Source organism: Neltuma alba, unplaced genomic scaffold (assembly GCF_004799145.2).
Source record: "Neltuma alba isolate B1F8T4 unplaced genomic scaffold, ASM479914v2 tig00012694_pilon, whole genome shotgun sequence".
NCBI lineage: Eukaryota > Viridiplantae > Streptophyta > Magnoliopsida > Fabales > Fabaceae > Neltuma > Neltuma alba.
In genome coordinates this window covers 309,677-380,368 of record NW_021637121.1, presented here as the reverse complement: position 1 = coordinate 380,368, position 70,692 = coordinate 309,677, and the positions used below count along the sequence as shown (strand labels likewise).

The 70,692-nt window shown below is 33.8% G+C and overlaps 4 protein-coding genes and 7 pseudogenes across 4 annotated transcripts; 6 read left to right on the top strand and 5 right to left on the bottom strand.

Moving 5' to 3' along the window:
• The first annotated feature begins 2,368 nt into the window (after positions 1-2,368).
• LOC114729909 (rust resistance kinase Lr10-like) lies at positions 2,369-5,340 on the top strand (annotated as a pseudogene).
• Positions 5,341-12,858: 7,518 nt separating this feature from the next.
• LOC114729954 (rust resistance kinase Lr10-like) lies at positions 12,859-15,877 on the bottom strand (annotated as a pseudogene).
• A 3,396-nt stretch (positions 15,878-19,273) lies between these two features.
• Positions 19,274-22,039, top strand: LOC114729953 (LEAF RUST 10 DISEASE-RESISTANCE LOCUS RECEPTOR-LIKE PROTEIN KINASE-like 2.4; annotated as a pseudogene).
• A 1,007-nt stretch (positions 22,040-23,046) lies between these two features.
• On the bottom strand, positions 23,047-24,207 carry LOC114729952 (rust resistance kinase Lr10-like; annotated as a pseudogene).
• A 2,708-nt stretch (positions 24,208-26,915) lies between these two features.
• Positions 26,916-27,539, top strand: LOC114729950 (RING-H2 finger protein ATL22-like). The gene has a single exon (XM_028916973.1). The coding sequence runs from the start codon at positions 26,916-26,918 to the stop codon at positions 27,537-27,539; it is 624 nt and encodes a 207-aa protein (XP_028772806.1).
• A 196-nt stretch (positions 27,540-27,735) lies between these two features.
• Positions 27,736-33,236, bottom strand: LOC114729949 (rust resistance kinase Lr10-like). Its single transcript, XM_028916972.1, has 3 exons — positions 32,521-33,236; positions 29,654-29,744; positions 27,736-29,230 (listed from the first exon to the last, which is right to left on the bottom strand). Exon 3 carries the CDS (start codon positions 29,062-29,064, stop codon positions 27,736-27,738), a length of 1,329 nt encoding a protein of 442 aa, XP_028772805.1. The 5' UTR covers positions 29,065-29,230; positions 29,654-29,744; positions 32,521-33,236.
• Positions 33,237-33,672: 436 nt separating this feature from the next.
• LOC114729948 (rust resistance kinase Lr10-like) lies at positions 33,673-36,117 on the top strand. The gene is made up of 3 exons (XM_028916971.1): positions 33,673-34,369; positions 34,727-34,753; positions 34,840-36,117. The coding sequence occupies exons 1-3, from the start codon at positions 33,673-33,675 to the stop codon at positions 35,955-35,957; spliced, it is 1,842 nt and encodes a 613-aa protein (XP_028772804.1). The 3' UTR covers positions 35,958-36,117.
• An 8,898-nt stretch (positions 36,118-45,015) lies between these two features.
• On the bottom strand, positions 45,016-49,040 carry LOC114729947 (rust resistance kinase Lr10-like; annotated as a pseudogene).
• Positions 49,041-55,858: 6,818 nt separating this feature from the next.
• Positions 55,859-58,636, top strand: LOC114729946 (rust resistance kinase Lr10-like; annotated as a pseudogene).
• A 1,008-nt stretch (positions 58,637-59,644) lies between these two features.
• LOC114729945 (rust resistance kinase Lr10-like) lies at positions 59,645-60,805 on the bottom strand (the record flags this gene model as incomplete). Its single annotated transcript, XM_028916970.1, has 1 exon — positions 59,645-60,805. A coding segment is annotated over one exon (1,161 nt), but the record flags the coding sequence as incomplete, so codon positions are not given.
• A 3,669-nt stretch (positions 60,806-64,474) lies between these two features.
• On the top strand, positions 64,475-65,599 carry LOC114729944 (rust resistance kinase Lr10-like; annotated as a pseudogene).
• Positions 65,600-70,692: the final 5,093 nt, after the last annotated feature.

Below are 70,692 nucleotides of genomic sequence, written 5' to 3'. Positions count from 1 at the left end.
TGGGTCGAGCAATTACGGTGGGGAATAGATTAACGCGATATAATTATAAAAAATATAGATAAATAGTTGAAAGTATAAAAATTAGAGTGACGTCTTTATATAAAGAAAAAAAAAAGTTTAGGAGATAAACAAAAAACATCAATTTTTTTTTTTCTGGAAAAAAGTATGGTTCTTTTGATAAGTTGTACTTTGGGTTTTTGTTTTTTGGTTTTGCTGTGTGATGGGTTGTATCTCTAGGTTTTATTTGAATGGGTTTTTTTCCTGGCTGGCTATTGGTGTTTGTAATTAATTTTTTTTTGGCTTTGCATTATTTTTTTAATTTCCATAATGGCCAAGCATTCAGAAATAACAATTATGGAGAAGATCACAAAAGTCATAATTGAATCCCCCCCCCCCCCCCCCAAAAAAAAAAACCTGCTCTATCCCGTGTTACAAGGAATGGCCCTGGCGCTGTGTGTGTTTTTTTTTTTTTTTTTTTTGGGGGAGGGGGGGGACCAAATATTTTCTACTAAAAGCTAAGAAACCATTCCATCTCTATAATGGAGGACAATGGAAGTATGGTAAAGTCAAAATTGTCCCTCATATAGTCATATATGAGTATAGCCAAAATATAATGAATTTTTTAACATGTCAATAAACTTTTTTTTATTTATACTTTTTTGGTTATTTACGTTTTATTTTCTCATCTTCATTTATATTTTTTTATATTTATTTTTATTATATCTGTCATCATTTTCATTTCTACATCTATTATTTCGATTTTATTCAGAATTCATATTTTTTTAATTTATTTTGTTTTAATTAGTTTTGATATAATATTGCATTTTGATGTATATGTATATTGGGAGCCTTTTTGAAAGTAAATAATATTTTATCAAGAGCAACTTAGTCAATTACCATTATATCTTTTTCATCTTTTTCATATTTTATAATAAAAAAACATACAATAATACAAAATATCACTACTTTCTAGTTTGTAATTAAATATGAACTACAAATTAAATGTTATATTAAAGACAGGAGGGCTACTATCTTTCTTAAAATATATGAAATGAGGTATTAGTAATCTCATTTCCATTTCTTTATAATCCATTCCAATGTACTCCTAAGTCCTACCAAATACAAGGTAAAGTCATCGTGATTCTTGAGGTTAGTGGTGGAGGAGGACTTATATTAAATGTTAACTGAATATTATGACCAAAATTTACTAAAAAAAACTATTGAACCAAAATTTTTAATATATCTTTTTATCGTTTAATCATCTTCATTTTATTCTTGCATTGTTTTTATCTAATAAATACAAAAGTAAAATTGAATATAATTCTTTTTCATTGAATGTAAAGAAAGTTACTCGATTAGTCAACATGCATTTTCATTCTTTTTTTTCCTCTTATTTTTGTACACACTTTGATTTCATTTTTCTTTTTGGCCAACACATCTTGATTTCAATCAGAGTTATTTCATGTGCAACAATCTAAAACTTACGCACAAACCTGGACTGCGAGAATATAGGTAGAAACTAATTTTCGGCCAAAAAAAAAATATGGGTAAAAGCTAGGGTTGAATTATAATAATTAATTATTATATTGAAGGATTTTTCAATTATAAATTTTTTTCTTGTAGGCATAGAAAAGAAACGACACAAATTAATTAGTTCGTATTTTAACAAGTAAAATATAATAATTGAAATCCTTAGATATTTTTATCCTAAAAAATGGAATTACATGTATATATAGGATGTTAACAATATGATTGACTTGTTTCAAGGAATTCCAAATGCAAGGGACGAGTAAGGATAGAGAGTGCATGAATCAAAGGTAAGAAAAAAACGAAGAAATGAGCCCCAGTTATATGTCGAGCATATGCGTATTGACATATGGAATTAAATCGACTAACATAATGGACTTACCTGACTTACAAACTGGTTTCGTATTTCCTTGATGGAAGCGCAAGACTGCGTATTCTCCATCATTGGGGCAGAAACTGTTGGACCAAGTAAGTTCAAAGCCATAAAGAAGCATATTGTGGATGTCTGTGCAGGACCAAGACTGGTTGTTCTTTGGAGCAGGCGCCGACGTCATATATATAAGTTCTACGCCACAATCATCGTCCAACCCCAAGTCACTGAGAGTTTCGCTGCCAACATTCACGTACGAATATGGAGAAGAAGAAGCTACAGAGCCATTTGAATTTTTGAAGCAAGGAGATATGTCCACAAACCGAGGGGAATCCACAGGTTGTTCACACCTTACGTATATCATATATTTCTTCAATTCATGCCATGTCACATGCCCATCTTCAGACTCCTCATCAAAGCCGGTGCTACATAGACCATGATAGCTAAAGTTGTAATCTGTTAAAGAATACTCAGGAAGGGAAGAGGAATCCAACTCCAGAATATTAGCATCCCTCACTCGGATTGTGTAGTTCTCATAATTAATGGACACAACACTGTATCTCCCAGATTGCCAGCACATTACCAATTGGTTGTGCTCGCAAGATAGGTTGTACTTGTGGTCACCACACTGCTCTGGAGACTCTCTTAGCCGAAAAGGACTGATAACATCGTGATCTCCGCATAAACTAGAGCAGTTCTTGTGTCCATCGAATGCCTCGCAAGTTCTGCAAAATAACATCATCATGAGCAAAGCGACCAGAAATTTTCCTAAAGAGGAACACATGTCCGTTATCATGATCTCAAAATGAAGAGTAATTAGTAGTTTCAACTTCGGAAAGACGTATAAGAGTCCTTCCACCGATGTATTTAGCATAATCAAGAAGCTGCCTAGAAGTTTTTCTTATGACACTGACAGCTTGTGTATTGACACCACATGTTTCTTATTATCCAGAAGTTGCCTAGAAATTATTCTGAAGTTGACACTTGACAGCTTGACAGGACTCCCTATAACTCACAAAGGTGAGAGGTTATTGACATAAGCAGGTACATCATGCAAGGAAAGTGTTAGGAAGCTACACGTGTTTAGAAAAACCGCTTGGTTTCGTATTTGAGATGAGATTAGGAACTTGTTAACTCATCTTGCTACTTGGGAGAAGCCAGAACATGGAAACTTTGCCTGTAAACTCCTTCTTCCCCTTATGTTTGTTGCTAATTCTTTTGTTTTCAGAGTCTGTAGGAAGTTGGAATAGCTGTCCAGAACCTGAAACATCATGTGGGAAACTTCTTGTTCGGTTTCCTTTTCGAGTAATAGGACGCCAATCAGAACAGTGTGGCTATCCTGGGTTTGATTTAGAATGTTCTTCTGCCAAACATGCTATTCTTGAGCTTCCTGGATCAGTCAAGCTCAATGTCAAATGTATCGATTACAAATCCCAAAGCATTCAGTTATATGATCCTTCTGGTTGCCTTTTAAGGCACGTCCGTTATCTCACTCTACTTCATTCCCCTTTCCAATTCATAGACCGCTATCTTTATGACTATACAATTTTCAATTGCTCGTCACCAAGGAACAGAATACTACATTCAAGGTGTCTAAGCAGCTCAACCTATCAAGTATATGCTGTTTATTCTGACGAGGATATCGGAGTACTTCCCTTATTTTGCAGAAAAATATTCAACGTTTCATCCATCCCATATGACATTATTGCGCATGATGATAGCACTCTTCATTTGATGTGGTCTCATCCAATGTGTAAACATTGTGAATTAAAGGGAACAAGATGTGGATTCAAGGATATCACAACGAGGAATAATACTACCAGTTACGATACTGCGTGTTTACAGGTTCGTCACAAAGGTAATATTGATCTCTTGCATCAAAACCTAATCCCCTTTGTCAAAATGTACATCATTTAGATAAACTGACTATAACATGCATTCGTTAATTTAATAATTACCTCTAATGAGCATATGAAGTGCTTGTTTGACAAATCCCCATAATCACTTAAAAAAAAAAAGAAGCTCTTTTGCACTTCACAAGATAAAACTTCTCTCACATATTTAAAACAAGCTAATCCAAACACCTTCAAAATCGCATGAATGTGTACATGTCTTGTCTGGTGTGAAGCATCAAAGTTCCTCATATGTAAGTCATGATTGGGTTAAATTCTCTTATGCATGCTATTGATCAATCATGTTAATTTCATTTGCAGGCTTATCAAACAAATTTGTAATTACAGGTTAGCATCAAGTTGATATTGGTATTTTCTCCTAGTGGCCAATTGTAGATTTTGAAACTAAATTCGAGCTCTCACATCATATGTAGGATCAATCTTGGGCTCACTTCTTCTAGTGTTGACCCCTGTTGTAATTCATTATGTTTGCAACCCTTACAAATCACAGAAAGAAAGCCAAGCAATAATTGAAAAGTTTCTGAAAGATTATAGAGCTCGCAAGCCAACCAGATATTCTTATGCTGAAATCAAGAGGATTACCAATCACTTTGAAGTCAAGTCAAGGGAAGGATCTTTCGGTACAGTGTTCAAAGGAAACGTTTCATCTGAGTTCGAAGTTGCAGTTAAGATCCTCACTAATTCTGAAGGAAATGGTGAAGAGTTCATCACTGAAGTTGGAACAATGGGCAAAATCCATCATGTCAACATTATTCGCTTAATGGGCTTTTGTGCTGATGGCTTTAGAAGAGCACTAGTTTACGAATATTTCCAAATGGTTCCTTACAAAATTTCATAAATTCATTAGACAAAAGCCAAAACTTTGTTGGTTGGAAAAAGCTTCATGAAATTGCTTTAGGTATAGCCAAAGGAATTGAGTATCTTCATCAAGGGTGCGAGCAACGCATACTTCATTTTGACATCAAACCTCACAATATTTTATTGGATGATGACTTCACTCCAAAAATATGTGATTTTGGACTGGCCAAATTGTGTTCCAAAGATCAAAGCATAGTGTCAATGACTAACGCCAGAGGAACATTGGGTTACATTGCTCCAGAAGTCTTCTCACGAAATTTTGGAAATGTATCTCACAAAGCAGATGTTTATAGTTTTGGGATGTTGCTACTTGAATTAATAGGAGGAAGAAGGATCACCCATGACACAACAGAAAATGCTCCCCACATTCACTATCCCGAATGGATCTATAATATTTTAGAAGAAAAGGAGGATGTAAGGATACATATAGACGAAGACAGTGATGCTTAAAACTGTAAAAAAATTGGGAATAGTGGGACTGGGTGCATTCAATGGCATCCTGTGGATCGACCATCAATGCAAGTAGCGGTTCAAATGTTAGAAGGAGAAGGAGACAAATTACCAATACCTTCTAATCCTTTTAATTCTGAAGGTACATCAATAAGAAAAAGGTCCAGCGTGCCTACAAGAAGTCTGATGCAGGGTTTAGAAATAATCCAAGAAGTAGAGTGACAGTCAATAATATAAAATATTAACCGGTTTGGTAGATTTTGAAGTTTGCCTTTTGTTGTGTGTTGTTATGTCATTCGTTCGTGTATGTTGTTTGAGCCTTGTGTCTAGAGAAGAGAAGAATGCAACATGTAAAGCATATATCTAAGACTTCGTTTTTTTCCTCTCATATGATATGTGTTCAACCCAAGCATGATTGCAATTTATGGTCAAAATTTATCGCCAATAATTAACACTGGAATTGGATCATCGCTACATGATCTCAATATATATTCTCCTCATATGTAATCTAGCTGTAATAGGTACGATCATCAATTAAGGGGGAAATATCTCATTCATTCTTAATTTTCGTATATAAATACCAAGTAAATCTTTCATGTAGGTTTGGCGTAAAAGGTTTCCATAATTCCCATGAAGTATACTAAAGAAATCACTTGAATCAGCACATCAGGTCTCAAGCAAATTCTTCTCCTTTAATTTAATTTGAATATTTTCAAATGTGGGGGAATAATCAATAGATCGACATTTTAATCACATAGGGATAAAGAAGTATTAAGACATACAGAGAATAATATAATGAGGATGCAATTCCCGGCCGGTGACATTCCATATATGTATGAAAATATATATATAAATATATATATATATATATATACACACACACACACACCTGCTTGTTTTTAGTAATCGAAGTATATGTTTAATAAAAATTAAGAACACAAACAAGAAAAGTTGAGTTTCAGACTTAGATTCAAGATATACTCGCTATGTAGCAGAGCATAAGAAATTAAATCGATAGTTTGTAATGCAATACAATAACTGTTGGAATCACAGCTTAAAAGTTCACGCAAGAGAAAAGAGATGAAAAACAATGCGTAATTTGGTTTATTTTTTTAGACTTAGAACCCTAATCTGTGTAGGTATTATATGTTTGAGAGTTAAATATGGGTATTTCTTCTCACACAGATTTAAGTCTTAATTCATTATATTATGAGGGACTAATTCATTTCACTAGACCTAATCTTTATTAGCTTTCTAGCAGAGACTTATTCTAAGCAAAAACACATAAACCATGTAGATAATGAGACAGCTGAAAATGACTAAAATTCAACATGGTTTTTATTGAAATTAATTGTGTAAATGCCAACGCCTTCATTTAGAAGGAAAATAAAACTTGTAGATGAGTTAGATTTTGAAACTTCGAGGCAATCAAGACTCAAGATCAACGTGTTTACAAAAATATTTATAAACTGTTCATCAATGAGATCCTGGTATTGATTTAAATTCAAATTCTTATGAAATAAATATCAATCCTTATTAATTGGATCAAGTTTTTTGTAGTGTACATGCCTTTTTTTTCCCCCTTCTTTAAAGATACCTCCGTTATCCAAAATTTTCAAAACAAGTGCGATTTTAATTTATTTGTCCTTTAAAAATGAGGAGCCAAATGAAACTCAATGAGGAATTGAAGCCTCAGCGAAGTTTCAAAGACAATGGGATTATATTGAATTTCGAAGATGGGGTTGCTAGGGATTAGACGTGGTCAATGTACGAAATTCATATATAGTTTTTATATTTATATTTAGACGTGGAAGTAATATAATATACGTCTCTAAAAATGAAATTGACGCAGGAAGCTTCACCGAAGCCAGTGTCCGTCATATTGTTCATTGACTTGGTCCGCTCTTTGCAGCGAAACCAAAATGAGAAATGGAAAGATGAAGATACCGTCACACCATGGAGAAAAGTCTATGGATATTTATATTTAGAAGTGGAAGTAATATAATATACGTCTCTCCAAATGAAATTGACGCAGGAAGCTTCACTGAAGCCAGTGTCCGTCATATTGTTCATTGACTTGGTCCGCTCTTTGCAGCGAAACCAAAATGAGAAATGGAAAGATGAAGATACCATCACACCATGGAGAAAACTCTATGGCCTCCCAAGTTGTGTCGTGTGTTTGTCACTCTCCATTGACTTGAGCAAAGCCAAAATGAAAAATGGAGAAGTGAATTAATTATCACATCATGGAGAAAAATATATGCCTAAGTCTCATTCCAAAAACATCCCTCGCTCCAATAATTTAATTTTGACGTTGACTCACACAAGGTGACAAGACCCATTTTACACGCTCTCAACCATAGAAACTGTGATTAGGGGAGAGATTCATGATAATTAAATTCATATTGCAAAGTAAATTATTTATGTGTAAAATTATCTTAAAAAATTAATTGTGATTTAGGAAAAATCTAAAACAATTTTTCTTAATATTTATAAAATGGCTAACTATAAATTATACTACTTTTGGTTTTTAATATATAAATTAGCTGACTAATCTGAGCATATTAAGAAAACTAGTTAAGCTAATTATTTAAAAGAAATAGGTATTACCTTTCTTAAAATATTTTTGATAATCAAATACATTGGTTAGAACTATCTTTAAAAAATAATAAATAAATATGAGAGATAAAACAAAAAATAGAAAGATGATGATACCATCACACCATGGAGAAAAAGTTATGGATATTTATATTTAGAAGTGGAAGTCATATAATATTCGTCTCTCCAAATGAAATTGACGCAGGAAGCTTCACCGAAGCCAGTGTCCGTCATATTGTTCATTGACTTGGTCCGCTCTTTGCAGCGAAACCAAAATGAGAAATGGAAAGATGAAGATACCATCACACCATGGAGAAAACTCTATGGCCTCCCAAGTTGTGTCGTGTGTTTGTCACTCTCCATTGACTTGAGCAAAGCCAAAATGAAAAATGGAGAAGTGAATTAATTATCACATCATGGAGAAAAATATATGCCTAAGTCTCATTCCAAAAACATCCCTCGCTCCAATAATTTAATTTTGACGTTGACTCACACAAGGTGACAAGACCCATTTTACACGCTCTCAACCATAGAAACTGTGATTAGGGGAGAGATTCATGATAATTAAATTCATATTGCAAAGTAAATTATTTATGTGTAAAATTCTCTTAAAAAATTAATTGTGATTTAGGAAAAATCTAAAACAATTTTTCTTAATATTTATAAAATGGCTAACTATAAATTATACTAACTTTGGTTTTTAATATAAAAATTAGTTGACTAATTTGAGCATATTAAGAAAACTAGTTAAGCTAATTATTTGAAAGAAATAGTTGTTACCTTTTTTAAAAATATTTTTGATAATCAAATATATTGGTTAGAAATATCTTTAAAAAATAATAAATAAATATGAGAGATAAAGTAAATTAGGTCTTATATTCATAACTAAAATAAAAATTAAATAAGTTTGTATATTAAGGGCACGAAGTAGTGGATTAGACGCTTAAGCACAAGGTCTTTACTGGGCCCTCTCAACCCACAGGGCCGAAACAAGTGGGAGTGTTTCTTTTTTTTTGGTACAAAGTGGGACTGTTCAAAGTTAGAGATTATTCAGGTGAGAAATGAGTCCAAAATATAGTGGACTTACAGTGAAAGACGAAACACACCGATCCTCGTTAAAGAAGCCCAGAACATGGTGTGTGTGTGTGTGTGTGTGTGTAGGCCCAGGTCTATCATTAATCATTACATACGAAATCCAACGTGGATGAATATGACAAATACAATTCCATTTCTACAAAGAGGAGTTGGGTTTAGTAGAGGGAATTAATCCCTCACATGCAATGTGAATGAATTAAGATTCAAATTCTTATTAGAAGAGATGATCATATTTAGTATCCAACAATACTTAAAATAAAATTGCCTCTCCTTTAACATTTTGTTGGAAGCTTCAAGTGCTATATTATTGCAATTCTACTTGACATCTATTATTAATAATAAATGTCGTTACTTTTTTTAAGCTTAAAGTACAAGAGACCTTGGCATTTTTTAGAAAAAGTCTTAAAGATACAAATTAAACATTTCATTAAATTTTGGACATGGTTTTATAAAATATCATTATTTGAAAGGCAATCATGTAAATATAATATGCAAGTTAAGACGTAAGTCAAACTTTACAAATTAAAAATTTGAAAACCAAAAAAAAAAAAAACACTGTGCAACTGTTGAGTGAGCTTTTTAATTTAAACTTGTAGAACTTGAGACTTGTGACTCTTAAAACTTCACAGTATGAGTGGACCAAAATTTAAATCCTTACTAGAAGAGATTACCATATTTAGTATCCAACAATGCTTGAAATAAAATTGCCTCTTCTCTAACATTTTGTTAGAAGCTTCAAGTGCTATGTTATTGCAAGTCTACTTGACATCTATTATTAATAATAAATGTCATTAATTTATTTAAGCTTAAAGTACAAGAGACCTTCACATTTTTCAGAATAAGTCTTAGAGATACAAATTAAACATTTCATTAAATTTTGGACATGGTTTTATAAAATATCATTATTTGAGGGGCAATGATGTAAATATAATATGCAAGTTAAGACATGATAGCATACCAATAAGTACTCAATATGGAGGTCCTGAAACCCAAGAAATGCTTATCTAATTAAAGGCCCAACCAACCCTTCAAATTGTTTAAAGAATTTATAGCTTCAAAATACTTACATGGAGGAGGACATAGATCATTGCTTGGATAATGATATGGACAATTACAAATACAAAGTTTAAAGTGACATGTGATAGGCCACCCTCAAAGCCACTATGGCATGATTAGTGAGCCCAACAAGAGTTCAAGATGATGTACAAAGTCCATATAGAGTTCAGATTAAAGAATTCACTTAAAGTACCATATGACAAGTATATGCCTTGGACAAGGATCATAAGTAATGTCCAAAAACATTCAAGAAGCATCTAGAAGGCATCCTTATACATTAATTATGATTTTATATCATTTTTAGGAAGTTTCTATTTTTATTTACTTTGAATAAGGCCTTTTGGTTAACGATCGTTCTAGAAGCTTTGTTTTGATTTAGTTTCCTATTTTTTAGATAGTAGACTTGTTTTTGAAGTTTAAGTAATTTTCTTTTCTCTTTATATAATAAATGGTGCCTCCTATAGTCAAATAATCATCAATGAGGCATCGTCTTAGTATTTATATCCTAGGATTCTGATTCTAGAGTGTTCTATAGTTACCTATAATATAGGCTACGTTTTTGTATTTTGGGAGAGATGATTTGAATGATTAATAATATGAGAATTTTATTTGCTTTTGTGTGAGCCTTACTTGCATCCTCGTATTCTAGTAAGAATACTCGACAGTATCAAGGAATTAATCAACTTTATAATGTCTTCATGACTAGGGCTGTAAGAGACATGTTCTTTTAAGGTCCTATCTCGATCATCCGTCTAATTCATCATGTTTGGAGTTACAAGAGGCAGGTTCTTTTGGGGTATCATTCCGTTCCTATACTTGAGTCTAGCCGGTCCGTATGTTCCCCTCATATCAAGACCAAAGTTAGACTTTACAGGTTAAAATTTTGAAAAACCAAAAAAAAAAAAAAAAACAATGTGTAGCGGTCGAGTGAGCTTTTTAATATTAAACTTGTAGAACTTGAGACTTCATACACTTAAAACTTTATAATGTGTGCGAATCAATACTCGAATCCTTACTAGAAGAGATGACCACATTTAGTGTCCAATAATGCCTGAAATAAAATTACCTCTCCTTTAACATTTTGGTAGAAGCTTCAAATGCTATATTATTGCAATTCTACTTGAAATCTATTATTAATAATAAATGTCATTAATTTATTTAAGCTTAAAATACAAGAGACCCTCACATTTTTTAGAACAAGTCTTAGGGATACAAATTAAACATTTCATTAAATTTTGGATATGGTTTTATAAAATATCATTATTTGAAAGGCAATGATGTAAATATAATATGCAAGTTAAGAGCAAAGTCACACTTTACAGGTTAAAAATTTGAAAACCCAAAGGAAAAAAAAAAAAAAACACTATGCAGCGGTCAAGTGAGCTTTTTAATATTGAACTTGGAGAACTTGAGACTTGTGACTCTTAAAACTTCACATTAATAGCATGCTTAGAATAGCTTATAAGTAATTTTTCAATCATAATTTACAGAATGTAAGATAAATATGTAAGATGAGTTTTCTTTTGACTTACATGAAACATATTTATAAGTGTTTTTAAATGCTTTCACAAACAAGCCCAACATCATCTCCACCAGAGCCTGAACTGATATGAGGTTTTTATTTGGTGCTCATCAAAACAATGAGCACCATGTGTGCATTATTACAATATAATTTAGATCATTCAAAATTTGATATGAATAGTTCAAATTTAAAATTTTTAATATCCAATATTTTGAATAATAAATTTATTTTTTAAAAAAAGTGTTACTCATAAGATTATCTTTATTTTAAATTCTATATTTACTAAAATAAAAATTAATTAAAACATATAAAAATTTAAATTTAATCTAGAACATCCAAAATCAATTTGGATAATCTAAATAATGATGAACACTCATGCTCATCACAATGATGAGCATGGACTGCGCTCCACCTCCAAATTCACAAATAAAACTGATAATTTTATATAAACTACTGAAGTAAAATGTTAATAATTTGTTAATATAAAAATTATATCTTAATAAAAATATGTTATTTGACAATATTTTCATTTAAAACTTGTTTTAGAGGATAATAACGTGATTTAGATCTTTTGTTTAAGATCACATACTCAGTAGCTCAAAAAAGTTAACCAAAAGGGTTAGAAGAGAAACAAACTACGTTGACGTCACAAATTAAGGAATTTGATAGAGAGAAATGCGATTTCAACACTTGTTCTTTGCCAAACAAGACGCCTTAAAGGACATTTATATCTGATTTTACTGATAAATGATACTACCTCCGGTCCTAATTATAAGAGCCAGTTAACTAATTTGAGGAGATTAAGGAAGTAAGTTGAGTTAGTTATTTGTCCTAAATAGGTATTGTCTTTCCTAAAATATCCTTACTAATCAAGTGTATTGACTAGAACTATTATTGTTAGAAGGGTTACTTTGGAAAAAGAAACGTATAAATATGAGAGATAAGATGGATTGAGGTCTTATATTTAAGATCAAAATAAAAATCAAATAAGGTCTTATATTAAAGACCGGAAGTAGTATAATACAAGGTTGTACCAATTTTCTCGAAAACATGCCATAAAGGACAAGCGCTTCTGTCTACAATTTATCCCACATATCAAATAAAAACGGACGCCTAATATCAACTTATTATGCTAATAAAACACCCCCAAGCTTCTTATTCATTTTTGCGGTCTCTGATACAAAAGCAAAGATAATTGTTAGAAGCATCACTTGTCTCAACAAAAATTAATATATATCAGGATCAATACGTCACTGGTGTCCAACATAAATTTACTACGCTATATATATATATATATATATATATATCTCATATCCTAATTAAACATGCTTCTAAGCATAGACTTACTCGTTGAATCTGAAAGATTTTGTTGGTAAATTTAGTGCATATCGATGAGACTTCTGAGGCAATTTTGAGTCTTTCTCCTCTGCCTCTGGCATATCTACAATTTCGTCCCTTGAGGAACATTCTTAAGGCTCGGACGATGTGATCGTTGAACTTGAATTATCATCATCATCATCAACTGCAGGCAAATCGTGCGGATAAAAATAAGGCTTTTGAGGCAATTCTAGGTCTTGCTCCTCTCCGTCAAGCATCTCCACAACTTTGTTCATTGAAGGACGATCACTAGGCTTGGTTTGAATGCACCACAACCCAATGATCATCATTTTCCTGGCCACTTTCATATCTTCCTCTATTGCATTTTCTATGTTGCTTTCATTTCCTTTGTTTAGTTGATCATATACCCAAAAGGGAAAGTAAGATTGAATTAAATGTTCAGCCAGCACATTCAAATTCTTCCTTCTCCTAGCAATGTCCATCAATAGCTTTCCAAAACTATAGACATCGACTTTATGAGAGATTCCACCCACATTCATATAGGATAGTACAGGAGTTATGTATCCTACAGTACCCCTTACTGTTGTTAGAGATACGACACTATAATTTGTAGGATAGGGTCTAGCAAGGCCAAAATCAGAAATCTTTTGGGGTGAAGTGGTCATCAAGAAGAATATTGTGTGGTTTTGTATCAAAATGCAAAATTTGCATGTTGCATCCTTTATGTAGATAGTTAATACCACAAGCTATGTATCTTATAGTCCGCCTTACTAGTGGTAGAGATACGACACTATAATTTGTAAGATAGGATCTAGCAAGGCCAAAGTCATAAATTTTAGGGTGAAGTGGTCATCGGGAAGAATGTTGTGTGGTTTTGTATCAAAATGCGCAATTTGCATGTTGCATCCTTTATGTAGATAGTTAATACCACAAGCTACTCTAAGAGAAATGACATACAATAATTGATGAAGATTCAAGGATTGCTCATTGTCATTAGGTTTAGAGAATATGTATTTGTCAAGAGAATTATTCTCCATGAACTCATATACAAGAGCACGCTTTGATCTTTCACACAGTAACCAATGGGTTGCACCACATTAACGTGGTGGATTCTACCAAGTGTTGCAACTTCATTGATGAAGTCTAGTCCATTACTTGTGGCCTTATTATCCAACATTTTGACAGCCACATCACGACCACTTCTAAGTTGTCCTTTGAACACAGAGCCATAGCCTCCTTCCCAAGTCTTACGTTAAACCCTTTTGTCATTTTCTTGATTTCTTTATAGGAGTACCTTATAGGCATGATGCTGTTGTGGCTTTGCAGAAATTTTTCAATGTTGACGTACACTGATAGATGTCTTCGTTGCCATTTATAGATTGGCAGGTCAATGACAATTGCAAAGCCCAAAGCTCCTCTACAAAGGCAAAGACTAACTGCTCGCGAAAATTTGAAAGAGAGGGAAAAAAAAAGACAGAATAATTAGAATGTGCTGGCTCCCTGGCGCTCTATCTGGAACTAACATGTAATTTTTATTGTTCGGTTCAAGCCAAGGAATTACCTAACAAAATGATGGCGGATAGCATAATGGCTGCGAAGCAAAGAAAGTGAGAGGTGATGTCAATTTATATCTTGAGAGAATAGAAGGGAAATTGTAAATAAAATTATTTAAATTTAGGATGACAAAATTTGAGAAATACAAATTGTTATTTACAGCACACAGTTTAAGATTTTAAATTAAAGCTATGCATATCAAGAAGCTTAAAAATTTTAACATTTGCTTGAAGACAAATTTGGCCATAGGATTATTTTTACGATATACATAAAGAACGAAATTTTCAGGTTATAAAATTTTTTAAAAAAATTTTAAACAATAAAATTTCATCTGACACTCCAATTTAAATATTTTATTTTCAAGAACGCTATTAGATGAATATATATTTTACAAAATTAAAAAATGCGTCGTACTAAAAATGTTACAAGTTCCCACAATGTTCCTTACCTCCTACCAGACGGTATGCAAATACATAGCGAGCTACAAAGTCCTCTGATAATAAAACAACTATGTTAGTAATAAATAATATGGGGTATTTCTACTAATTATAAATAATTTGAATATAGGGTGAAATGTTTTACCAATGACGGACTTTATCAATCCTTGATTAACTTATTATGATGCAAACCGATTTTCAAAAGCCTCGATCCCAACACTATTCAAAACTTAAATTGGCAAGTTCACTCCTGAGGATACATGTAAATGAATCAGATTAGTGTTTATGGGGGCTTGGATTATGAGGATGACACTTATAGCAAATTATTTTTAGCTTAGAAGGAATGAACGGGACAAGAGTGAAGATATGTGGATAAAGAAAAATGATAGCAAGGGGTGTGGATTAATTTTGTAAAGCCGCTCTCTCTCTCTCTCTCCGTGCATGTGCCTATAAAAATGATAGAGTCGGACGTATGAACATTTTAACAATGTCCATGAGAGACTCATTTGAACCCAATTCCGGAATCGAAGAATTTTCCTGATTTAAGTAAGGAAAAAGCAAGAGTAATGAAGCTACAGTTAAGGGTTAATAGTAAGAATTTAAAGCCTTGCCTACTAAATGGCGTAGATGCTGGATTTCATCAAAGTTTGATATTCCTTTCCACCCAAAAAGTTCAAAGCCATAAAGAAGCATATTGTGGATGTTTGTGCAGGACCAAGAGTGGTTGTTCTTCGGGGCAGGTGCTGACGTCATATATACATCAGTTCTACACCACAATCATCATCTAACCCCAGATCACTGAGAATTTTGCTGCCAACATTCACATACGAATACGAAGAAGAAGAAGAAGCTACAGAGCCATTTGAAGTTTTGAAGCAAGGGGCTGTGTCAACAAGCACAAGGGAATGCACTGGGTTTTCGCACCTTACAAATATCATAGTGTTTGTCAGTTGATTCGGTTCAATTTCCACATAAATACCATCGAAAATGGATGGAATAATGGTGGGGTTATATGGATCATCCCAATAGCTGAAGTTTAAGTCTGTTAAAGAATAGCCAGGCAAGGAAGTGTGATCCGACTCTACCGCATGAATATCCCTCACTCGGATCGTACTATTCTCATAATGGACACATTATACCTCCCAGATTTCAAACGCATTAATTATTGGTTCTGCTCGCAAGATAGCTCGTAAATGGGGGCACCACACCCCTTCGGAGAGTCTTCTAGCCGGAAAGGGCTCCTAACATTAACATCTCATCATAAACTAGAACACTTCTGGTCTCTTTCTGATGCCTTGCATGATTCGTAGGATTCCATTATCAGAAACAACGCCACCAGTAATTGTGCTGCTGAGCAACACATGCTTCTTACATTCAAGCTTGCTCGACAATTATATATTTCATAGATCCAAAATTTGCCTGCAGATTTCTTCTGACATACTTGCATAATTATATATTGAAGAGAGGACAAGAAACTATATAAACAAAGATCCACAACCATATATTCCTTATCTTCAGGCAGTTGCAGACTTGGGTCCACTGTCAATGATTTATCTGAATCATGCAGGTGCGTCATGTGAGGAGATCAGGAACATTAGACGTTTAGTTGCATCAATTTTTAATTAGTTCCTATAACTCATGTTTCTGAGAAATTTTTGTGTGCACTGGGAGCACCATGTGTCATTTGTGATCTCTCCAATTAGATAAAACCAACTCAGATAAATTCAGCCTCACATGACGTCACTGGTCAGAGAAATAAAAAGTCCTGGTTCCCACAAAAATTTATATTTAATACTTTCTCTCTCCTGTCAATTTACTGCCCCTCTCTTCCTTCCATTTTTACTTCCAACAATACCCCTCATTTCTCTTCCATCCAAAAAAGCCAAATCCCTCGGCTGTTAGAAAACCACGCTAAAGAGCCTTCATCCTTTTTCATTCCACCAAGACACCAAGACAACAGCGTGCTTCCCCGCAATATATTAATTATTATATTAAACGTATTTATTTACAACATTTATGTTAACTAATAAGTTAATGTTACAAAATAATAAATATATAGATATATATTAAAATATTTATTCATACCTGATATACATTTAAATAAATTTCAGCGGTATTATAAAATTTAATTCAGTTCTTTTTAATTAATATATTTTCACATCTATTAAATTTTTTCACCTTAAACATTTATATGCATATGTATATTTAGATAAATTGAAAAAATGGACCCAATAGATATATGCATATTGCATAAAAAATCACACATAACAAGATTTGATCGGATAAACCTAATTGTAAGTAAATTGAACTCATCGAAAAAAATATAAGTAAAATGATGTAAGTTTTGTCTTTTGAAAAAAAATACCATCTTCATTTTAAATGTAAGAGCTATATAAGATATTCATTTTAAAACTAAATATAAGACTTAGTTTATTTTATCTATCAAGTTTGTTATTTTCTTCCTTGAAATATCTTATTTATTATATATAGTAAGAAAATTTTCATGAACAGGTGATACGGTTATGATGCATATAATTTAAAAAAAAATTTGAAGAAAATTAATACATAATTGTTATAAATAATTAACACAACTAAATTTATTAATATTGATAAATTATTTATCTAACTTTTATATGAAAAGTCAGTTGTAAAAGTTGTAAAAGTATGTGCATGTCACAATTCAATTAAAAATTGAAAAGTTAGAAAATTTATCTAAATGTGACTTAAAATTTAAAAGAATTTGCAAAATTGCAATAACAATCAAAGTTTATTAAGTAATAAAATAGTTTTTTCCACTCAAAAAATTAATATATATATATATAAACCTATGTATTTGTTATTTTATAACATTAACTTATTCAGCATAAATTTTATAAATAAATATTCTTAATATATTGCTGGGAGGCGGAATGGGGTTTACTGATGATGGCGGGTTGATAGAAGAGGAAAAAGGGGCATTGTTGGAAGTGAAAATGAAAGGAAGAGAGAGGCATTAAATTGACGGGGAGAGAAAATTGTTAAATAAATGTTTCTGTGAGACCCACGACTTTTTATTTCTCTGACTATGATGGTATGTGAGATTGAATTTATCTGAGTTGGTTTCGTCTAATTAGAGAGATCACAAATGGCGTGGTGCTCCCAGCGTACAAAAGAATTTCTCTGTCATTACGGAATTGTAATCGCTACGTGTTTCTTACCTTAAACTCGAGTAAGTAGCGATTACAATTCCGTAATGACTTTTAAAGCCGAGTCCTCAGTTATATATTTCATCCGATCAAAAATTTGCCTGAAGGAATGCTTTTGACGATGGCACTAGTTTTTATTGAAGTGAAGATTCTCAACCATTTATTTCTTATCATCATGACATTGGCATTTTTTCTGCCCGAATAGTCCTGATGCCAACACCTGAGCCCACTTCAACGATTTTTCTGGATTATGCAGGCATATCATGGGAGGGAATCAGTAAAATTAGACCCGTAGTCCTTGTACTTTGCATCAGTTTTTAATTTTGTCCTTGTGACTTCAGAATTTGTAAAACGGTCCTTAGAATCCAGCAAACAGCTTCTTAAAAAGGGTTAGATGTTACTCTGCTTGTTTGACATAAGGGATTTGGTGGCTCCATAAAATTTTTTCAAATGCATAAGCTAGTTCGTCCATGTTCGCACCATCCGTCGTATCATTTCATTCATTTGAGTCTGGTTTTTGGTCTTTACTGCTCTATGCATAAGCTTATTGACCGTGTGAAATACCTTTTGTACAAGTCTTTATTCGATGATATTGTTCCTTCAATGCCTTTGGATTCCATCAATAGATTATACAAATTACACGCACACACGTGTTTGAGTCAAGAACACCACAGCTAAATTACAGAGAGTGTATAAGATAGAGAAGTTATAGCAACACTATAAGATAAATCTGACAGAAGTATCCTCTCATTATTTAATGAATTTTTTTATTCACATTATAGAGAGTGTTAAGCAATGATATAACTAATGATTGCATAAAAAAATGATATAACTAATGAGAAGGGGGAGGGGGAAAAACAGAGAGAGAAATGCCGCCAAGGTTATGTTTTCCTATTACAAAGACAGGGGGCTTCAGTGAATGCATGCGTAGTTATTAGCAAACAAAGCTACCATTTCACCCAGGTGATGGTGATGGCGTGGACCTTGTCAGTATATTATCGTCTCATTTTCCCACGCTTTCTTGTCAGGGACTTCTATACAATTTATAGTTAACTTCAAGGACTAACTTTAATAGGTTTTAAGGAATTTTGAAACTACAAGGACTAAATTTAAGGAAAACAAAAAAACAAAAAACAAAAATCACTCATCTAGCTACTGGGAGAAAGCCAGAGGGTGGAGATGATGGGAACTTCAACGGCAAACTCCTTCATTATTTGCTTGTTGCTAATAGCTGGGTTCTCAGAATCTGTAGGAAGTCGAAGTAGCTGTCCAGAACCTGAAACAAAATGTGGAAACCTTGCTGTTCCATTTCCTTTCCGGATAATAGGATGCCAACCTAGAGAGTGTGGTTATCCTGGGTTTGGTTTACAATGTTCCTCCACCAATTTGCTGTTCTTGAGCTACCTCCTTCAATCAAACTCAACGTCAAACACATTGATTACACTTCCCAAGCTGTTCAGCTCTATGATCCTCATAGTTGCCTCTCTCTGCATCTCCCTAGTCTCACTCTTCCTCCTCCTTCCCCTTTCCAGCTGCAAGCCAGCTTGTTTCTTGATGATGATGATGACTTCATCGTCTTCAATTGCTCGCAGCCGAAAAGCTCCAAGGATGTGAAATTAATCTCAACTTGCCAGCGCAGATCTACCTATCACGTATATGCCATTTCATCAAGTGCATACAACAGACGATTTCAGTTGCTGTCTTGCACCAAAGTATTTAACATTTCATCCGTCCCAGGGAAGATATTTAGAGATGATTACAGTCTTCATCTGAAGTGGTCTAATCCTAGGTGTAAACATTGCGAATCATCGGGAAGAAGATGCGGGTTCAAGAATAGCAGCATTAGTAATGAAACTGCATGCTTTGAAATAGGTATGATCTGGTCTACTTTCTCAACAAATTCAAATGTCAGACCATACCATGGATTCATTCATATAATTGTTGCTTCTAATAGATATACAAATTCACATGAACATGGAAAGCATTAAAATTCTTATTAAGATGAGTCACGGGGAGCAGGGTGTAAGCTACCCTTTGGTGCTGCCCCCTACTTCCTTTTAATTTTGGGCTCTTCTCAAATTTTTCTTGTTGTTCTTTTTATCATTAAATTCTATATAAAATGAGTGATATTTGATATTTTATGTATAAAAATGGTTTAGTTTTTAATTTTTTTAATGATTTTTTTAAAGATTTAGCACTTTAAATGGTTCAATTTCTTTTTAACTTAGAGTGCTAAATCTTTAAAAAAAAATCATAAAACATTAAAAACTAAATCATTTTCTGCAAATAAGATATCAAAATATATAGAATCTAATGGTAAAAAAAAAAATCACAAAAAAGAATTTAGAAAAAGCTCCAAAATTAAGGGGCATCACCTAGGGAGCAGCTAACACCACTCTCTGAGTCATGTGGGCCTATGCTTTCTAAAAAATCTATGATATAAAGAAATATAATATTCCTCCGATCTTTAATATAGGACCTATTTAATAGGAGTATTTTGATTAAATTAAAAAAAATAGTTAAGTTAAGTAATAATCATAAATATAACATATGTTTCCCAAAATACTCTCAGTTAAAACTTCTTTTAAAAACTGACATTTAAAAAGAAAATTTAAATTATTTTATTAAAAATATAAAGGTAGAATTGATGTATGTGTGGAATTAATGAGTAATAAGTACTCACTCATTTTATAAAATATATAGGTGTATTATTAATGAGTAATAAGTATTATTGTGGTATTTAATTATTTAATAGGGGTAATTTATGAAAGGATTGGTAAATATGAGAAATATATCCTATATTTAGGATCAAAAGTAACCTTCTAATTAGGTCCTATATTAAGGACAAGAGAAGTAATATATAAGTACTTGAGTGCATGTGCAAAGCTGACCAATATCATGCTAATTTATTTAATTTGCAGGTTCATCAAACAAGTTTTTAACCGGAGGTTAGCTCTCAAATTGAGCTTAGAATTTTCCAATGAAGTTTAGTTTTTCCTGTTAAATTTGAGTTCTTATATGTGCAGGAGTCATTGTGGTCTAGCAGCAATTATTGTTACAGTTCATTACTTCATCGATTCTTACAGATCACAGAAAGAAAGCCGGGAAATACTTGACAAGTTTCTGAAAGATTACAAAGCACTCGAGCCCACCAGGTATTCTTATGCTGGAATTAAGAGAATTACCAATCAATTTAAAGAAAGTTAGGAGAAGGATCTTTTGGTGCTGTGTTCGAAGGAAACATTTCATCCTAGTACAAAGTTGCAGTGAAAATTCTTTCTGATTCAGAAATAGGAAATGGTGAAGACTTCATCATTGAAGTTGGAACCATGGCCAAAATCCATCATGTCAACATCATTCACTTCGTCGGCTTCTGTGCTGATGGCTTTAGAAGAGCACTTGTTTATGAGTACTTACCAAATGGTTCATTACAAAATTTCATAAATTCACTTGGCCAAAGGCAAAACTATCCTGGTTGGAAAAAGTTATAAGAAATTGCTTCAAGCATAGCCAAAAGAATTGAGTATCTTCATCATGGTTGTGAGAAGCACATACTTCATCTTGACATAAAATCTCAAAATGTTCTATTAGATAGTGATTTAACTCCAAAAATATCTGATTTTGGGCTAGCCAAATTATGTTCTAAAAATCAAAGCATAGTGTCAATAACTAATGCCATAGGTACTTTTGGCTATATGGCTCCCGAAGTATTCTCTGGAAACTTTGGAAATGTGCCTCACAGAGCCGATGTTTATAGTTATGGGATGCTTCTACTTCAAGTGACGGGGGAAGAAGGATCACCAATGATGTAGAAGAAAATGCAGCCCACATCTCCTATCCTGAATGGATCTATAATATTCTAGAAGGAAGAGAAGTTATAAGAATTCATATTGAGGAAGAAGAGGATGCTATAATTGCCAAAAAAATTAGGAGTAGTGGGACTGTGGTGCATCCAATGGCATGCTGTGGATCGACCATCAATACGGGTCGTGGTTCAAATGTTGGAAGGAGAAGGAGATAAATTACCAATACGTCCTAATCCTTTCGACTCTGAAGGTCCTTCAACAAGTACAAGAGCCAGTAAGCCTGCTAGACTTGTGATGAAAGGTTTAGAAATAATCCATGAAGTAGAGTGAGAGTTAATAAATGTCAAATATTAATATTGGTTTTCCTTCTGATCAGTGATCGTGGTTCTGTCATTGTTTAAGTTTGTAGTTTTAAGTCTTCAGTCACTCCAGTATATATAGAAAATGCAATATGTAAATATATGGAAGCCTTGTTAATTATTTATATGATCAATATTTATTTTCTTTTTGAGATGGAGATGCCAATACGCTAGGAACTCTTTGGTATTGGCTTAAGGATCTTTGGATCGTGTTGCTTTTCTCTCTGTCTCTGTCTGAGTTTTCTGGTGCGTAATATTCTGAAAATTGGCATTTAGCAGTCAAATTCCTAAGAGAGCCCTCAATTCTGGACTATTTTTTTTCTCAAGTTAAGAATATGTAAAGTTCTATGAAGAATATATTACATCTGATCTGAATCCTGATGTTTTGAGTTCAAATGCAGACCAACTATATCTATAGGCTGTATACTATTTCATGACAGAGTATAGTTCAGCATTGATACTTGGGAGAGACTCTTAGCGACATTTCATTTGCAAAACTAAGTAGAATAGACTTGAAGTGCATGTTAGGATATTTATATGAGTATTTATTATTAGTTTAAATCTATTTAATATAGAATGGATGCTTCCAAACAATTTTGTATAATTCATTTAGGAATGCTTTAAAAGAGAATTTTACCCACTGGCAATATTTTTTGATCATTTTTGCTTCATATAAAAACAGCAAGTGTTATCCAAAGAGACATAAATCTTGCCAGTGCCAAATAACTAAGAACAACAACATAGTGCATTATGTTAGAAAGCTTATGCAATGGGTCATTAATTATCTGTCTTGCTGAGATCTTAAGCCATTCTGCAATGTCCAATGGATAAGGAAAGTCAACTTGAAGGCCTAACACAGAAACAAACCATGCTGACTTGTCTACCCAAAAAAATAAAACTGTACTAATCTAACAAAAGGAAATATTCTGATTCATAACTGAGAACCTTACAGAAATGTCTGGAGAACTATAAACAATGCTATGATGATCTTTCATCTTCTTGAGCTAAAAATGATGTTGTATCTGTATAATTACTTACTGATAGATCAGAGGATGACATTATCGAATTTGAATGGTTACTAACATCCACATTCAGAATATCTTGTGGATAAAAATAAGGCTTTTGAGGCATTTCTAAGTCATGCTCCTCCCCCTCAAGCATCTTTGCAACTTTGTTCATTGAAGGACGATCATTTGGCCTAGTTTGGATGCACCACAGTCCCACAATCATGATTTTCCTTGCCAACTTCATTTCTTCTTCTGTTGCATTTTCTATGTTAATCTCATTTCCTTCATTTAATTGATCATAAACCCAGAAGGGGAAGTAAAAATGACTTGACTGTGCAGCTGACACATTTAGATTCTTTCTTCTACCAGCAATGTCCATTAATAACTTCCCAAAACTATACACATCCGCTTTGTTAGAGATTCCACCCACGTTTCTATAGAAAAGTTCAGGGGCCATGTGTCCTATCGTACCTCTTATAGTTGTGAGTGACACAATGCTATCACTAGTAGGGTAGAGTTTAGCAAGGCCAAAATCAGAAACCTTAGGGATGAAGTTGTCATCAAGAAGGATGTTGTGTGGCTTTATATCAAAATGCAGAATTTGCATGTTGCAACCTTTGTGAAGATATTCAATACCATGAGCTACTCCACCAAAAATGGCATACAATTGATGAAGATCAAAGGATTGCTCATTGTCGTGTTTAGAGAAAATGTATTTGTCGAGAGATCTATTTTGCATGAACTCATATATAAGAGCATGTTTCAATCCCTCCACACAGTAACCAATGAGTTGCACGACATTCATATGGTGGATTGTACCAAGTGTAGCAACTTCATTTATGAATTCTTGATTATCAGCTTTGGGCTTATCCACCATCTTGACAGCTACCTCACAACCACTTCGAAGTTTTCCTTTGAACACAAAGCCATAACCTCCTTTCCGAAGTTTGATTTTAAACCCTTTTGTCATCTTCTTGATTTCTCCATAGAAGTACCTTATAGGCATGATATTGTTGTCACTCTGCAAAAATTCTTCAATGTTGTCTTACATTGATAAATGTCTCCGCAGACATTTATAGATCATAAGGGCAATGACAAATGGAGTCCCCAGAACAATTTTACCAAGAGTATGATAAACCGTTCATGAAAATTTGAAAAATTAGAACGCGCCCTTGGACGAGTACTTCATTATTATTGCTTGGCTAGTTATTAAACTATTCATATTCACACTCTTATGAATTAGATAAATCTGTTGGAGTAGTCAAGGGATTACCTAATATAGTGTGTACGTAGCCCACAAGATCTGAAAAATAGAAAAAAAAAACTAATATTAGCTTCCATAAAGAGAAAATAACTGTAATGTTAAAATAGTTAGTGCCACATATTGAATACATATTAGTGTGAAGGTGAGCTCTTGGCATTAGCTATTTCCTTCGCAACCTATAAACAATTATTTATACATCGTACAAGAAAAATAAAATAAAAGTACACTATTATTCAATAAAGATTATACTCTTCTGGTCCTTAATATAAAACATATTTAACTAATTTGATTAAATTAAGAAAGTCAGGTAACTTAGTTAATCATAAGAAATTTGACATGTTTTTTCTAAAACACCATAATCATCTTCCTTAATATCTCATCTCCCTCTTCTACTTGATTATAGTTGAAGGAGTATTCATAAAGGTAATTTAAAAAAATTTGATAAATATGAGAAATAATTTTTATATTTAAGACCAAAATCAACTCAATAATTAAGTCCTATATTAAGAATTGGAGGAGTAATAATCAAATGAATAGGTCATAAAAATCATTTGTGAAAGGGGAAAAAGGTTGATGTCTAAGACAAATCTTTAACAGTAAATTCATAAAAGTTTTATACATGAGCAGTAGAGATCTCTGACTTTCTTTTTTCTGTGAGATCCTCATTACAGTGCAACTTGCAAGGATGTTTTATGCAAGATGGAATCAAAGAAGTTAGAAGTTATGATGGAGTGCCTTACCCTGGATAATTAAAAGGATCATTTTGAAAATGCCACTTGCTACTGCTACACCAGATAAACAAATGTATAAGTACAGGGATATGGTATATGTATTTTACTGACAAGATGCGGGCAAAAAAAATATTTTACTGATAATATGATAATGATTGAGATTTTATTCTGTCCGTGTGTTGCTAACTCTTTACTTTTAAGTATTTAAATGTTTTTATGGATTAAAAAAATTCAAACAGAAAAGCATTCTTTTCAAAACACAAGTAATACCTTCCAAATTTGTCAATAGCAAAAAATAGTCATCTCAGGGTGCTTAGGGTAATGGATAGATTCCTCTTTAAAAAATAGTCATCTCAGTGCGCTAAGGCTAATGAATAGATTGCTCTTAACTAGATAGTTTATTGCTTTCTTTATTGCATATACAAACCAAACGAATTCAATTTCATCGACACTAGTTTTTTTAATTATATTTTTTATTTTAAAAATATATATGATAACAGGGGAATGCATATGAATATATGATACACACACCCTGAACCAAAAAATGATATATTTTTCCCAAAAAATGGTTTTGTACCACTTGTATAATATTATTGGCAACTAGAATTACATCAAAATTCAATAATGGAACATCAACGTAAGCAGGAAAAAAAACAATTAATGGACTTACCTATTTGACAGCGTGGTTTCTCTTTGGCAAGCCAAACGCTAGAGATATGGAAACTGCGGTCGTAAACTCCTTCTTCTCTGTATTCTTGTTGCTAACTCTAAGGTTTCTAGTGTCTGTAGGAAGCTCAAATAGCCGTCCAGAACCTGAAACATCACGTGGAAAACTTCCTGTTCGGTTTCCTTTCTGAGTAAAAGGATGTTACTCTGCTTGTTTGACATAAGGGATTTGGTGGCTCCATAAAATTTTTTCAAATGCATAAGCTAGTTCGTCCATGTTCGCACCATCCGTCGTATCATTTCATTCATTTGAGTCTGGTTTTTGGTCTTTACTGCTCTATGCATAAGCTTATTGACCGTGTGAAATACCTTTTGTACAAGTCTTTATTCGATGATATTGTTCCTTCAATGCCTTTGGATTCCATCAATAGATTTTACAAATTACATGCACACACGTGTTTGAGTCAAGAACACCACAGCTAAATTACAGAGAGTGTATAAGATAGAGAAGTTATAGCAACACTATAAGATAAATCTGATAGAAGTATCCTCTCATTATTTAATGAATTTTTTTTATTCACATTATAGAGAGTGTTAAGCAATGATATAACTAATGATTGCATAAAAAAATGATATAACTAATGAGAAGGGGGAGGCGGGAAAACAGAGAGAGAGAAATGCCACCAAGGCTATGTTTTCCTATTACAAAGATAGGGGGCTTCAGTGAATGCATGCATAGTTATTAGCAAACAAAGCTACCATTTCACCCAAGTGATCGTGATGGCGTGGACCTTGTCAGTATATTATCGTCTCATTTTCCCACGCTTTCTTGTCAGGGACTTCTATATAATTTATAGTTAACTTCAAGGACTAACTTTGATAGGTTTTAAGGAATTTTGAAACTACAAGGACTAAATTTAAGGAAAACAAAAAAAACAAAAAACAAAAATCACTCATCTAGCTACTGGGAGAAAGCCAGAGGGTGGAGATGATGGGAACTTCAACGGCAAACTCCTTCATTATTTGCTTGTTGCTAATAGCTGGGTTCTCAGAATCTGTAGGAAGTCGAAGTAGCTGTCCAGAACCTGAAACAAAATGTGGAAACCTTGCTGTTCCATTTCCTTTCCGGATAATAGGACGCCAACCTAGAGAGTGTGGTTATCCTGGGTTTGGTTTACAATGTTCCTCCACCAATTTGCTGTTCTTGAGCTACCTCCTTCAATCAAACTCAACGTCAAACACATTGATTACACTTCCCAAACTGTTCAGCTCTATGATCCTCATGGTTGCCTCTCTCTGCATCTCCCTAGTCTCACTCTTCCTCCTCCTTCCCCTTTCCAGCTGCAAGCCAGCTTGTTTCTTGATGATGATGATGATGATGACTTCACTGTCTTCAATTGCTCACAGCCGAAAAGCTCCGAGGACGTGAAATTAATCTCAACTTGCCAGCGCAGATCTACCTATCACGTATATGCCATTTCATCAAGTGCATACATCAGACAATTTCAGTTGCTGTCTTGCACCAAAGTATTTAACATTTCATCCGTCCCAGGGAAGATATTTAGAGATGATTACAGTCTTCATCTGAAGTGGTCTAATCCTAGGTGTAAACATTGCGAATCATCGGGAAGAAGGTGCAGGTTCAAGAATAGCAGCATTAGTAATGAAACTGCATGCTTTGAAATAGGTATGATCTGGTCTACTTTCTCAACAAATCCAAATGTCAGACCATACCATGGATTCATTCATATAATTGTCGCTTCTAATAGATATACAAATTCACATGAACATGGAAAGCATTAAAATTCTTATTAAGATGAGTCACGGGGAGTGGGGTGTAAGCTACCCCTTGGCACTGCCCCCTACTTCCTTTTAATTTTGGGCTCTTCCCAAATTTTTCTTGTTGTTCTTTTTATCATTAAATTCTATATAAAATGAGTGATATTTGATATTTTATGTATAAAAAATGGTTTAGTTTTTAATTTTTTTAATGATTTTTTTAAAGATTTAGCACTTTAAATGGTTCAATTTCCTTCCTGTTCGGTTTAGTTAAAAATGAGGTTGTCTCTTTAGGATTATTCACTAAAGGATCAGAGGATCTAGGCGTTGAAAGTAAATGAGCACTAACATCAATTGTTGGTGAATCTTGTGTATATAGAAGAGACTGCTGAGGCGATACTGACTCTTGCTCCTCTGCTTCAAAAGCCTTTTCCCTTGAAGGATGATTGCTTGATGAGTTGGATCGTTGTGTTGAATATGCATTATCATCCCTTGCTGGTAACTCTTTTGGATATAGATAAGGCTTTTGAGGTAATTCCAAGTCTTGCTCGTCTCCCTCAAGCATCTCCACAACTCTGTTCATTGAAGGACGATCGCTAGGCTTGGTTTGAATGCACCACAACCCAACGATCAGCATTTTCCTTGCCACTTTCATTTCTTCCTCTGTTGCATCTGCTATGGTAATTTCATTCCCTTCATTTAACTGATCATAAGCCCAAAAAGGAAAATAAAATTGACTTGATTGCTCAGCCAACACATTCAGATTCTTCCTTCTACCAGCCATCTCCATTAATAACATCCCAAAGCTATACAAATCAGCCTTATAGGAGACTCCACCTATATTTTTGTAGAAGAGCTCGGGAGCCATGTATCCTATAGTTCCTCTTGCTGCTGTAAGAGACATAATATTATCATTTGTAGGATAGAGTTTAGCAAGCCCAAAATCAGAAACCTTTGGGATGAAGTTGTCATCAAGAAGGATGTTGTGCGGCTTTATATCAAAATGAAGAATTTGCATATTGCACCCTTTGTGAAGATATTCAATACCACGAGCTACTCTGAGAGAAATGGCATACAATTGATGAAGATTCAAGGATTGCTCATTATCATTAGGTTTAGAGAGAATGTATTTGTCAAGAGACCCATTTTTCATGAACTCATATACAAGAGCACGCTTTGATCCTTCCACACAATAACCTATGAGTTGCACAACATTAACATGGTGGATTCTACCAAGTGTTGCAACCTCGTTGATGAAATCCTGACCATTGGCTTCCGCATTATCCAACATCTTGACAGCCACATCACGACCACTTCGAAGTTGTCCTTTGAACACAGAGCCATAGCCTCCTTTTCCAAGTCTTATTTTAAATCCTTTTGTCGTCTTCTTGATGTCATTGTAGGAGTACCTTATAGGGATGATGTTGTTGTCGCTTTGCAGAAAATCTTCAATGCTTTCATACATTGATAAGTGCCTTCGTCGGCATTTATAGATCAAAAGGGCAATGACAAAAGGAGCCCCCAGCACAAATTTACCTCCAGTATACATCGTTGTTAATGAAAATTTAAATGAGAAAATAGATAATCAGAAAGTACCCTTTACCTGAAACTAGTATTGAGTTTCTATTGTTTGGCCAGTCATTGAACTGTCTACTCTTCAAAATTAGACAAGTCTGCCAAAATCAAGGGATATTTACCTAACAACATGCATGTTACTGCAAAACAGAGGAGAAAAAAATTGACATCAGTTTCTCTCACGAGATAGTACTATGATTAATGTGAAAACAGTTAGTGCAACGCTTAATAGGTTGTGAAGTTGTTATTTTAGTATGGAGGTGAGCTTTTGACCCTAGCTATTCCTTCGCAGCATAGAAACAATTATTTATATGTCGTAAGAGAAAAATAAAATAAAAACACACCGTCATTTAATAAAGTTTATAGTAAAATGAATAACTCATGAAGGTCATTTGTGAAGGGGGAAAATGTTGATGTAGGACAAATTTGATAGTAGATTCATAAAAAATTTATATATAAGCAGCAGAAATTTATGATGTTTTTCAATGAGATTAATTCTTTGATCCTGTGCAACTTCCAAGCATAGAACCGAAAAAGTTACAAGCTATCGTGAGATGCCTTACCTGCGATTAACCAAAGGATCCCCATAAGCGCGACAGAAATTCCTGATGCCACACCAGATGCACGAATGTATCAGTACGGATATGTGGTAGACTATTGTAAAACCAAATAATAATAATAATAACAACAACAACAACAAAATGATATCCAAGAAAAAAATATAAGATATATATATTCCTTAGAACTAAGAAAAAATTAAATGTGTGATGGTTGTGAACTATAGATGATACGTATTTAGCTGATATATCATACATGATTTTTCTTAGAAATTAAGAAAAATAATTGACAAAAAAAAATAATTAAAAGGAGGAGAATACTAGAGGATAGCATGAGTTTAAGGTGGACGGACAAGTGCTAGCGTGCTAATCATAATATCCTTGCGACGTAGGATCACTTTTTCCCATAATGAAAACTATGATGGTTCAAGCAATATGGGGAATATGTTAATGCTAGATTAAAGTGACATAGTTTATAAAAAAAAATATAGATAAGTAGTTGAAAGTATAAAAATTAAAGTGCCGTCTTCATCTAAAGAAAAAATAGTTTAGGAGATAAGCAAAAGACAACAAATGCTATTTTTTTTCCTAAAAAGGTATGGTTAGACGGGAATATGGGAGAGATATTTTTCAATCCAATCGGAAATTTGGTAATTGTGATCCTAAACTTATTTATACCCAAGTACCTAGGGACTTTAGAGCTATTTGGTCATTAGGTGGGATTTTGCTGTATTTACCATTCTTATGTGAAACTTCAGTGTAATTTTTCCTCAAATTTAAAACGAATTCTCCAACATAATTAGTTCACATTTTTTTAAAAAAGGATATAATATCTCTCCTTTTCATTACTCGTCAAATTAAAACTCATTTTTACTCTCATTCTTATTTTTTAGCGTTTCAATTTCAATCAAAGATTGTTTCATAGACCAAACATGACACCAGTTTTCTCCCTTGGCAAAACGAAAGTTAATTAACAACCGATAATTCCGGGTATTGATAGCCAAGCATTCAAAAATGAAAATTACGCAGAAGATGACAAAAGTCATAATTGACTCTTGCGGGAAAAAAATCAAATTAAACTTGGTCTCTCTTGTGTTACAAGGAATGTAGGATAGTTTTGTTCAAGAATATAGTAACAAATCGAGGGATTGGCCCTGGTGGAGTGTGCGCGTGTGTCGGGTTTTTTTCCCCCCGGGGGGGGGGGGGGATATTTTCCACTAAAAGCTAGGAAAACCATTCCATCTGTATAATGGAGGAGAATGGAAGTATGGTAAAGTCAAAATTGTCCCTCAGATATGAGTATAACCAAAATATAATGAATTTTTAACATGTCGATAAACTTTTTTTTATTTAACTTTCATTTATTATTTACGTTTTATTTTCTCATCTTCATTTATATTTGTTTATATTTATTTTTTATTATATCTTTCATCATTTTCATTTTTACATCTATTATTTCGATTTTATTCAGAATTCATATTTTTTTAATTTATTTTGTTTTAATTAGTTTTGATATAATATTACATTTTGATGTATATGTATATATTGGGAGCCTTCTTGAAAGTAAATAATATTTTATCAAGGGCAACTTAGTCATCTATCATTATATCTTTTTCATCCTTTTCATATTTTATAATAAAAAAATATAATAAACAAAATATTACTACTTCCTAGTTTAATTAAAAAAAACATATCATAATACAAAATATTACTACTTTCTAGTTTGTAATTAAATATGAACTACAAATTAAATGTTACATTAAAGACAGGAGGGCTACTGTCTTTTTCAAAACATATGAAATGAGGTATTAGTAATCTCATTTCCATTTCTTTATAATCCATTGCAACGTACTCCTAAGTCCTACCAAATACAAGGTAAAGTCATCGTGATTCTTGAGGTTAGTGGTGGAGGAGGACTTATATTAAATGTTAACTGAATATTATGACCAAAATTTACTCAAAAAAAAAAGGACCAAGATATTTAATATATCTTTTATCATTTAATCATCTTCATTTTATTCTTGCATTGATTTTAGGAGAAATTGCAAAAAAAATCTTAAAATTGTAAAAACGCAGATAGAGACCATTGACAACTTCACTTTGGGTTTTGACAACTTCATGATATATTATTATTGTCAAAACCCAAAGTGAAGTTGTCAAGGGTCCCTATCTGCATTTTTACAATTCTAAGGTCTTTTTTTGCAATTTTTCCTTGATTTTATCTAATAAATACAAAAGTAAAATTGAATATAATTCTTTTTCATTGAATGTAAAGAAAGTTACTCGATTTTGTCGACATGCATTTTCATTCTTTTTTTTTCCTTCTTATTTTTACACACACTTTGATTTAATTTTGGCCAACACGCCTTGATTTCAATCAGACTTTTCATATGCAACAATCTAAAGCTTACACACAAAGCTGGACTGCGAGAATACAGGTAGAAACTAATTTTCGGCCAAAAAAAAATACAGATAAAAGCTAGGGTTTAATTATAATAATTATTGAAGGCTTTTTCAATTATAAAAATTTTTCTTCCAGTCATAGAAAAGAAACGACACAAATTAATTAGTTCGTATTTTATCAAGTAAAATATAATAATGGAAAAGCTTAGATATTTTTATCCTAAAAAATGGAATTACATGTACACATAGGGTGTTAACAATATGATTGATTTATTGCAAGGAATTCCAAATGCAAGGGACGAGTAAGGATAGAGAGTGCATGAATCAAAGGTTAAAAAAAAACAAAAATGAAGAAATGAGCTCCAGCTGTATGTCGAGCATATATGTGTGTATATATATAATTTTTTTTTTACCAGCGAGCATATATGCATTGACATATGGAATTAAATCGACTAACGTAATGGACTTACTTGGAATACAAACTGGTTGCATATTTCCTTGATGGAAACGTAAGATTGCGTGTTCTCTATAGTTGGGGCAGAAACTGTTGAGCCATGAAAGTTCAAAGCCAGAAAGAAGCATATTGTGGATGTCTGTGCAGGACCAAGACTGGTTGTTCTTTGGAGCAGGCGCCGACGTCATATATATAAGTTCTACGCCACAATCATCGTCCAACCCCAAGTCACTGAGAGTTTCGCTGCCAACATTCACGTACGAATATGAAGAAGAAGAAGCTACAGAGCCATTTGAATTTTTGAAGCAAGGAGATGTGTCCACAAACCGAGGGGAATCCACAGGTTGTTCACACCTTACGTATATCATATATTTCCCCAATTCATGCCGCGTCCCATGTCCATCTTCATACTCCTCATAAAAGCCGACGCGATATGGAGCCATATCGCTAAAGTTGTCATATGTTAAAGAATACTCAGGAAGGGAAGAGGAATCCAACTCTAGAATATTAGCATCCCTCACTCAGATTGTGTAGTTCTCATAATTAATGGACACAACACTGTATCTCTCAGATTGCCAGCACATTACCAATTCGTTGTGCTCGCAAGATAGGCTGTACCTGTGGTCACCACACTGCTCTGGAGACTCTCTTAGCCGAAAAGGATTGATAACATCGTGATCTCCGCATAAACTAGAGCAGTTCTTGTGTCCATCTGATGCCTTGCAAGTTCTGCAGAATAACATCATCAGGAACAAAGCGACCAGAAATTTTCCTGAAGAGGAACACATGTCCGTTATCATGATCTCAAAATGAAGAGTAATTAGTAGTCTCAACTTCGGAAAGACATATAAAAGTCCTTCCACCGATGTATTTAGCATAATCAAGAAGCTGCCTAGAAATTTTTCTTACGACACTGACAGCTTGTGTATTGACACCACATGTTTCTTATTATCCAGAAGTTGCCCAGAAATTATTCTGAAGTTGACACTTGACAGCTTGACAGGACTCCCTATAACTCACAAAGGTGAGAGTTTATTGACGTAAGCAAGTACATCATGCAAGGAAAGTGTTAGGAAGCTACACGTGTTTGGAAAAACCGCTTGGTTTCGTATTTGAGATGAGATTAGGAACTTGTTATCTCATCTTGCTACTTAGGAGAAGCCAGAACATGGAAACTTTACCTGTAAACTCCTTCTTCCCCTTATGTTTCTTGCTAATTCTTTTGTTTTCAGAGTCTGTAGGAAGTTGGAATAGCTGTCCAGAACCTGAAACATCATGTGGGAAACTTCCTGTTCGGTTTCCTTTCCGAGTAAAAGGACACCAATCAAAACAGTGCGGCTATCCTGGGTTTGATTTAGAATGTTCTTCTGCCAAACATGCTGTTCTTGAGCTTCCTGGATCAGTCAAGCTTAATGTCAAACGTATTGATTACAAATCCCAAACCATTCAGTTATATGATCCTTCTGGTTGCCTTTTAAGGCATGTCCGTTATCTCACTCTACTTCATTCCCCTTTCCAGTTCATAGACCGCTATCTTTATGACTTTACAATTTTCAATTGCTCGTCACCAAGGGACATAATACTACATTCAAGGTGTCTAAGCGGCTCAACCTATCAAGTATATGCCGTTTATTCTGATGAGGATATCGAAGTGCTTCCCTTATTTTGCAAAAAAATATTCAACGTTTCATCCATCCCATTTGACATTATTGAGCATGATGATAATAGCACTCTTTATTTGATGTGGTCTCATCCAATGTGTGAACATTGTGAATTAAAGGGAACAAGATGTGGATTCAAGGATATCACAACAAGGAATAATACTACCAGTTATGATACTACGTGTTTAGAGGTTCGTCACAAAGGTAATATTGATCTCTTGCATCAAAACCTGATCCCCTTTGTCAAAATGTATATCATTTAGATAAATCGACTATAACATGCATCCGTTAATTTAATAATTACCTCTAATGAGCATATGAAGTGCTTGTTTGACATATCCCCATAATCACTTAAAAAAAAAAAGAAGAAGCTCTTTTGCACTTCATAAGATAAAACTTCTCTCATATTTAAAACAAGCTAATCCAAAAACCTTCAAAATCACATGAATGTATACATTTCTTGTCTGGTGTGAAGCATCAAAGTTCCTCATATGGTAAGTCATGATTGGGTTAAATTCTCTTACGCATGCTATTGATCAATCATGTTAATTTCATTTGCAGGCTTATCAAACAAATTTGTAATTACAGGTTAGCATCAAGTTGATATTGGTATTTTCTCCTAGTGGCCAATTGTAGATTTTGAAACTCAATTTGAGCTCTCACATCATATGCAGGATCAATCTTGGGCTCACTTCTTCTAGTGTTGACCCCTGTTGTAATTCATTATGTTTGCAACTCTTACAAATCAAGGAAAGAAAGCCAAGCAATAATTGAAAAGTTTCTCAAGGATTATAGAGCTCGCAAGCCAACTCGATATTCTTATGCTGAAATCAAGAGGATTACCAATCACTTTGAAGTAAAGTTAGGGGAAGGATCTTTCGGTACAGTGTTCAAAGGAAACGTTTCATCTGAGTTCGAAGTTGCAGTTAAGATCCTCACTAATTCTGAAGGAAATGGTGAAGAGTTCATCACTGAAGTTGGAACAATGGGCAAAATCCATCATGTCAACATTATTCGCTTAATGGGCTTTTGTGCTGATGGCTTTAGAAGAGCACTAGTTTACGAATACTTTCCAAATGGTTCCTTACAAAATTTCATAAATTCATTAGACAAAAGCCAAAACTTTGTTGGTTGGAAAAAGCTTCATGAAATTGCTTTAGGTATAGCCAAAGGAATTGAGTATCTTCATCAAGGGTGCGAGCAACGCATACTTCATTTTGACATCAAACCTCACAATATTTTATTGGATGATGACTTCACTCCAAAAATATGTGATTTTGGACTGGCCAAATTGTGTTCCAAAGATCAAAGCATAGTGTCAATGACTAACGCCAGAGGAACATTGGGTTACATTGCTCCAGAAGTCTTCTCACGAAATTTTGGAAATGTATCTCACAAAGCAGATGTTTATAGTTTTGGGATGTTGCTACTTGAATTAATAGGAGGAAGAAGGATCACCCATGACACAACAGAAAATGCTCCCCACATTCACTATCCCGAATGGATCTATAATATTTTAGAAGAAAGGGAGGATGTAAGGATACATATAGACGAAGACAGTGATGCTAAAACTGTAAAAAAATTGGGAATAGTGGGACTGTGGTGCATTCAATGGCATCCTGTGGATCGACCATCAATGCAAGTAGCGGTTCAAATGTTAGAAGGAGAAGGAGACAAATTACCAATACCTTCTAATCCTTTTAATTCTGAAGGTACATCAACAAGAAAAAGGTCCAGCGTGCCTACAAGAAGTCTGATGCAGGGTTTAGAAATAATCCAAGAAGTAGAGTGACAGTCAATAATGATAAAATATTAACCGGTTTGGTAGATTTTGAAGTTTGCCTTTTGTTGTGTGTTGTTATGTCATTTGTTCACGTATGTTGTTTGAGCCTTGTGTCTTGAGAAGAGAAGAATGCAACATGTAAAGCATATATCTAAGACTTCTGTTTTTTCCCCCCTCCTATGATATGTGTTCAACCCAAGCATGATTGCAATTTATGGTCAAAATTTATCGCCAATAATTAACACTGGAATTGGATCATCGCTACATGATCTCAATATATATTCTCCTCATATGTAATCTAGCTGTAATAGGTACGATCATCAATTAAGGGGGAAATATCTCATTCATTCTTAATTTTCGTATATAAATACCAAGTAAATCTTTCATGTAGGTTTGGCGTAAAAGGTTTCCATAATTCCCATGAAGTATACTAAAGAAATCACTTGAATAAGCACATCAGGTCTCAAGCAAATTCTTCTCCTTTAATTTAATTTGAATATTTTCAAATGTGGGGAAATAATCAATAGATCGACATTTTAATAACATAGGGATAAAGAAGTATTAAGACATACAGAGAATAATATAATGAGGATGCAATTCCCGGCCGGTGACATTCCATATATGTATGAAAATATATATGAATATATATATATACACACACACACACACCTGCTTGTTTTTAGTAATCGAAGTATATGTTTAATAAAAATTAAGAACACAAACAAGAAAAGTTGAGTTTCAGACTTAGATTCAAGATATACTCGCTATGTAGCACAGCATAAGAAATTAAATTGATAGTTTGTAATGCAATACAATAACTGTTGGAATCACAGCTTAAAAGTTCACGCAAGAGAAAAGAGATGAAAGAACAATGCATAATTTGCTTTATTTTTTTAGACTTAGAACCCTAATCTGTGTAAGTATTATATGTTTGAGTTAAATATGGGTATTTCTTCTCACACAGATTTAAGTCTTGATTCATTATATTATGAGGGACTAATTCATTTTACTAGACCTAATCTTTATTAGCTTTCTATCAGAGACTTATTCTAAGCAAAAACACATAAAACATGTAGATAATGAGACAGCTGAAAATGACTAAAATTCAACATGGTTTTTATTGAAATTAATTGTGTAAATGCCAACGGCTTCATTTAGAAGGAAAATAAAACTTGTAGATGAGTTAGATTTTGAAACTTCGAGGCAATCAAGACTCAAGATCAACGTATTTACAAAAATATTTATAAATTGTTCATCAATGAGATCCTGGTATTGATTTAAATTCAAATTCTTATGAAATAAATATCAATTCTTATTAATTGGATCAAGTTTTTTGTAGTGTACATGCCTTTGCCCCCCCCCTTCTTTAAAGATACCTCCGTTATCCAAAATTTTCAAAACAAGTGCGATTTTAATTTATTTGTCCTTTAAAAATGAGGAGCCAAATGAAACTCAATGAGGAATTGAAGCCTCAGCGAATTTTTCCAAGACAATGAGATTATATTGAATTTCGAAGATGGGGTTGCTAGGGATTAGACGTGGTCAATGTACGAAAGTAACAACCTTATCTTCCACCCATGATTCCTTTTCAAAATACATTGCACCTTGGAATCAAAGCGACGGATCAATCAATTTTAGTCATCACGATAGCGATGACCAAAAAGTGTGTATAGATGGAAAAGTGAGTCGTTAAGAGGCCCTCAGCTGGCCTTTAATTTATTTTTTCATCGGACTAATAGAGAAGCCCTAAGTCTAGCTATCCACAAGGGCTTATTATTACAAATTAACTAATATAGTCTACAACTTTGATGAGTTTCCTGGAAACTAAGGCGCATTCAGAAAAACTCAACGTGCCTGCAAGGGTGGAAATTCGTTCTCTTTATTCTTTGTTCATCCTAACCATCACGGCGCATTGCGTGTTTTTCTGTCGTCAAATTTGAATACGAAACGACAAAAGAAGAAAAGGACCTGTCATCTAATTACTAGTGTAGCATTTATTTTTTTAGACTTTGACAAGTCTTCTTTAGTAAAAAAAAAGATTTACAGACATGCACCCTTGTGTGTGCCTTTGTCAATCAAACTATAATGAACCTACAAAATTTAAATTAAATATACATATATAATATTTTTTATGCAAATAATTATATATGTACATATATATCATTAAAAACTAAAAATGAACTATATAATAATTTTAATTTTAATTATTATTATGACAAAATAATTTTTAAATATTTATTCTACTATTTATTTTATGATTTTTTATTTCTTTTAAAAATTATTTTTAATATAATATTAATTTTAAATGAAAATAATTTTAAATTTTAAATCATATATATGTTTTATAAATATATTTTTTAAAATTTAATTTTTATTTTTATTTAACATTGATAAGATATATAATTTAATTATATATTTATATTATTTTTTAAAAATTTATTCACCAATTTTTTGATGGATTAATGACGTAATGAAATTATAAAGTTAGAAAGAAAAAATAGATTAAAATTTTATATTTAAAATCAAAATAAATTCATATATAGTTTTTATATTTATATTTAGACGTGGAAGTAATATAATATACGTCTCTCCAAATGAAATTGACACAGGAAGCTTCACCGAAGCCAGTGTCCGTCATATTGTTCATTGACTTGGTCCGCTCTTTGCAGCGAAAACAAAATGAGAAATGGAAAGATGAAGATACCATCACACCATGGAGAAAAGTCTATGGCCTCCCAAGTTGTGTTGTGCTTGTCACTCTCCATTGACTTGGGCAAAGCCAAAATGAAAAATGTAGAAGTAAATTAATTATCACATCATGGAGAAAAATATATGCCTAAGTCTCATTCCAAAAACATCCCTCGCTCCAATAATTTAATTTTGATGTTGACTTACACAAGATGACAAGACCCATTTTACACCCTCTCAACCATAGAAACTGTGATTAGGGGAGAGATTCATGATAATTAAATTCATATTGCGAAGTAAATTATTTATGTGTAAAATTCTCTTAAAAAATTAATTGTGATTTAGGACAAATCTAAAACAATTTTTCTTAATATTTATAAAATGGCTAACTATAAATTATACTACCTTTGGTTTTTAATATAAGAGTTAGTTGACTAATCTTAGCAGATTAAGAAAACTAGTTAAGTTAATTATTTGAAAGAAATAGGTATTACCTTTCTTAAAATATTTTTGATAATTAAATACATTGGTTAGAACTATCTTTAAAAAATAATAAATAAATATGAGAGATAAAACAAAAAATAGAAAGATGATGATACCATCACACCATGGAGAAAAGTCTATGGATATTTATATTTAGAAGTGGAAGTAATATAATATACGTCTCTCCAAATGAAATTGACGCAGGAAGCTTCACCGAAGCCAGTGTCCGTCATATTGTTCATTGACTTGGTCCGCTCTTTGCAGCGAAACCAAAATGAGAAATGGAAAGATGAAGATACCATCACACCATGGAGAAAAGTCTATGGCCTCCCAAGTTGTGTCGTGTTTGTCACTCTCCATTGACTTGGGCAAAGCCAAAATGAAAAATGGAGAAGTGAATTAATTATCTCATTCCAAAAACATCCCTCGCTCCAATAATTTAATTTTGATGTTGACTCACACAAGATGACAAGACCCATTTTACACCCTCTCAACCATAGAAACTGTGATTAGGGGAGATATTCATGATAATTAAATTCATATTGCAAAGTAAATTATTTATGTGTAAAATTCTCTTAAAAAATTAATTGTGATTTAGGACAAATCTAAAACAATTTTTCTTAATATTTATAAAATGGCTAACTATAAATTATACTAACTTTGGTTTTTAATATAAAAATTAGTTGACTAATTTGAGCATATTAAGAAAACTAGTTAAGCTAATTATTTGAAAGAAATAGTTGTTACCTTTTTTAAAAATATTTTTGATAATCAAATATATTGGTTAGAAATATCTTTAAAAAATAATAAATAAATATGAGAGATAAAGTAAATTAGGTCTTTTTTTTTTTGCCAATAAAGTAAATTAGGTCTTATATTCATAACTAAAATAAAAATTAAATAAGTTTGTATATTAAGGGCACGAAGTAGTGGATTAGACGCTTAAGCACAAGGTCTTTACTGGGCCCTCTCAACCCACAGGGCCGAAACAAGTGGGAGTGTTTCTTTTTTTGTGGTACAAAGTGGAAGTGTTCAAAGTTAGAGATTATTCAGGTGAGAAATGAGTCCAAAATATAGTGCACTTACAGTGAAAGACGAAACACACCGATCCTCGTTAAAGAAGTCCAGAACATGGTGTGTGTGTGTGTGTGTAGGCCCAGGTCTATCATTAATCATTACATACCAAATCCAACGTGGATGAATATGACAAATACAATTCCATTTCTACAAAGAGGAGTTGGGTTTAGTAGAGGGAATTAATCTCTCACACGCAATGTGAATGAATTAAGATTCAAATTCTTATTAGAAGAGATGATCATATTTAGTATCCAATAATATTTAAAATAAAATTGCCTCTCCTTTGACATTTTGTTGGAAGCTTCAAGTGCTATATTATTGCAATTCTACTTGACATCTATTATTAATAATAAATGTCGTTACTTTTTTTAAGCTTAAAGTACAAGAGACCTTGGCATTTTTTAGAAAAAGTCTTAAAGATACAAATTAAACATTTCATTAAATTTTGGACATGGTTTTATAAAATATCATTATTTGAAAGGCAATCATGTAAATATAATATGCAAGTTAAGACGTAAGTCAAACTTTACAAATTAAAAATTTGAAAACCAAAAAAAAAAAACACTGTGCAGCTGTTGAGTGAGCTTTTTAATTTAAACTTGTAGAACTTGAGACTTGTGACTCTTAAAACTTCACAGTATGGGTGGACCAAAATTTTAATCCTTACAAAAAGAGATTACCATATTTAGTATCCAACAATACTTGAAATAAAATTGCCTCTTCTCTAACATTTTGTTAGAAGCTTCAAGTGCTATGTTATTGCAAGTCTACTTGACATCTATTATTAATAATAAATGTCATTAATTTATTTAAGCTTAAAGTACAAGAGACCTTCACATTTTTCAGAATAAGTCTTAGAGATACAAATTAAACATTTCATTAAATTTTAGACATGGTTTTATAAAATATCATTATTTGAGAGGCAATGACGTAAATATAATATGCAAGTTAAGACAGGACAGCATACCAATAAGTACTCAATATGGGGGTCCTGAAACCCAAGAAATGCTTATCTAATTAAAGGCCCAACCAGCCCTCCAAATTGTTTAAAGAATTTATAGTTTCAAAATACTTACATGGAGGAGGACATAGATTATTGCTTAGATAATGATATGGACAATTACAAATACAAAGTTTGAAGTGACATGTGATAGGCCACCTTCAAAGCCACTATGGCATGATTAGTGAGCCCAACAAGAGTTCAAGATGATGTACAAAGTCCATATAGAGTCCAGATTAAAGAATTCACTTAAAGCCTTGGACAAGGATCATAAGTAATGTCCAAAAACATTCAAAAAGCATCTAGAAGGCGTCCTTATACATTAATTATGATTTTATATCATTTTTAGGAAGTTTCTATTTTTATTTACTTTGAATAAGGCCTTTTGGTTAACGATCATTCTAGAAGCTTTGTTTTGATTTAGTTTCCTATTTTTTAGATAGTAGACTTGTTTTTGAAATTTAAGTAATTTTCTTTTCTCTTTATATAATAAATGGTGCCTCCTATAGTCAAATAATCATCAATGAGGCATCATCTTAGCATTTATATCCTAGGATTGTGTGATATAAAGAATGGATACGGATCGGCTAGAAACAAGTTAAGAAACTAGACGAACGATCGAAGGTAGGACCTTAAGAGAACCTGTCTCTTACAACCCTAGCCATGGAGACACCACAAGGATAATCAGTCCTTGATATAGTCAAGTATTCCCACGAGAATACGAGGCGGCAAGTAAAACTCACTCAAGAGAAATAAAATTCTCTAAAATTCATTCATTCAAATATGATCCCCAATTACAAAAAACGTAGCCTTACATAGGCAGCAAAAGAACAATCTAGAATAAAAAAACCCTAGGTCATAAATACCATAAATGTGCCTTAATGATGATTGACTATCTTGGTTGGCACCAATTAAGGCTAAAGGAAATAGGAAATTACCTTTTCTTGAAGAAAAAGGTTGCTACCTAAAAATAGGAAACTAACTTAAAATATTCTTATGCAATCTTTGACCAAAAGGCCTTATTTAATGCAAATAAAAATGGAAACTTAAAAAAACGAAATTAAACCATAACTAATACATAAAGATGCCTTCTTGATGCTTCTTGAATATTCTTGGACGTCACTTATGCTCCTCCTCCAAGGCACATGCTTGTCACATGGTATTTTGAGTGAATTCTTCAATCTGGACTACACATGGGCCTTGTACATCATCTTGTTTGGCTTCTAGCAATGTAATCACCATGTTTGGACCCTTGATGGGTTGATTGAGGGATGCTTCTTCCAAATAAATGGGCTCTAACTCTTTAAGATCTTTTATCAAACAATTCAGCGCCTCTTTCATAGATTTGGTCCTTGCTCTTATCATTGGGCCTGCAATGCCTTGTAATGGGTCTTTTAGAATATTGGACTTCCATCTTTTAGCTTGGGCTCCACACTCTGTGTTTTGGTCTTCCTTTGATACTTGATCATGCCATGCTCCTCTATCATTGTGATTCTAGAGTGTTCTATAGTTACCTATAATATAGGCTACGTTTTTGTATTTTGAGAAAGATGATTTGAATGATTAATAATATGAGAATTTTATTTGTTTTTGTGTGAGCCTTACTTGCATCCTCGTATTCTACTAAGAATACTTGACAGTATCAAGGAATTGATCAACTTTATAATGTCTTCATGACTAGGGCTGTAAGAGACATGTTCTTTTAAGGTCCTACCTCGATCATCCGTCCAATTCATCATGTTTGGAGTTACAAGAGGCAAGTTCTTTTGGGGTATCATTCCGTTCCTATACTTGAATCTAGCCGGTCCGTATGTTCCCCTCATATCAAGACCAAAGTTAGACTTTACAAGTTAAAATTTTGAAAAACCAAAAAAAAAAACAATGTGTAGCGGTCGAGTGAGCTTTTTAATATTAAACTTGTAGAACTTGAGACTTCATACACTTAAAACTTTATAATGTGTGTGAACCAATACTCGAATCCTTACTAGAAGAGATGACCACATTTAGTGTCCAATAATGCCTGAAATAAAATTACCTCTCCTTTAACATTTTAGTAGAAGCTTCAAATGCTATATTATTGCAATTCTACTTGAAATCTATTATTAATAATAAATGTCATTAATTTATTTAGGCTTAAAGTACAAGAGACCCTCACATTTTTTAGAATAAGTCTTAGGGATACAAATTAAACATTTCATTAAATTTTCGATATGGTTTTATAAAATATCATTATTTGAAAGGCAATGATGTAAATATAATATGCAAGTTAAGAGCAAAGTCGCACTTTACAAGTTAAAAATTTGAAAACCCAAAGGAAAAAAAAAAAAAAACACTATGCAGCGGTCAAGTGAGATTTTTAATATTGAACTTGGAGAACTTGAGACTTGTGACTCTTAAAACTTCACATTAATAGCATGTTTAGAATAGTTTATAAGTAACTTTTCAATAATAATTTACAGAATATAAGATAAATATATAAGATGAGTTTTCTCTTGACTTACATGAAACATATTTATAAGCGTTTTTAAATGCTTTCACAAACAAGCCCAACATCATCTCCAGCAGAGCCTGAACTAATATGAGGTTTTTATTTGGTGCTCATCACAACAATGAGCACCATGTGTTCATTATTACAATATAATTTAGATCATTCAAAATTTGATATGAATAGTTCAAATTTAAAATTTTTAATATCCAATATTTTGAATAATAAATTTATTTTTTTTAAAAAGTGTTACTCATAAGATTATCTTTATTTTAAATTCTGTATTTACTAAAATAAAAATTAATTAAAATATATAAAAATTTAAATTTAATCTAGAACATCCAAAATCAATTTGGATAGTCTAAATAATGATGAACACTCATGCTCATCACAATGATGAGCATGGACTGCGCTCCACCTCCAAATTCACAAATAAAACTGCTAATTTTATATAAACTACTAAAGTAAAATGTTAATAATTTGTTAATATAAAAATTATATCTTAATAAAAATATGTTATTTGACAATATTTTCATTTAAAACTTGTTTTAGAGGATAATAACATGTGATTGAGATCTTTTGTTTAAGATCACATACTCAGTAGCTCAAAAAAAGTTAACCAAAAGGGTTAGAAGAGAAACAAACTACGTTGACGTCACAAATTAAGGAATTTGATAAAGAGAAATGCGTTTCAACACTTGTTCTTTGCCAAACAAGACGCCTTAAAGGACATTTATATCTGATTTTACTGATAAATGATACTACCTCTGATCCTAATTATAAGAGCCAGTTGACTAATTTGAGGAGATTAAGGAAGTAAGTTGAGTTAGTTATTTGTCCTAAATAGGTATTGTCTTTCTTAAAATATCTTTGCTAATCAAGTGTATTGACTAGAACTATCATTGTTAGAAGGGTTACTTTGGAAAAAGAAATGTATAAATATGAGAGATAAGATGGATTGGGGTCTTATATTTAAGATCAAAATAAAAATCAGATAGGGTCTTATATTAAGGACTGGAGTAGTATAATACGAGGTTGTACCAATTTTCTCGAAAACATGCCATAAAGGACAAGCGCTTCTGTCTACAATTTATCCCACATATCAAATAAAAACGGAAGCCTAATATCAACTTCTTATGCTAATAAAACACCCTCCCAAGCTTCTTATTCATTTTTGCGGTCTCTGATACAAAAGCAAAGATAATTGTTAGAAGCATCACTTGTCTCAACAAAAATTAATATATATCAGGATCAGTACGTCAGTGGTGTCCAACATAAATTTACTACGCTATATATATCTCATATCCTAATTAAACATGCTTCTAAGCATAAACTTACTCGTTGAATCTGAAAGATTTTGTTGGTAAATTTAGTGCATATCGATGAGACTTCTGAGGCAATTTTGAGTCTTTCTCCTCTGCCTCTGGCATATCTACAATTTCGTCCCTTGAGGAACATTCTTCAGGCTTGGATGATGTGATCGTTGAACTTGAATTATTATCATCATCATCAACTGCAGGCAAATCGTGCGGATAAGAATAAGGCTTTTGAGGCAATTCTAGGTCTTGCTCCTCTCCGTCAAGCATCTCCACAACTTTGTTCATTGAAGGAAGATCACTAGGCTTGGTTTGAATGCACCACAACCCAATGATCATCATTTTCCTGGCCACTTTCATATCTTCCTCTATTGCATTTTCTATGTTGATTTCATTTCCTTTGTTTAGTTGATCATATATCCAAAAGGGAAAGTAAGATTGACTTAAATGTTCAGCCAGCACATTCAAATTCTTCCTTCTCCCAGCAATGTCCATCAATAGCTTTCCAAAACTATAGACATCGACTTTATGAGAGATTCCACCCACATTCATATAGAATAGTACGGGAGTTATGTATCCTACAGTTAGAGATACGACACTATAATTTGTAGGATAGGGTCTAGCAAGGCCAAAATCAGAAATTTTTTGGGGTGAAGTGGTCATCAAGAAGAATATTGTGTGGTTTTGTATCAAAATGCAAAATTTTCATGTTGCATCCTTTATGTAGATAGTTAATACCACAAGCTATGTATCTTATAGTCCCCCTTACTAGTGGTAGAGATACGACACTATAATTTGTAAGATAGGATCTAGCAAGGCCAAAATCATAAATTTTTAGGGTGAAGTGGTCATCGGGAAGAATGTTGTGTGGTTTTGTATCAAAATGCGCAATTTGCATGTTGCATCCTTTATGTAGATAGTTAATACCACAAGCTACTCCAAGAGAAATGACATACAATAATTGATGAAGATTCAAGGATTGCTCATTGTCATTAGGTTTAGAGAATATGTATTTGTCAAGAGAATTATTCTCCATGAACTCATATACAAGAGCACGCTTTGATCTTTCACACAGTAACCAATGGGTTGCACCACATTAACGTGGTGGATTCTACCAAGTGTTGCAACTTCATTGATGAAGTCTAGTCCATTACTTGTGGCCTTATTATCCAACATTTTGACAGCCACATCACGACCACTTCTAAGTTGTCCTTTGAACACAGCCATAGCCTCCTTCCCAAGTCTTACGTTAAACCCTTTTGTCATTTTCTTGATTTCTTTATAGGAGTACCTTATAGGCATGATGCTGTTGTGGATTTGCAGAAATTTTTCAATGTTGACGTACACTGATAGATGTCTTCGTTGCCATTTATAGATTGGTAGGTCAATGACAATTGCAAAGCCCAAAGCTCCTCCACAAAGGCAAAGACGAACTGCTCGCAAAAATTTGAAAGAGAGGGGAAAAAAAAAAGACAGAATAATTAGAATGTGCTGGCTGCCTGGCGCTCTATCTCGAACTAACATGTCATTTTTATTGTTCGGTTCAAGCCAAGGAATTACCTAACAAAATGATGGCGGATAGCATAATTACTGCGAGGCAAAGAAAGTGAGAGGTGATGTCAATTTATATCTTGAGAGAATAGAAGGGAAATTGTAAATAAAATTATTTAAATTTAGGATGACAAAATTTTAGAGATACAAATTGTTATTTACAGCGCACAGTTTAAGATTTTAAATTAAAGCTATGCATATCAAGAAGCTTAAAAATTTTAACATTTGCTTGAAGACAAATTTGGCCATAGGATTATTTTTACGATATACATAAAGAATGAAATTTTCAGGTTATAAAATTTTTAAAAAAATTTTAAACAATAAAATTTCATCTGACACTCCAATTTAAATATTTTATTTTCAAGAATGCTATTAGATGAATATATATTTTACAAAATTCAAAAATGCGTCGTACTAAAAATGTTACAAGTTCCCACAATGTTCCTTACCTCCTACCAGACGGTACGCAAATACATAGCGAGCTACAAAGTCCTCTGATAATAAAACAACTGTGTTAGTAATAAATAATATGGGGTATTTCTACTAATTATAAATAATTTGAATATAGGGTGAAATGTTTTACCAATGGCGGACTTTATCAATCCTTGATTAACTTATTATGATGCAAACCGATTTTCAAAAGACTCGATCCCAACACTATTCAAAACTCAAATTGGCAAGTTCACTCCTGATGATACATGTAAATGAATCAGATTAGTGTTTATGGGGGCTTGGATTATGAGGATGACACTTATAGCAAATTATTTTTAGCTTAGAAGGTATGAACGGGACAAGAGTGAAGATATGTGGATAAAGAAAAATGATAGCAAGGGGTGTGGGTTAATTTTGTAAAGCCGCTCTCTCTCTCTCTCTCCCCCGTGCATGTGCCTATAAAAATGATAGAGTCGGACGTATGAACATTTTAACAATGTCCATGAGAGACTCATTTGAACCCAATTCCGGAATCGAAGAATTTGCCTGATTTAAGTAAGGAAAAAGCAAGAGTAATGAAGCTACAGTTAAGGGTTAATAGTAAGAATTTAAGGCCTTGCCTACTAAATGGCGTAGACGCTGGATTTCATCAAAGTTTGATATTCCTTTCCACCAAAAAAGTTCAAAGCCATAAAGAAGCATATTGTGGATGTCTGTGTAGGACCAAGAGTGGTTGTTCTTCGGAGCAGGTGCTGACGTCATATATACATCAGTTCTACACCACAATCATCATCTAACCCCAGATCACTGAGAGTTTTGCTGCCAACATTCACATACGAATACGAAGAAGAAGAAGAAGCTACAGAGCCATTTGAAGTTTTGAAGCATGGGGCTGTGTCAACAAGCACAGGGGAATGCACTGGGTTTCCGCACCTTACAAATATCATAGTGTTTGTCAGTTGATTCGGTTCAATTTCCACATAAATACCATCGAAAATGGATGGAATAATGGTGGGGTTATATGGATCATCCCAATAGCTGAAGTTTAAGTCTGTTAAAGAATAGCCAGGCAAGGAAGTGTGATCCGACTCTACCACATGAATATCCCTCACTCGGATCGTACTATTCTCATAATGGACACATTATACCTCCCAGATTTCAAACGCATTAATTATTGGTTCTGCTCGCAAGATAGCTCGTAAATGGGGGCACCACACCCCTTCGGAGAGTCTTCTAGCCGGAAAGGGCTCCTAACATTAACATCTCATCATAAACTAGAACACTTCTGGTCTCTTTCTGATGCCTTGCATGATTCGTAGGATTCCATTATCAGAAACAACGCCACCAGTAATTGTGTTGCTGAGCAACACATGCTTCTTACATTCAAGCTTGCTCGACAATTATATATTTCATAGATTCAAAATTTGCCTGCAGGATTTCTTCTGACGTACTTGCATAATTATATATTGAAGAGAGGACAATAAACTATATAAACTAAAGATCCACAACCATATACCTTATCTTCAGGCAGTTGCAGACTTGGGTCCACTGTCAATGATTTATCTGAATCATGCAGGTACGTCATGTGAGGAGATCAGGAACATTAGACGTTTAGTTGCATCAATTTTTAATTAGTTCCTATAACTCATGTTTCTGAGAAATTTTTGTGTGCACTGGGAGCACTATGTGTCATTTGTGATCTCTCCAATTAGATAAAATCAACTCAGATAAATTCAGCCTCAAATGACGTCACTAGTTAGAGAAATAAAAAGTCCTGGTTCCCACAAAAATTTATATTTAATAATTTCTCTCTCCTGTCAATTCATTGCCCCTCTCTTCCTTCCATTTTTACTTCCAACAATACCCCTCATTTCTCTTCCATCCAAAAAAGCCAAATCCCTCGGCTGTTAGAAAACCACGCTAAAGAGCCTTCGTCCTTTTTCATTCCACCAAGACACCAAGACAACAATGTGCTTCCCCGCAATATATTAATTATTATATTAAACAGAACCTGGGTAGAAGGGGTCGAAGTGTTCCACCGAATCACACCAGAATGGCATGACCAGCACATGGGAAATCTGATAGTGAAAAAGAAAGAACTCATCAGAAGATTGGAAGGTGTCGATAAAAAAAGATTAATGTTTGACCATCCAGGACTTACAAGGCTCGAAAAGAAACTGTGGGGTCAATATCACAAAATAACATTGCAGGAGGAATTACAATGGTACCAAAGGTCAAGATGTAAATGGCTACAATGGGGAGACAGAAACACCCGGTTTTTCCATGCTGCCACTATACTCCGACGGAGGAGACAAAGAATAGACGCCCTGAAGAACAACAACGGAGAATGGGTTGAAGAGCCAGAGATTTTAAAGCAGATGGCGTGTGACTTCTATAAGACCCTATACACCAAAGATGCAAATATTCAATCTTCATCCGGCTGGTATGCAAATTTCCCCTCCCTAGCCAATCATGAGATAGAATGGCTGCAAAGACCAGTGGACTCCAATGAGATCAAAAACGCTGCTTTTGATATGGGAGCTTTTAAAGCCCCTGGGCCGGATGGACTCAATGCACACTTTTTTCAAACACACTGGAATCTGGTGGGAGGAAAAATATGTGAATTAGTCAAGAGCTTCTTCAGAGAACAAGCAAGAGTGAAGGACGTTAATCAGACTCGTATTGTCTTGATCCCCAAAGGCGATAATCCAGTGCACCTAAAAGACTTCAGGCCGATCTCCCTCTGTAATGTTAGCTTCAAAATCCTCACAAAACTTCTTGCCACCCGCTTCAAGAGGGTGATGGATAAATTGGTGAGCCAAGAACAGTGTAGCTTCATATCAGGGCGATCTAGTAGTGATAACGTTATTATAGCTCAAGAAGCCATCCATACCATGAGAACTAGGAGAAGCAAGAAGGGATTAGTGGCGGTGAAAGTGGATATGGAGAAAGCTTATGACAGATTGGACTGGGATTTTATCAAAGACACCTTGGTTTGTATTGGTCTCCCGGGGATTTTGGTGGAAATCATTATGTCATGCATCTCAACAGCTTCTATGAAGATTCTTTGGAATGGGGAGGAAAGCGCTGAATTCAAGCCATCAAGAGGTCTAAGGCAAGGGGATCCACTCAGTCCATACATTTTTGTTCTTGCCATGGAAAGACTTGGACAACTAATTAAGTCAAAATGTGAGGAAAGAAGATGGAAACCGTTGAGATTCAAACGTACAGGACCATGTGTCTCTCATCTGTTTTTTGCGGATGACCTTATACTCTTTGCTGAAGCCTCGACAGATCAAATGATGGTAATAAAGCACGTCATGGAGAGCTTCTGCCTTGCTTCAGGACACCGTGTGAATCTGGAAAAATCAAAAATGTTGTGTTCTCGTGATGTCAACCACAACAGGGCCCTGGAACTGAGCCAAATCTTGGGCATTAGGCTCACAGCGGATTTGGGAAAGTACCTAGGAGTTCCTCTGATACATAGCAAGTTCACTAAACGGCTTTTCTCACCTATTACCCAAAAGGTGCAAAAGAAACTCTCATCTTGGAAAAGCCGGTATCTAAGCTATGCGGGGAGGTTAGTTCTCATAAAGGCGGTGCTGAATGCCATTCCTAGCTACCAGATGCAGACACAGCTCCTCCCGAAAGGTGTGATAGGGGACATAGAAAAGGCAAGTAGGAGATTCTTGTGGAGTCAGGATACAGGAAACAGGCGAAGCCATTTGGTCTCATGGGACACGATCACTGAAAAGAAGAAGAGTGGGGGACTGGGTTTCAAGAACCTACGCCAACAAAACGAAGCGTTTATCATGAAGTTGTGCTGGAGCTTAATCACCAAAAGAGATGCCCTTTGGACCCGGGTCCTCAGAAGCAAATATAGCTGCGGGAATGATGAAGTCCCCGGAGTTTACTATAAGAGAGTAGCCTCGATTACCTGGAGGTCCATAGTTAAGGTGTGGGAAAAATTTATTCAAGGCGTGGGGAAGAAAATTAACAGTGGAAGTAATACTGACTTTTGGTGGGACTTATGGACCCCATTGGATCGCCCCCTCATAGCATATACAAATGGGTGTTCGGGTTTGGATATCAGAGCAAAAGTAAAGGACTTTACCCTCGAAAACGATACCTGGGCGGTGCATAAGTGGCAGGGAGTACTACCGGCTAGTATCATATCGATCCTCCTGCGTATTAAACCACCCTCAAACAATTCCAAGGATGTGTTCATATGGAGACCTGCTACGGATGGGAGTTTTTCTGTCAAGTCAGCGTATGGATTTATAAGTCAGAGGCAGATGTCGTGGAGGGATCGTTGGTGGTCTAAACTCTGGAAGTGCCGTGTATCAGAAAGAGTAAAATTCTTCTTATGGCAAGTTTCTCATGAGAGAATAGCCACTAACTCATTCAGAGCTCAACGAGGGATCTCAAACACATCAACTTGTCCTTTTAATTGCCAAAGTGAGGAGAGCGTTATACATGTTTTGAGGGACTGTGAGAGAGCGAAAAACTTCTGGCTATCTTTAATTCAACCTAATTTTGTTTCTAGATTTTATGCTCTTAACTTGCAGGAATGGCTTTCTTGGAATGCTACACAAGATCCAGCTAACGTGAAATTCTCAAAGTGGGATTGGCTTCAAGTGTTCATGCTTGGATGCTGGTTCCTCTGGACTTCCAGGTGCGCGTATGTCTTCGAGGGCAAAACAAAGAACACCAGGGAACTGATCCAGAGGTGCACATATCACTTGATGGAAGGCGTGATAAATCAGCAATTTAAACATGACATTTTCAATGTATCCTCTAAAGCGGAAACCAGATGGACCCCACCTCCAATAGACGCCATTAGACTAGATGTGGATGGCTCTGTATGGGAACATCAGGCTGCTGCTTGCGGGGGAGTGATTAGAGATCATGAAGGGAGTTGGCTCATGGGTTTTCAACGTAACCTGGGCTGCTGCTCTGTTACGGAAGCCGAACTAATGGCTATCCAAACGGGCTTACGAACGTGCCAGCAGATGGGATTTTCCAGGGTTATGCTTTACACGGACTCATTAGAAGCTTTCAACCTACTGATGCGAAACCATGTTGAAGAACATCCTTTGAGAAACCTCATCACAGATACACGAGAGCTGATCTATGGGAATTAGTTCTTAGAAATGCACCATACTGGTAGAGAAATTATTAAGTGTGCTGATTTTCTAGCTAGGACAGGACACCATGACTCCTTTGATACGATATTACTACAAGATGTGCCGGCGGGATGCGCGAGGATAGTGTCTGACGACCAGCTTAGTGTCGAAGCTTGGAGCTAGTTGCTTCGTTTTCTGGGTTTTCTTGTTTCGTGTCTTGTATTCCTTTTAGTTTTTGTTGTTTTGTCTTCAAGCCTTGGCTTGTCTCTCTTTCCCAAAAAAAAAAAAAAGATAAAATCAACTCAGATAAATTCAGCCTCAAATGACGTCACTAGTTAGAGAAATAAAAAGTCATGGTTCCCACAAAAATTTATATTTAATAATTTCTCTCTCCTGTCAATTCATTGCCCCTCTCTTCCTTCCATTTTTACTTCCAACAATACCCCTAATTTCTCTTCCATCCAAAAAAGCCAAATCCCTCGGCTGTTAGAAAACCACGCTAAAGAGCCTTCGTCCTTTTTCATTCCACCAAGACACCAAGACAACAACGTGCTTCCCCGCAATATATTAATTATTATATTAAACATATTTATTTGCAACATTTATGTTAACTAATAAGTTAATGTTACAAAATAATAAATATATAGTTATATATTAAAAATTTATTCATAACTGATATACATTTAAATAAATTTCAGCGGTATTATAAAATTTAATTTAGTTCTCTTTAATTAATATATTTTCACATCTATTAAATTTTTTCACCTTAAACATTTATATGCATATGTATATTTAAATAAAGGAGAATACTTATGTCAAGTTCATTAGGTCCAGTTTGTCCATTTATCCAACCATATTTTGCCACATGTGTTATTTGGCCTCATCACCATTTAACCCCCACAATCCGTTTAATCCCCGTTAGTCTAGAAAAATTATTTTAAAAAAACAGTTAAAAAAGAAACCTGGGCATCGTTTGCGCGATCCAACAAAACAAGGAAGCGATGGCCGGTGAAGAGCACTAGCAGCAAAGGGCGCACAGAGATTTTGTGGGTAAGAAAGACCGCTGCACAAATGGTATTGCTTCTGCGAGATTCTTTTGTTTTGATTTCTCAAGGCTTCTTTGATTTTTGATTGGGAACAAAATTTTGCTGTTTAGATTTACGGGGAGATGAACATAGCGTCCATGCGAATGCCTTTCTACTCCTTGAAAGTGCTTGAAAATATCCAGCATCCCACTATCTTGATGGATCAACAATGCTCTAGGGTTTTTTGACGTTTTTTTTTAAAATAATTTTTCTAGACTAACGGGGATTAAACGGATTGTGGGGGTTAAATGGTGATGAGGCCAAATAACACATGTGGCAAAATATGGTTGGATAAATGGACAAACTGGACCTAATGAACTTGACATAAGTATTCTCCTTAAATAAATTGAAAAAATGGACCCAATGGATATATGCATATTGCATAAAAAATCACACATAACAAGATTTGATCGGATAAACCTAATTGTAAGTAAATTGAACTCATCGAAAAAAGTATAAGTAAATTGATGTAAGTTTTGTCTTTTGAAAAAAATACTATCTTCATTTTAAATGTAACAGCTATATAAGATATTCATTTTAAAACTAAATATAAGACTTAGTTTATTTTATCGGTCAAGTTTGTTATTTTCTTCCTTAAAATATTCTTATTTGTTATATATAGTAAGAAAATTTTCATGAACAGGTGATACGGTTATGATGCATATAATTTTTAAAAAAAATTGAAGAAAATTAATACATAATTGTTATAAATAATTAACACAACTAAATTTATTAATATTTATAAATTATTTATCTAACTTTTATATTAAAAGTCAGTTGTAAAAGTATGTGCATGTCACAATTCAATTAAAAATTGACAAGTTAGAAAATTTATCTAAATGTGACTTAAAATTTAAAAGAATTTGCAAAATTGCAATAACAATCAAAGTTTATTAAGTAATAAAATAGTTTTTTCCACTCAAAAAATTAATATATATAAACCTATGTATTTGTTATTTTATAACATTAACTTAGTCAGCATAAATTTTATAAATAAATATTCTTAATATATTGCTGGGAGGCGGAATGGGGTTTACTGATGATGGCAGGTTGATAGAAGAGGAAAAAGGGGCATTGTTGGAAGTGAAAATGAAAGGAAGAGAGAGGCATTAAATTGACGAGGAGAGAAAATTGTTAAATAAATGTTTCTGTGAGACCCACGACTTTTTATTTCTCTGACCATGATGGTATGTGAGATTGAATTTATCTGAGTTGGTTTCGTCTAATTAGAGAGATCACAAATGGCGTGGTGCTCCCAGCGTACAGAAGAATTTCTCCGTCATTACGGAATTGTAATTGCTACGTGTTTCTTACCTTAAACTCGAGTAAGTAGCGATTACAATTCCGTAATGACTTTTAAAGCCGAGTCCTCAGTTGTATATTTCATCCGATCAGAAATTTGCCTGAAGGAATGCTTCTGACGATGGCACTAGTTTTTATTGAAGTGAAGATCCTCAACCATTTATTTCTTATCATCATGACATTGGCATTTCTTCTGCCCGAATGGTTCTGATGCCAACACCTGAGCCCAGTTCAACGATTTATCTGGATTATGCAGGCATATCATGGGAGGGAATCAGTAAAATTAGACCCTTAGTCCTTGTACTTTGCATCAGTTTTCAATTTTGTCCCTATAACTTCAGAATTTGTAAAACGGTCCTTAGAATACAGCAAACAGCTTCTTAAAAAGGGTTAGATGTTACTCTGCTTATTTGACATAAGGGATTTGGTGGCTCCATAAAATTTTTTCAAATGCATAAGCTAGTTCGTCCATGTTCGCACCATCCGTCGTATCATTTCATTCATTTGAGTCTAGTTTTTGGTCTTTACTGCTCTATGCATAAGCTTATTGACCGTGTGAAATACCTTTTTGTACAAGTCTTTATTCGATGTTATTGTTCCTTCAATGCCTTTGGATTCCATCAATAGATTTTACAAATTACATGCACACATGTGTTTGAGTCAAGAACACCACAGCTAAATTACAGAGAGTGTATAAGATAGAGAAGTTATAACAACACTATAAGATAAATCTGACAGAAGTATCCTCTCATTATTTAATAATTTTTTTATTCACATTATAGAGAGTGTTAAGCAATGATATAACTAATGATTGCATTAAAAAATGATATAACTAATGAGAAGGGGGAGGGGGGAAAACAGAGAGAGAGAAATGCGCCAAGGCTCTGTTTTCCTGTTACAAAGACAGGGGGCTTCAGTGAATGCATGCGTAGTTATTAGCAAACAAAGCTACCATTTAACCCAAGTGATCGTGATGGCGTGGACCTTGTCAGTATATTATCGTCTCATTTTCCCACGCTTTCTTGTCAGGGACTTCTATATAATTTATAGTTAACTTCAAGGACTAACTTTGATAGGTTTTAAGGAATTTTGAAACTACAAGGACTAAATTTAAGGGGAAAAAAAACAAAAATCACTCATCTAGCTACTAGGAGAAAGCCAGAGGGTGGAGATGATGGGAACTTCAACGGTAAACTCCTTCTTTATCATTTGCTTGTTGCTAATAGCTGGGTTCTCAGAATCTATAGGAAGTTGAAGTAGCTGTCCAGAACCTGAAACAAAATGTGGAAACCTTGCTGTTCCATTTCCTTTCCGGATAATAGGACGCCAACCTAGAGAGTGTGGTTATCCTGGGTTTGGTTTACAATGTTCCTCCGCCAATTTGCTGTTCTTGAGCTACCTCCTTCAATCAAACTCAACGCCAAACACATTGATTACACTTCCAAACTGTTCAGCTCTATAATCCTCATGGTTGCCTCTCTCTGCATCTCCCTAGCGTCACTCTTCCTCCTCCTTCCCCTTTCCAGCTGCAAGCCAGCTTGTTTCTTGATGATGATGATGATGATGACTTCACCGTCTTCAATTGCTCGCAGCCGAAAAGCTCCAAGGATGTGAAATTAATCTCAACTTGCCAGCGCAGATCTACCTATCACGTATATGCCATTTCATCAAGTGCATACATCAGACAATTTCAGTTGCTGTCTTGCACCAATGTATTTAACATTTCATCCATCCCAGGGAAGATATTTAGAGATGATTACAGTCTTCATCTGAAGTGGTCTAATCCTATGTGTAAACATTGCGAATCATCGGGAAGAAGATGCGGGTTCAAGAATAGCAGCATTAGTAATGAAACTGCATGCTTTGAAATAGGTATGATCTGGTCTACTTTCTCAACAAATCCAAATGTCAGACCATACCATGGATTCATTCATATAATTGTCGCTTCTAATAGATATACAAATTCACATGAACATGGAAAGCATTAAAATTCTTATTAAGATGAGTCACGGGGAGCGGGGTGTAAGCTACCCCTTGGTGCTGCCCCCTACTTCCTTTTAATTTTGGGCTCTTCCCAAATTTTTCTTCTTGTTCTTTTTATCATTAAATTCTGTATAAAACGAGTGATATTTGATATTTTATGTATAAAAAATGGTTTAGTTTTTAATTTTTTATGATTTTTTTAAAGATTTAGCACTTCGAATGGTTCAATTTCTTTTTAACTTAGAGTGCTAAATCTTTTTTAAAAAAATCATAAAACATTAAAAACTAAATCATTTTCTGCAAATAAGATATCAAAATATGTAGAATCTAATGGTAAAAAAAAATCACAAAAAAGAATTTAGAAAAAGCTCCAAAATTAAGGGGCATCACCTAAGGAGCAGCTAACACCACTCTCTGAGTCATGTGGGCCTATGCTTTCTAAAAAATCTATGATATAAAGAAATATAATATTCCTCCGGTCCTTAATATAGGACCTATTTAACTATTTTGATTAAATTAAGAAAATTAGTTAAATTAAGTAATAATCATAAATATAACATATGTTTCCCAAAATACTCTCAGTTAAAAGTTCTTTTAAAAACTGACATTTAAAAAGAAAATTTAAATTATTTTATTAAAAATATAAAGGTAGAATTGATGTATGTGTGGAATTAATGAGTAATAAGTACTCACTCATTTTATAAAATATATAGGTGTATTATTAATGAGTAATAAGTATTATTGTGGTATTTAATTATTTAATAGGGGTAATATATGAAAGAATTGGTAAATATGAGAAATATGTCCTATATTTAGGATCAAGACTAACCTTCTAATTAGGTCCTATATTAAGGACAAGAGAAGTAATATATAAGTACTTGAGTGCATGTGCAAAGCTGACCAATATCATGCTAATTTATTTTATTTGCAGGTTCATCAAACAAGTTTTTAACCGAAGGTTAGCTCTCAAATCGAGCTTAGAATTTTCCAATGAAGTATAGTTTTTCCTGTTAAATTTGAGTTCTTATATGTGCAGGAGTCATTGTGGGCTCATTTCTTCTAGCAGCAATTATTGTTACAGTTCATTACTTCATCGATTCTTACAGATCATAGAAAGAAAGCCGGGAAATACTTGACAAGTTTATGAAAGATTACAAAGCACTTGAGCCCACCAGGTATTCTTATGCTGAAATTAAGAGAATTACCAATCAATTTAAAGAAAAGTTAGGAGAAGGATCTTTTGGTGCTGTGTTCGAAGGAAAAATTTCATCCCCATACAAAGTTGCAGTGAAAATTCTTTCTGATTCAGAAATAGGAAATGGTGAAGACTTCATCACTGAAGTTGGAACCATGGCCAAAATCCACCATGTCAACATCATTCACTTAGTCGGCTTTTGTGCTGATGGCTTTAGAAGAGCACTTGTTTATGAGTACTTACCAAATGGTTCGTTACAAAATTTCATAAATTCACTTGGCCAAAGGCAAAACTTTCCTGGTTGGAAAAAGTTACAAGAAATTGCTTCAGGCATAGCCAAAAGAATTGAGTATCTTCATCATGGTTGTGAGAAGCACATACTTCATCTTGACATAAAACCTTAAAATGTTCTATTAGATAGTGATTTCACTCCAAAAATATCTGATTTTGGGCTAGCCAAATTATGTTCTAAAAATCAAAGTATATTGTCAATAACTAATGCCATAGGTACTTTTGGCTATATGGCTCCCGAAGTATTCTCTCGAAACTTTGGAAATGTGCCTCACAGAGTCGATGTTTATAGTTATGGGATGCTTCTACTTCAAGTGACGGGGGGAAGAAGGATCACCAATGATGCAGAAGAAAATGCAGCCCGCATCTACTATCCTGAATGGATCTATAATATTCTAGAAGGAAGAGAAGTTATAAGAATTCATATTGAGGAAGAAGAGGATGCTATAATTGCCAAAAAAAAATTAGGAGTAGTGGGACTGTGGTGCATCCAATGGCATGCTGTGGATCGACCATCAATGCAGGTGGTGGTTCAAATGTTGGAAGGAGAAGGAGACAAATTACCAATACATCCTAATCCTTTTGACTCTGAAGGTCCTTCAACAAGTATAAGAGCCAGTGAGCCTGCTAGACTTGTGATGAAAGGTTTAGAAATAATCCATGAAGCAGAGTGAGAGTTAATAAATGTCAAATATTAATATTGGTTTTCCTTTTGATCAGTGATCGTGGTTCTGTCATTGTTTAAGTTTGTAATTTTAAGTCTTCAGTCACTCCAGTATATATAGAAAATGCAATATGTAAATATATGGAAGCCTTGTTAATTATTTATATGATCAATATTTATTTTCTTTTTGAGATGGAGATGCCAATACGCTAGGAACTCTTTGGTATTGACTTAAGGATCTTTGGATCGTGTTGCTTTTCTCTCTGTCTTTGTTTGAGTTTTCTGGTGCGTAATATTCTGAAAATTGGCATTTAGCAGTCAAATTCCCAAGAGAGCCCTCAATTCTAGACTATTTTTTTTTTCTCAAGTTAAGAATATGTAAAGTTCTATGAAGAAGATATTACATCTGATTTGAATCCTGATGTTTTGAGTTCAAATGCAGACCAACTATATCTATAGGCTGTATACTGTTTCATGACAGAGTGTAGTTCAACATTGATACTTGGGAGAGACTCCTGGCAACATTTCATTTGCAAAACTAAGTAGAATAGACTTGAAGTGCATGTTAGGATATTTATATGAGTATTTATTATTAGTTTAAATCTATTTAATATAGAATGGATGCTTCCAAACAATTTTGTATAATTCATTTAGGAATGCTTTAAAAGAGAATTTTACCCACTGGCAATATTTTTTGATCATTTTTACTTCATATAAAAACAGCAAGTGTTATCCAAAGAGACATAAATCTTGCCAGTGCCAAATAACTAAGAACAACAACATAGTGCATTATGTTAGAAAGCTTATGCAATGGGTCATTAATTATCTGTCTTGCTGAGATCTTAAGCCATTCTGCAATGTCCAATGGATAAGGAAAGTCAACTTGAAGGCCTAACACAGAAACAAACCATGCTGACCTGTCTACCCAAAAAAAAAAACTGTACTAATCTAACAAAAGGAAATATTCTGATTCATAATTGAGAACCTTACAGAAATGTCTGGAGAACTACAAACAATGCTATGATGATCTTTCATCTTCTTGAGCTGAAAATGATGTTGTATCTGTATAATTACTTACTGATAGATCAGAGGATGACATTATCGAATTTGAATGGTTACTAACATCCACATTCGGAATATCTTGTGGATAAAAATAAGGCTTTTGAGGCATTTCTAAGTCATGCTCCTCCCCCTCAAGCATCTTTGCAACTTTGTTCATTGAAGGACGATCATTTGGCCTAGTTTGGATGCACCATGGTCTCACAATCATCATTTTCCTTGCCAACTTCCTTTCTTCTTCTGTTGCATTTTCTATGTTAATTTCATTTCCTTCATTTAATTGATCATAAACCCAGAAGGGGAAGTAAAAATGACTTGACTGTGCAGCTGACACATTTGGATTCTTTCTTCTACCAGCAATGTCCATTAATAACTTCCCAAAACTATACACATCCGCTTTGTTAGAGATTCCACCCACGTTTCTATAGAAAAGTTCAGGGGCCATGTATCCTATCGTACCTCTTATAGTTGTGAGTGACACAATGCTATCACTAGTAGGGTAGAGTTTAGCAAGGCCAAAATCAGAAACCTTAGGGATGAAGTTGTCATCAAGAAGGATGTTGTGTGGCTTTATATCAAAATGCAGAATTTGCATGTTGCAACCTTTGTGAAGATATTCAATACCATGAGCTACTATAACAGAAATGGCATACAATTGATGAAGATCGAAGGATTGCTCATTATCGTGTTTAGAGAAAATGTATTTGTCGAGAGATCCATTTTGCCTGAACTCATATATAAGAGCACGTTTCAATCCCTCAACACAGTAACCAATGAGTTGCACAACATTCATATGGTGGATTATACCAAGTGTAGCAACTTCATTTATGAATTCTTGATTATCAGCTTTGGCCTTATCCACCATCTTGACAGCTACCTCACGACCACTTTGAAGTTGGCCTTTGAACACAAAGCCATAACCTCCTTTCTGAAGTTTGATTTTAAACCCTTTTGTCATCTTCTTGATTTCTCCATAGGAGTATCTTATAGGCATGATATTGTTGTCACTTTGCAAAAATTCTTCAATGTTGTCATACATTGATAAATGTCTCCGCAGACATTTATAGATCAAAAGGGCAATGACAAATGGAGTCCCCAGAACAATTTTACCAAGAGTATGATAAACCGTTCATGAAAATTCAAAAAATTAGAATGTGCCCTTGGACGAGTACTTCATTATTATTGCTTGGCTAGTTATTAAACTATTCATATTCACACTCTTATGAATTACATAAATCTGTTGGAGTAGTCAAGGGATTACCTAATATAGTGTGTACGTAGCCCACAAGATCTGAAAAATAGAAAAAACAAAAACTAATATTAGCTTCCATAAAGAGAAAATAACTGTGATGTTAAAATAGTTAGTGCCACATATTGAATATATATTAGTGTGAAGGTGAGCTCTTGGCATTAGCTATTTCCTTCGCAACCTATAAACAATAATTTATACATCGTACAAGAAAAATAAAATAAAAGTGCACTATTATTCAATAAAGATTATACTCTTCTAGTCCTTAATATAAAACCTATTTAACTAATTTGATTAAATTAAGAAAGTCAGGTAACTCAGTTAATCATAAGAAATATGACATGTTTTTTCTAAAACACCATAATCATCTTCCTTAATATTTCATCTCCCTCTTCTACTTGATTATAGTTGAAGGAGTATTCATAAAGGTAATTTAAAAAAATTTGATAAATATGAGAAATAAGTTTTATATTTAAGACCAAAATCAACTCAATAACTAAGTCCTATATTAAGAATCGGAGGAGTAATAATCAAATGAATAGGTCATAAAAATCATTTGTGAAAGGGGAAAAAGGTTGATGTCTAAGACAAATCTTTAACAGTAAATTCATAAAAGTTTTATACATGAGCAGTAGAGATCTCTGACTTTCTTTTTTCTGTGAGATCCTCATTACAATGCAACTTGCAAGGATGTTTTATGCAAGATGGAATCAAAGAAGTTAGAAGTTATGATGGAGTGCCTTACCCTGGATAATTAAAAGGATCATTTTAAAAATGCCACTTGCTGCTGCTACACCAGATAAACAAATGTATAAGTACAGGGATATGGTATATGTATTTTACTGACAAGATGCGGGCAAAAAAATATTTTACTGATAATATGATAATGATTGAGATTTTATTCTGTCCGTGTGTTGCTAACTCTTTACTTTTAAGTATTTAAATGTTTTTATGGATTAAAAAATTCAAACAGAAAAGCATTCTTTTCAAAACACAAGTAATACCTTCCAAATTTGTCAATAGCGAAAAATAGTCATCTCAGGGTGCTTAGGGTGATGGATAGATTCCTCTTTTAAAAATAGTCATCTCAGTGCGCTAAGGCTAATGGATAGATTCCTCTTAACTAGATAGTTTATTGCTTTCTTTATCGCATATACAAACCAAACGAATTCAATTTCATCGACACTAGTTTTTTTAATTATATTTTTTATTTTAAAAATATATACGATAACAGGGGAATGCATATGAATATATGATACACACACACCTTGAACCAAAAAATGATATATTTTTCCCAAAAAATGGTTTTGTACCACTTATATAATATTATTGGCAACCAGAATTACATCAAAATTCAATAATGGAACGTCAACGTAAGCAGGAAAAAAAAACAATTAATGGACGTACCTATTTGATAGCGTGGTTTCTCTTTGGCAAGCCAAACGCTGGAGATATGGAAACTGCGGTCGTAAACTCCTTCTTCTCTGTATTCTTGTTGCTAACTCTAAGGTTTCTAGTGTCTGTAGGAAGCTCAAATAGCCGTCCAGAACCTAAAACATCACGTGGAAAACTTCTTGTTCGGTTTCCTTTCTAACTTCTAAGTAAAAGGATGCCAATTAGAACAATGCGGCTATCCTGGGTTTGATTTATAATGTTCTTCTGCCAAACATGCTGTTCTTGAGCTTCCTGGATCAGTCAAGCTCAGTGTCAAACATATTGATTACAAATCTCAAACCATTCAGTTATTTGATCCTTCTGGTTGGCTTCCAAGGCATGTCCATAATCTCACTCCACTTCATTCTCCTTTCCAGTTCATAGAGCCGGGAATCAGGGCCGGCCGGCCCTCCAGGGCCGGCCCTTCAGGGCTGGCGGGCTTAAAAGGGCCGGCCCTCCAGGGCTGGAATTTTAAAAATACCCCAATTTGCTAGGCCCGACCCTTAAGCTACAGGGCCAGGGCCGGCCCGCGGGCTTTTGGCCCGTTTAAGAAAAATACTATTTTTATATTTATCATATTTTTTATAAAAATAAATCAATGAAATTATTAATAAAAGACATAAATATGAATAAAATTAAGTCACATATAAAATATCATCATATATAAATATTCATCAACATCTAAGAACATCTAAAACATTCATTAACAAGATAACAACATCTAAAAGTTTTATCTATAATGCAATTGTGCAATAAATAAACACTATTATTAATCTTTTGAAACTTCATCATCACTATAATTAATTACTTTTCTTCATAAGTATACTTTTCTTTCGTAACAAAAATATCAAGTTTTTCTTCTTTATAAGAATTTTATTTTTAAATTTTGCAATCTAACTATTTTTTTACTTTAATGTGAGAAACATTGCTGTTAAAACTCATGAATTTCTAATTCAAATTATAGAATCACAAGTTATATAAGTATAAAAATATTCTATTATCAAATATATATATAATTTAAAAATATCAACGCATATAATATAAATCAAATCATTATTAAAGTCCAATTAACCCATTTTTTAAAAATTTAATTGGATAAATTATTATCTAAAACTAAATTTACTTTTAAAATAATAATAATAACTAAATATTTGAAATATTATTAACAATGTAAAAAATTAATAACATTAATATTATATAAAAAAATTTTAAAATAAAAAAAAAATAAAAGGGCTTAAAAGGGCCGGCCCGTGGCCCTCCAGGGCCGGCCCTTTTAAGCCCTCGGCCCTCCAGGGCTAGCCCTCCAGGGCTTATGTTTCATTTTAAGAGAAAAATATCAAGCCCGGCCCTCATAATTTCAGGGCCTAAAAGGGCCGCCCGACGGCTCGGCCCGTTTTCCCGGCTCTACCAGTTCATAGACCAGAATCTTAACGGCTTTACAATTTTCAATTGCTCGTCGCCAAGAGATGGAGCGATTATTTCAACATGCCTCGACAGCTCTGCTTACCATGTGTATGCCGTTTCATCTTATAGCGAGATTGGACAACTTCACTTGTTATTTTGTAGCAAAATATTTAACATTTCATCTGTCCCACTTGAGATTTCTGATGTTGAGAACATTCTTCATTTGATGTGGTCTAATCCAATGTGCAAACATTGTGAATCAAATGGAACAAGATGTGGATTCAAGAATAGTAATATCAGCTATGATATTACATGTTTCGGGGATTGTCACAGTGGTACTATGAAACTCTTCCATCAAAACTTTTGCCCTTCTTTTTCAATATATATGTATGGCAATTTATATCATTTACATAAACTGACCGTAGCATTTCTCCTAGAATGTAGTTAATCATCTGTTCTAATAAACATATAAAATCACCACACATTTCTTGCCTCATGCCGAGCATCAATGTGCTTCAAATGATAAGGCGTGACTTCTTTGGGATATTTATATCGACATGCTTAGCTGACCAATCATGTTAATTTCTTTTGCAGGTTCATCAAACAAATTCGTAATTACAGGTTAGCTTCCAAAATGAACTTAGTATAATCTACTGTGAGCACGTTATACTTTTGAAAACTAAATATTCAAATTCTTATTATATGTGCAGGATCAATCACGAGCTCGCTTCTAGTGGTGAGTACTCTTGTTGCAATTCTTTATATCAGCAACTCTTAGAAACCACGGAAAAAAGCCAAGCAATAATTGAGAAGTTTTTGAAAGACTATAGAGCTATCAAGCCCACCAGATATTCTTATGCTGAAATCAAGACGATTACCAATCACTTTGAAGTCAAGTTAGGGGAAGGATCTTTCGGTACTGTGTTCAAAGGAAACATTTCATCTGAGTTCAAAGTTGCAGTGAAGATCCTCACTAATTCTGAAGGAAATGGTGAAGAGTTCATCACTGAAGTTGGAACAATGGGCAAAATCCATCATGTCAACATTATTTGCTTAATGGGCTTCTGTGCTGATGGCTTTAGAAGAGCACTGGTTTATGAATACTTTCCAAATGGTTCGTTACAAAATTTCATAAATTCACCAGACAATAGGCAAAAGTTTATTGGTTGGAAAAAGCTACATGAAATTGCTTTAGGTATAGTCAAAGGAATTGAATATCTTCATCAAGGGTGCGAGCAACACATACTTCATTTTGACATCAAACCTCACAATATTTTATTGGATGATGACTTTACTCCGAAAATGTGTGATTTTGGGTTGGCTAAATTGTGCTTCAAAGATCAAAGCATAGTGTCAATGACTAATGCTAGAGGAACATCAGGTTACATTGCTCCAGAGGTCTTCTCATGAAATTTTGGAAGCGTATCTCACAAAACAGATGTTTATAGTTTGAGGATGTTGCTACTTGAATTAATAGGAGCAAGAAGGATCACCCATGACACAACAGAAAATGCTCCCTATATTTACTATCCTGAATGGATCTATAATATTTTAGAAGAAAGGGAGGCTGTGAGGATTCATATTGACGAAGAAGGGGATGCTAAAATTGCAAGAAAATTGGGAATAGTAGGCCTGTGGTGCATTCAATGGCATACTGTGGATCGAACATCAATGCAAGTAGTTGTTCAAATGTTGGATGGAGAAGGAGACAAATTACCAATACCTCCAAATCCTTTTAATTCTAATGGCCCTTCAACAAGAGAAAGGGCCAATGTACAAGCAAGAAATCTGATGCAAGGTTTAGAAATAATCCAGGAAGTAGAGTGAAAGTTAGTAACAGTCAAATATTATATGAACTTGGTATTGTAAATATTTGCCTTTTAAATTGTGCTGTTCTGTCATCGATTGTGTTTGTGTGTAGTTTTGAGCCTTCAGTACTTGATCATAGAAGAATATAATGGATCATAGAAAGCAAATAGCTAAGCCTTCTTGATTCTTCATATGAACGTTAATTAAAATGAAAGAAGTACATTGCTATTCCGTGGCTGGAAAGGAAATAGAAACAGAGAAGCTTCGGCCACAGCTTCCAAGAGAATCAGATAGGTTAGATATGAATGGATGGAATTCCGAAAATGTTATGGTGCGCCCATGTCCATGTGGTCAAGGAAAGCATCTCCATTAATACCACCAATCATTTATTTTTTTTAAAAAAAAATTCAATCATGAAAAAGAAGGATCCCAATAGAGTTGTTACTCCTATCTTATTTTCCTCCCATCCTACTTCTGAGTCAATACACTGATATTTGTGATTCCCACCAAATTCCTTCAAAAATCAGGAAAAACAACCTCCCAAAAAAATATATAGGGTTAGGATGTAAATTTGTCTTAAAGATTTTCATTCAGGAGTGCTAGGCATTTGAAAGTTTTTTTGGTTACAACTTTGCCTTAGAAGTATAAAATAGTAGCAATTTTACCCCTATCATTTAAAAACTAGTATTGACCGTTAAAATAGGGACACTAACTGTTAACATTTTTAACGATAAGAGGTAGAATTGTTAGAATTTTAAATTTTTGAAAAAAAAATTATATGAATAAAAAATTTTGAGTTCCCATTGCTCTTAAGTAAAAACTTCTTGAGCAAATTTACCCCTCAAGTCAAATATATGTATATACAACAAGGCAAGGCAAAGATAGGGACTGACAGGAGCGATGGCCTCGAAAATTTTTAGTTTTATTGGTATAATGGTATTATATAGGTGTATATTACCTCCGGTCCTTAATATAAGATCCCGTTTGACTTTTATTTTGGTCCTAAATATAAGACTCCAATCCACTTTGTCTCTCACATTTATATATTTTTTCTAAAGTAGCCCTTCTAACAATGATAGTTCTAGTCAATACACTTGATTAGCAATGATATTTTAGTAAAGACAACACCTATTTAGAACAAATAACTAACTCAACTTACTTTCTTAATCTCCTCAAATTAGTCAACTGGTTCTTATAATTAGGACTGGAGATAGTATTATATTTGTGGCCATTAAAATTTACATTAACTCTTTTTTGTGAACAAAATTTATATTAACTTTCATATTGTATCTTTTTATCTGGCCTCCTTTATCCTTAAATCCTAACTCTATCCCTGTGTATGAAGTTATACTACTCATGAACAGTTTACTCCATTTTTTTGGATCAGAAGAGCAATGACAAATGGAGTCCCCGGAACAATTTTACCAAGAGTATGATAAACTGTTCATGAAAATTTGAAACAGGACATTAATAATTAGAACGTGCCCTTAACTAGTACTTCATTATTATTACTTGGCCAGTTATTAAACTATCCACATTCACACTCTTATGAACTAGATAAATCTGTTGGAGTAGTCAAGGGATTACCTAGTATAGTTGTACGTAGCCGACAAGATCTGAAAAATAGAGCAAACAAAAACTAATATTGGCTTCCAAAAGAGAAAATAACTGTAATGTTAAAATAGTTAGTGCCACATATTGAATCTGTTGTCAAGTTGTCATATTAGCATGAAGGTGAGCTCTTGGCATTAGCTATTTCCTTCACAACCTATAAACAATTATCCATACCTCGTACAAGAAAAATGAAATAAAATTTTCGCAGAGCAGAAATGTTTAGGAGGGCAGGTAAATCTTCCACGAAAATAAAATAAAAATCTAGATAATTAAGAGCCTTCTACCATATATGAGTGGGAAATTTCCCTCGCAAGCAATCAATGTTTCACAATGCCAAGATATACTACCTCTTATCCTAATTATAAAGACTCGCTTGTAGACTGTAAACGAGTTAGAACTGTATATATTTTTGCCATCTTCATAATAGTTCCATTTTTTAGCTACTAGATATCAATCGTTGTTTATATTTAAAAATATCAATGGTTATAGTTATTATTGTATATATATTATAAGTATAATCATACAATATAATTTTGAACATATTTATATATAAAGTTATAATATAATTATATAATAATTCAATATATGTTAGCTATTAATTATGTATTATAATTTTATATATTAAGAGTCGTTTATAGTTATATTTTATTAAAATATTTTGAACAAGCAACTTAAATAAATAAGGGTAAATTTTCCCTTATGAACCAAAATAAATTAACATTAAAATTCCTTCCATCCCTGGAAATATCAAACCTTCTCTCCGCAATCCGAGTTCGTCCATGTTGATGTTCGCGCCATCCGTTGTATCAGTTCATTCATTTGTGTCTGGTTTTTGGTCTTTACTTCTCTATCATAACCCATACAACCCTCCTATATTCTCATTATTTTATTTATTTTATTTTTTTTTCTTGGATTTACCTCTATCCTTATTCCTTTGGATTGAAAAACAGGTAAACAGAGTATGTTCATGCCTCACTTGTTTTTGCCATTGACGAGATTCTTATCACTCTTACAAAAAAGACGATGATTAATATACGGTGGTGAACGAAGTTGGATTCTTGTTCATTTTTCTGAAAAAGAGCGATCGAGAGAATTCCGTGAAATTAGTCGGCTTCTTTCTTGAGTCCACGGACGGGAATGGAATCTGAGGCTTACGAATATGCGAGATTGCTGGATTTTATATAAGCTTTGTTTTCTAACTAGATTAAATCTGGCAGGAGTATTCACTTTTTTATATATTTAATTGTTTTCAATCTGCATTGATGGGAGTGTTAAGCATTGATATATAACTAATAAAAAAGAAAAGAGAAATGCCTCCAAGGCTCTGTTTTCCTATTACAAAAACAGGGGTTTCAGTGAATGCATGTGTAGTTACTAGAAAACAAAGCTACCATTTCACCAAAGTGATCGTGATAGTGTGGACCTTCTCAGTGTATTATTGTCTCATTTTCCCACACTTCCTTGTCAAGGACTTCTACATAAATTATAGTTAACTTCAAGGACTAGCTTTGATAGGTCATAAGGAATTTTGAAACTACAAAAACTAAATTAAAAAAGAAAACAAAAATCTAAATCAACTCATCTAGCTACTGGGAGAAAGCCAGACGGTGGAGATGATGGCCACAATTAAATTGTGTAGTTCAATGCACGGTACATAATATTATTAAAATAAAAGTGTTAATAAATTATTATTAAGCGATTATTTTACTGAAAATAAATATTAAATTTTAATGTTTTTTTTAAGAATATAATTTCATAATTAAAATAGATAATATACAATCTTTTTGTGAACAAAAAGTTTAGGTGAATTATATCAAAATTCACTCAGGTGAAAATATAAAAATATTGACAAAATTTATTCACAATAAAATCTTCACCTCAAAAGTAACATTTCAATCCATGATTTTGTGAGTTACTGATCCAATTCGTATTAACAAGAATACTTTTGTTGGCAGGTAGTAGATAATTTTAGAAAAAATTGCTATGAAATTTTTTTAAAAAAAATTACTAAAAAATTTCAATGACAATAGAACAATTTATAATGACAAGTTTATAATTACTAAAAATTTGCATATATGTTTGAGACATGTTCTCTCCATGTGTATTGTCTTCATAAGTAATCTAGCTGTAATATTGGTGATCAACTAAGAGGGAAAATATATCATTCATTCTCAATTAGCATGTTTTTCATATGTAAATACCAAATAAAGCTTTCATGTAGGTCTACTGCAAAAGGTTTCTATAATGCACTTAAAAGTATCAACATAAAAAGAAAAAACTTTTGCGTAGAATAGAAGGGGTGGAGAGAGATTGGAGTCGAAGGAATAGCCAGTACTTAGCACAAACTGAATCTGAATTATGGAAAGAGTACAATAAAGTGCTTGCTCAAGAAGAACTATTGTGGTTCCAGAATTCGAGGTGCAACTGGTTGAAATGGGTTGACAAGAACAACAAATTCTTTCACACTTCTGCTGTCATCAGAAGAAGAAGAAACAGAGTAGAAGGACTTCAAAATTTGCAAGGAGATTGGGTCTTTGAATAAGATGAACTGAAACAGATGGCAAGCTCCTACTACAAAAACTTGTTCAAAAGCGAGTTGAGGGGTCAGACAAATCTCCAAACCAACAATAGCTTTTCTTTGCTTAGTGAGATAGATAGACAGCTATTAAAAAAGGAAGTTGATGATGCTGAAATCAAAGAAGCCTTGTTTGATATGGGTTCTTTCAAAGCACCTGGACCAGATGGTATTCAAGCTTTCTTTTGCCAAGAGTACTGGAATGTTACTGGAAGTTCTTTATGTAGTATGGTGAAAGACATCTTCCAAAACCCTTCCAAGGTTAGAGAGCTCAACAGCACAAATCTAGTGCTTATACCGAAGTAGACAAGCCGGTTAGCATGAAGGACTTCAGACCCATTTCCCTTTGTAATGTGAGCTATAAAATTGGAACTAAAATTATTAGCAAGAGACTCAAAGGTATTATGGATAAGGTGGTGGGACAGCACCAATGCAGCTTTATAGCAGGGAGACAAAGTAGTGATAACATTGTGATTGCACAAGAAGTTATCCATTTCATGAAGAGGAAAAAAGGCAACTGGGGTTGGTTAGCAGTTAAAGTAGACTTGGAAAAAGCCTATGATAGGTTGGAATGGCCTTTCATAGATAATACCCTTCAGGCTGTGGGATTGGATGACAAACTCCGAAATTTGATCATGATGTGCATCTCTAGTCCCTCCTTTCAAGTTCTTTGGAATGGGGAACCTTCAGAATAGTTTGTACCTACCAGAGGCATCCGACAGGGGATCCGAATTCCCCCTATGTGTTTACTTTATGTATGGAGAGACTTAACTACATTATTACGGATGCAATTGATGAGGGACTATGGGAACCAATCAGGCTTAGTCAACAAGGCCCTGTCTTTCTCACTTATTCTTTGCGGATGACTTGATCCTCTTTGGGGAAGCCTCGATGTGGCAAGTGGATGTGATGATGGACTGTA

What these genes read in the sequence shown, in the direction of transcription:
- LOC114729950 (XM_028916973.1), top strand. Translation starts at nt 26,916, where the DNA reads ATGTTCCTCCACCAATTTGCTGTTCTTGAGCTACCTCCTTCAATCAAA.
- LOC114729949 (XM_028916972.1), bottom strand. Translation starts at nt 29,064, where the DNA reads ATGTATACTGGAGGTAAATTTGTGCTGGGGGCTCCTTTTGTCATTGCC.
- LOC114729948 (XM_028916971.1), top strand. Translation starts at nt 33,673, where the DNA reads ATGGAAACTTTACCTGTAAACTCCTTCTTCCCCTTATGTTTCTTGCTA. An exon ending in TTTAGAGGTTCGTCACAAAG is followed by an intron (nt 34,370 to 34,726) that starts GTAATATTGATC and finishes TTTCATTTGCAG; the next exon opens with GCTTATCAAACAAATTTGTA. An exon ending in AAACAAATTTGTAATTACAG is followed by an intron (nt 34,754 to 34,839) that starts GTTAGCATCAAG and finishes CATCATATGCAG; the next exon opens with GATCAATCTTGGGCTCACTT.